The 71,743-nt window shown below is 46.6% G+C and overlaps 2 protein-coding genes across 2 annotated transcripts in view; one reads left to right on the plus strand and one right to left on the minus strand.

Moving 5' to 3' along the window:
* Nucleotides 1–35,945: 35,945 nt before the first annotated feature.
* On the minus strand, nt 35,946–41,426 carry LOC135895495 (protein mono-ADP-ribosyltransferase TIPARP-like). The gene is made up of 5 exons (XM_065423604.1): nt 41,143–41,426; nt 40,515–40,686; nt 37,881–38,068; nt 37,524–37,793; nt 35,946–36,390 (listed from the first exon to the last, which is right to left on the minus strand). Exons 1-5 carry the CDS (start codon nt 41,424–41,426, stop codon nt 35,946–35,948), a joined length of 1,359 nt encoding a protein of 452 aa, XP_065279676.1.
* A 10,504-nt stretch (nt 41,427–51,930) lies between these two features.
* LOC135883962 (zinc finger protein 501-like) overlaps nt 51,931–71,743 on the plus strand; it is a 21,560-nt gene continuing 1,747 nt past the window's right edge. Inside the window, exon 1 of the mRNA XM_065411276.1 lies at nt 51,931–52,914. Within this exon, the coding sequence (XP_065267348.1) occupies nt 51,931–52,914 (984 nt within the window). The remainder of the gene's footprint in view (nt 52,915–71,743) is intronic.

Below are 71,743 nucleotides of genomic sequence, written 5' to 3' on the forward strand. Positions count from 1 at the left end.
AAGTACAGTAGAACCCCATTTATCCAATCTAATTGGGACTGGGGCCAGATTGGATAATCAAAAATTCAGACAGTCAGGAGAATGGGCAAAGAGCTTTCTATCCGTTATTTTAAGATGCGGCATTGCTTTTAAGCTAGTTGACCCCTCCCAGAAAAGCATTAAAACATAGCTCCCTTCTTATCTCCTTAACAGAATATACAAAGCATTTGATTCTTGAAAAAAATGTTTTGTTCATTTATTAACAGGAAAACCAACGTGAGTTTTTAACAAGTTGTATTGATCATTTTTACACGCTTTACTCTTTAACCCTGAACATTATAAGGACCATGTACAATGTCTGTTTAATGTTACACAAGGCACCATCTCTATACAGTTGGTTTACACATGACATCACAAACAGTACATTTTATAAAAATGAAAAACTGATAATCAGTTGTCAGATGTCATTATGCTTTTTAAACTGACTGAGCCATCGCTGACTATCAGAGAAACATGCGTTCCCTCCTAAAGTTTGATTAAAGCTCTTAGCCTTCTCAAATAGTAAAGGACCACTAATAGGAATGCCTTCCTCTCCCGCCTGTATAAACCACCAATAAAGGGCTTCATCCAGTCCAGCGTCCTTCAATTGCTTCATGTTCTTCCGGGATGCAGAGTTATTCGTTCTGTATTTAAGAATTTGCTCGGTATTGTGTTTGATGTCCAATATTGTGCTTTTTCCAATGTTATAATCTTGGGCTATTTTTGACAGTGACTGTCCTTTTTATTTTATTAATAATCTCTATTTTAGCATCCAATGACAGTACTACACTTTTTTTACTTACTAGTCATGGTCATTTTACAAGGCTGAAAAGCTGCGATGGTTACAGTAGTGTTGCCAAGGAGGTGACATCAATTTCCCATATTCCTGTGTGTGTGCTGGTTGGTCAGTTAATATGGAGAGCCAGATAATGGAGGCTCAGATAAACAGGGTTCTGCTATACTGGTAACATGTACCCCATTACCAGATCCCACACTAATCACTAAAGACTAGACTTCCTTCTCAGGAAGACCAAAGTCAGTACTAACATAGTTCAGATGGCCAGCTTTCGTACCCCAATCATTCATGGCTATGCAGCTGCACTCATTCACTAGGCTCTTTCTGAACAGTAAACTACAGGGAACATCCTAGGCCTGGTCCACACTACCCCCCCACTTCGGAATAAGGTACGCAAATTCAGCTACGTTAATAACGTAGCTGAATTCGAAGTACCTTAGTCCGAACTTACCGCGGGTCCAGACGCGGCAGGCAGGCTCCCCCGTCGATGCCGCGTACTCCTCTCACTGAGCTGGAGTACCGGCGTCGACGGCGAGCACTTCCAGGATCGATCCGGGATCGATTTATCGCGTCTAGACAAGACGCGATAAATCGATCCCAGAACATCGATAGTGTAGACGTACCCTTAGACTGCAGAGAATTTGTTTGAGGACAAACAATGGGCATTATACCCCTGTTTCTGCATTATTCACGTACATGGCTTTCCTCTCCCTCACTATGGCTTTGTCTTCACTACCCGTCGATCCGGCGGGTAGCAATCGGTTTATCGGGGATCGACTTACCGCGTCTACTGAAGACGCGGTAAAATCGATCCCTGATCGCTCTGCCGTCGACTCCGGAAATCCACCTCGGCAGGAGGCGGCAGCGGAGTCGGCGGCAGCGCGGCAGCGGTCGACTTTCCCGCGTCCTCACCGCTAGGTAAGCCGACCTAAAATACGCAACTTCAGCTACGGTATTCACGTAGCTGAAGATGCGTATCTTAGGTCGGACCCCCGCTGCAGTGTAGACCTAGCCTATGTCGTTCTTCTTCTCTTGTCTCACTTCTTTACCCTCATTCCTCCTTGGAATTAACAGGATTAAATTTCCTTACCCAAGTCTCTTAGATTTTTGATGAATTAGCTGGAAATCTTCTACCAGGGTCAGAGTCTCATCACCAGTCTGTGGATGAGATTTCCAGACCTAAGTCTGGATTCCCTCAGGCAGAATGGTCAGGAAATGCTTGAAAACCAGCAGCACTGTGATCTGCTCCTTTGTGTGGATCTCTGGCTGCAGAAAGTTCACAGAGTTGACTGTAAACTTCTCAGGAACCTTCAGACTCCTGATAACAAAATTGTTATCCAGGCCAATGCTGTACTATAGTGGATGTCTTCTTTTATGTTAATATAGACAATTGCCCCAGCTTGGGATACAGGAGGGGCTTTTAATGCTTTCTTCAATTCCACCTACTTCAGGGTTCAATGTATGCTGCATCTCCACCTTTAATTTAGATGTAACTGGAAGCACAGAGGTGCAGGCACACCCTGTTTTGAAGTCATAATTATTTCCAGGGGATTGCCTTAATCCAGATCAGTACTATGCTCTAGCCATCTCCCTGCTGTATCTCACTAGTGTAACTGGCAAAAGAGTTCTAAGATTTTGGTCTTGTACCTTAGAATCAACACCACTGGCCATGTCACACTGCTAAAACCATCTGTGTTGACTTGATGCTTTATTGAGTTGACCAAAATAAACCAAAGTCCCACAGTACTTTATGACTAGGCCATAAATGAAGTAGAAAAACACTGCTTGTGAAACTACGCTATTGATGTTGCAATGGTAGTGTCACCACATAAGGAATGGAATTGTACTAACAACCATGAAACTGGCTCTTGCAAACAGATGTATTAACTAGGGCTGTCGATTAATCGCTGTTAACTCACACGATTAGCTCAAAAAAATTAATCGTGATTAAAAAAATTAATCGTGATTAATCGCACTGTTAAACAATAGAATACAAATTAATATTTATTAATATTTTTGATGTTTTTCTACATTTTCAAATATACCTATTTCAATTACAACACAGAATACAAGCTGTACAGTGCTCACTTTATATTATTTTTTATTACAAATATTTGCACTGTAAAAATGATAAATGATAAATAAAAGAAATAAGAGAAACACGTTTGTTTACATTTATGGGAGATAATGTTGCCCACTTCTTAATTACGACACCTGAAAGTGAGAACAGTGTTCACATGGCACTGTTGTAGCTGGCGTCACAAGATATTTACATGCCAGATGCGCTAAAGATTTATATGCCTCTTCATGCTTTGGCCATTATTCCAGAGGCCATGCTTTCATGCTGAAGGCGCTTGTTAAAAAAATAATGCATTAATTATATTTGCGACTGAACTCCTTGGGGGAGAATTGTACGTCTCCTGCTTTGTTTTACCCACATTCTGCCATATATTTCATGTTATAGCAGTCTCGGATGAAGACCCAGCACATGTTGTTCGTTTTAAGAACACTTTCACTGTAAATTTGACAAAATGCAAAGAAGATACCAATGTGAAATTTCTAAAGATAGCTACATCACTTGACCCAAGGGTTAAGAATCTGAAGTGCCTTCCAAAATCTGAGAGGGACAAGATGTGGAGCTAGGGTGACCAGACGTCCCGATATTATCAGGACAGTCCCGATTTTAGGGGACTTCTCCTGCATCCCGACCTTACATCGGTCGGGACGCACTTTGTCCCGATATCGGGGGACCGTCTGGTGGAGGATGCAAGCCGGTGCTGCCGGCGCCGCTCACCTCTTCTTCCTGGGCCCTGGGGCAGCGCAGCTGAACTCCCAGCACCCGCCCGCCCGCCGGCAGGAGCCTGCAGAGTGCTGCAGCCCCACTCCCCAGGCACGCACAGAGGCGGCGAGGAGGTCTCTGCTGCTTGCTGCAGGGCGGGGCTTGTAGGCGCTGGCAGCCAGCAGAGAGCCCCCCCGCCCCTGTCCCCACCCCCCTCGACCCGGCCCGTGCGACCTTAGGAGCCAGAGGGACGGGACCTGCCTGCTGGATGCTTCCTGGGAGCCGCTCCAGGTAAGGCTAGCACTGCTGGGACTCACCTGGCCCCCTGGCAGGTCCCTCTGGCTGGAGGGGGGTCTCTGCGTGCTGCCCCCCTCCCTCCCCGAGGGGGGAGGTGGAGACGGAGCGGAGGCAAGCTGGTGCGTGGGGGGCGGGGCGTGGAGCTGCCGGTGAGTTCTCAGCCCCCACCAATTTTTCCTGTGCTCCGGTGGTTTTTTTTGTTTTGCTCCGCAGCCGGCTTGTTTTTTTTTTTTTTGCTCTGGGCCCCCCCGCATCCTGCTATTTCATCTCTGTCATCTGGTCACCCTATGTGGAGTATGCTTTCAGAAGTCTTAAAAAAGAGCAACACTCTGATGCAGAAACTACAGAATCCAAACCACCAAAAAAGAAAATCAACCTTCTGCTGGTGGCATCTGACTCAGATGATGAAAATGAACACGCGTCAGTCCACACTGCTTTGGATGGTTATTGAGCAGAACCTGTCATCAGCATGGAAGCATGTCCTCTGGAATGGTGGTTGAAGCATGAAGGTACATATGAAGCTTTAGCGCATTAGACATGTAAATATCTTGCGATGCCGGCTACAACAGTGCCATACAAAAGCCTGCTCTCACTTTCAGGTGACATTGTAAACTAGAAGCAGGCAGCATTATCTTCTGCAAATGTAAACAAACTTGTTTGTCTAAGCGATTGGCTGAACAAGAAGTAGGACTGAGTGGACTTGTAGGCTCTAAAGTTTTACATTGTTTTATTTTTGAATGCAGATTTTTTTGTACATAATTCTACGTTTGTAAGTTCAACTTTCATGATAAAGAGATTGCACTACAGTACTTGTATTAGGTGAATTTAAAAATACTACACCTCTACTTCCATATAACGCGACCTGATATAACATGAATTCGGATATAACGCGGTAAAACAGTGCTCCGGGGGGGCAGGGCTGCACACTCCGGCGGATCAAAGCAAGTTCGATATAACACGGTTTCACCTATAATGCGGTAAGATTTTTTGGCTCCTGAGGACAGCATTATACAGGGGTAGAGGTGTATTTCTTTTGTTTTTTACAGTGCAAATATTTGTAATAAAAATAATATAAAGTGAGCCCTGTACACTTTGTATTCTGTGTTGTAATTGATATCAATATATTTGAAAATGTAGAAAACTTCCAAAAGTATTTAAATAAATGGTATTCTATTATTGTTTAATACCACGATTAATCTTTTTTAATCACTTGACAGCCCTAGTATTAACCAAAATGTGTAAATTGATTTACTGATGTAACTACAGTGAGATTGAATAAGGGGTATTGTGCTATTAAGATAAGAAAGTAGCTAATAGCAAATAAGGTATATTATATAGAATGTTTTACATCCAGAATTCTTTATATTTGTGCTAAATTTTGCTGTGGAAACTTACTGGTAGCTAAACTGTTACAAATATCTGTTACAAATGGCTGAACTAATTTAGCTGAAACTTTAAAAAAAGAAAATCAACTTGAAGCGGATACCTGGCACCAAAAATTTCAGTCCAATCCCTGTCCTTGCTACCTCTATATGTGCAAAGTTTGGAAGAATCCATCAAGCGAATAAGATGGATGCCCTGTTGAGTCTTGCGAAAGCAGTACACCAGGTTCTTTCATCTGGAAGAAAACCATCACTGATAAAGTTTGTAGATGACACACAAATGAAGAATACAGGTCTGATATAGAGCTATCTGGATCACTTGATAAGCTGGGCGCAAACCAACAATATGCATTTTAATATGGCTACATGTAAATATATACATAGAATCATAAAAGTGTAGGACTGGAAGGGACCTCGAGAAGTCTTCTAGTCCAGTCACCTGCACTCAAGGCAGGACTAGGTATTATCTATGCCATTATCTAAATCCTTGATGAAGATATTGAACAGAATTGGACCCAAGACCTGTCCCTGCGGGACTCCACTTGATATGCCCTTCCAGTTTGACTGTGAACCACTGATAACTACTCTCTGGGAATGGTTTTCCAATCAGTTATGCACCCACCATATAGTAGTTCCATCTAGGTTGTATTTCGCTAGTTTGTTTATGAGACGGTCACGTGAGACAGTATCAAAATCCTTACTAAAGTCAAGATATACCACATCTGCCCTTTCATCCCTATCCACAAGGCTTGTTACCCTGTCAAAGAAAGCTATTAGGTTGGTTTGACATGATTTGTTCTTGGCAAATCCATCCTGATTGTTACTTGGGGGGAAGGATAGCTCAGTGGTTTGAGCATTGGCCTGCTAAACCCAGGGTTCAGAGTTCAATCCTTAGGGGCCACTTACGGATCTGGGGCAAAAATCTGTCTGGGGATTACCCCTGCTTTGAGCAGGGGGTTGGACTAGATGACCTCCTGAGGTCCCTTCCAACCTTGATAGTCTATGATTCATCACTTTATTATCTTGTAGGTGTGTTTGCAAATTGATTGCTTGATTATTTGCTCCATTATCTTTCCAGGAACTGAAGTTAAACTGACTGGTCTGTAATTCCCCAGGTAGTCCTTATTCCCCTTTTTATAGATTGGCATTATATGTGCCTTTTCCAGTTCTCCAGAACCTCTCCTGTCTTCCATGAGTTTTCAAAGATCATCACTAATGGCTCAGATATCTCCTCTGTCAGCTCCTTGAGTATTCTAAGATGTATTTAATCAGGCCACAGCAACTTGAAGACAACTAACTTGTCTAAATAATTTTTAACTTGTTCTTCTCTATTTTAACCTCAGATCCTATCTCATTTTCACTGGTGTTCACTCTCTTAGATGTCCAATCACTACCAAGTTTCACTTATTGGTGAAAACTGAAACAAAAAAAATCAGTTAGCATGTCTGCCATTTCCACATTTTCTGTTATTGTTTTTCCCCGCTCATTGAGTAACGGGCCTACCCTGTCTTTGGTCTTTCTCTTGCTTCTAATGGGTTGGTAGAATGTTTTCTGGTTACCCTTTATGTCCCTAGCTAATCTAATCTCATTTTTGTGCCTTGGCCTTTCTAATTTTGTCCCTACATGCTTGCATTGTTTGTTTATATTTATCCTTTAAAATGTGACCTAGATTCCATTTTTTGTAGGACTCTTTTTTGAGTTTCAGATCACTGAAGATCTCCTGGTTAAGCCAGGGTGGTCTCTTGCCATACTACCTAGCTTTCCTATGCAGTAGGATGGTTTACTCTTGTGCCCTTAATGATGTCTCCTTGAAAAACTGCCAGCTCTCTTGAACTGTTTTTCCCCTTAGACTTCCTTGCCATGGGATCATACCTACCAACTCCCCGAGTTTGCTAAATTTGCCTTCTTGAAATCCATTATGTTTACTGTGCTGTTTTCCCTCCTACCATTCCTTAGAATCATGAACTCTACCATTTCATGATCACTTTTACCCAAGCTGCCTTCCACTTTCAAATTCTCAACCAGTTCCTCCCTATTTGTCAAAAATCAAATCTAGAACAGCCTCTCCCCTAGTAGCTTTCTCAGCCTTCTGAAATAAAAAATTGTTTCCAATACATTCCAAGAACTTGTTGGATAATCTGTGCCCTGCTGTGTTATTTTCCCACCAGATGTCTGGGTAGTTGAAGTCCCCAATCACCACCAAGTCCTGTGCTTTGGATGATTTTGTGAGTTGTTTAAAAAAAGGTTCATCCACCTCTTCTTCCTGGTTAGGTGGTCTGTAGTAGACCCCTACCATGACATCACCCTCATTTTTTTTTACCCCTTTTATCCTTACCTAGAGACTTTCAACAAGTCTGTCTCCTGTTTCCATCTCATCTTGGCACAAAGGTTATAGGACATATTAACACAATGGGGAACTCTACCCTGGGAAGCAGTGACTCTGAAAATGATTTCGGGGTGATGGTTGATAATCCGCTGAACATGAACTCCCAGTACGATGCTGTGACCAAAAGGGCTAATGAAATCCTTGGATGCATAAAGAAGGGAATCTCAAATAGGAGCAGAAAGCTTATTTTACCTCTGTATTTGGCACTGGTGCGACCTCTGCTGGAATACTGTGTCCACGTCTGGTATCTACAATTCAAGAAGGATGTTGATAAATTGGAGATGGTTCAGAAAAGAGCCACAAGACTGGTTAGAGTATTAGAAAATTGTAGTGGGACTCAAAGAACTCAATCTATTTAGCTTAACAAAGAAAAGGTTAAGAGGTGACTTGTTTACAGTCTTTAAGTACCTACAGGAGAAACAAATATTTAATAATGAGTTCTTCAATCTAGCAGACAAAGGTATAATACAATCCAATGCCTGGAAGTTGAATCTAGACAAATTCAGAATGGAAATAAGGTGTAAATTTTTAACAGTGAGAGTAATTAACCATTGGAACAATTTACAATTGGTGGATTATCCATTGCTGTCCATTTTTAAATCAAGATTGGATGTTTTCCTAAAAGATATGCTCTAGGAATTATTTTGGGGAAGTTCTGTGGCCTGTGTAATACAGGAGGTCACAATGATCCCTTTTGGCCTTGGAATTTATGAATCTGTGAAGAGTCTGGTTGGTACAAGGCGCCTCTGTGTCTTGCAAAACTTGTATGAAGAAAGTCTGTAAGGTCTGTGTGTGAAAGAACCTTCGGTGGCTGGGCGGCATAGTGGCTAGATCATTGGCCAGTGGGGATGTAGGGGGACCTGGGCCCTCCCTCTCCACCAGGTCCCAGCCCAGGGCCCTACCAGGGGAGATCGGTTTCCCGCCTGGCTGGTGTGGGTTCCCCCACTGGTACTTCCTACTAAAGTCTCTTTAGTTTGGGGCATAGCCTCAAGTAGTCCAGTTATCCCACAGTTGGAGCTTATCTGCAGACTCCCCTTGGCAGGGGAAGGCTTACTTGCCTCCAGTAGCTGCATTGGCTGGCAGGTCGCAGATCCCTACCTTCAGGTAGGCAAACAGAGAACTCCTGCCTCCTTGCCAGTCAGTCCCCCACTGAGCCAGGCTCCCTTCTTTTCTCCCCTCTCCAGGCCTGGCATTGGCTGCAGGTATAGCGGGGTGGGGCTAGCTGAATCCATAGGGTTTTTTTTTAAACCCCTGCTGTGCCAGGAGGCAGTTTCTCTGCTCCTGCACACTGTGGTAATATAGTGTCGGCCAATATAATATACAATATTAATATATATAATATCTGGTATATTTTTGTATATCTATGAATTGTATTCATGTTAAACTCTTCCCAGGATGCTTTTTACTTATGTTCAGCTCTTTAACCAAGGGAAAATATGAAATGTTGTAATTTCTGTGCCAGGAACAGAGACATGCCAAAATGACAAGATAAGATAAATGATTTTGTTGATGCTTGACCAACATGCAGACTGTACCAAGGTACAGGTGTCTCTAAGGCCTTGTCTACACTACGAGAGTACTTCGATTTTAGTTAATTCGACTATGTGGAATCGATATTACTAAGTCGAACGTGTGTGTCCACACTAAGGACAGTAATTCGACTTTGTGAGACTTTGTGAGTCCACACTAACGGGGCAAGCGTCGACATTGGAAGCGGTGCACTGTGGGCAGCTATCCCACAGTTCCCGCAGTCCCCCCTGCCCATTGGAATTCTGGGTCGAGCCCCAAATGCCTTCTGGGTAAAAAAATGTGTCGAGGGTGCTTTTGGGCGCCTGTCGTCATCCGTCCGTCACTCAAGCCCTCCCTCCCTCCCTCCCTGAAAGCGCCGGCGGGAAATCAGTTCGCGCGCTTTTCTGATTACTGACAGCGCGGACGCCACAGCAGTGCGAGCATGGATCCCGCTGCGACCATCGCTGCAGTTGTGGCAGTTCTCAACGCCTCGCAGCTTCTCCTCCACCTGTACCAGAGGCAGCTGCAGATCAATCATGAGAGGAGGCTACGGCACTACCGTGACGGCATGAAGTCGGACACTAGCTCCGACCTCTCTGAGAACATGAGACCCAGCGCCCAGGACATCTCGCTGTCACTGGGTCTTGTTGATACTGTTGAACGGCGATTCTGGGCCCGTGAAACCAGCACGGAATGGTGGGACCGCATAGTGCTGCAGGTCTGGGATGAATCCCAGTGGCTGCGCAACTTTCGCATGCGGAAGGGGACTTTCCTCGAACTGTGTGAGTTGCTGTCCCCTTCCCTGAAGCGAAAGGACACCTGGATGCGGGCAGCCCTGACTGTCCAGAAGCGAGTGGCCATAGCCCTCTGGAAGCTCGCAACGCCAGACAGCTACCGGTCCGTCGCTAACCAGTTTGGCGTGGGCAAGTCTACCGTGGGGGTTGCTGTTATGCAAGTAGCCAGGGCAATCGTCAAGCTACTGCTATCTAAGGTAGTGACCCTGGGAAACGTGGAGCTCATCAGAGATGGCTTTGCCGAGATGGGATTCCCAAACTGAGGTGGGGCTATAGATGGGACTCACATCCCTATCCTGGCACCGGACCACCAGGCTAGCCAGTACATCAACCGGAAGGGCTACTTTTCCATGGTGCTGCAAGCACTGGTGGACCATTGGGGACGTTTTACCAATATCTACGTTGGATGGCCTGGCAAGGTTCATGACGCTAGGGTGTTCAGGAACTCTGGTCTGTGTAGACGGCTGCAGGAAGGTCTTTACTTCCCGGACCACAAAGTAACTGTTGGGGATGTGGAGATGCCTACAGTCATCCTCGGGGACCCTGCATACCCGCTAATGCCCTGGCTCATGAAGCCCTACACTGGCGCACTGGACTCAGGGAAAGAACTATTCAACTACCGGCTCAGCAAGTGCAGAATGGTGGTGGAGTGTGCTTTTGGCCGTCTCAAGGGGAGATGGAGAAGCCTACTCACTCGCTGTGATCTCAGCGAGACCAATATCCCCATTGTGATAGCTGCTTGCTGTGTGCTCCACAATTTGTGTGAGAGCAAGGGGGAGACCTTTATGGCGGGGTGGGAGCTTGAGGCAAATAGCCTGGCTTCTGATTACGTCCAGCCAGACAGCAGGGCGATTAGAAGATCACAGCGGGACGCGCTGTGCATCAGGGAGGCTTTGAAAGCCAGGTTCCTGACTGAACAGGGTCTCCAGTGACTTTTTACTTTGTGGACACAGATGCTGAACCTGCCCCCGTTTCTTTACCCAGTTACTGTTGACTATCCTTCCAAGTTACATACCCCCTTCCCCACCTTCCCAACAAATAAAATCTGTTCTGTTCTGTTAATGAACAAGGTTCTCTTTTTTACTGTTTTCGCGGGAATGTTTTAAACCGGGGGCGCAGACTGTGGTGGGGGGCGGGCTTAGTGTTTTGATGCAAATGATGCTTCTAAAGTCCAGGAATGACAGGCTCCGCAGTGCTGGATTGGTTGTTTCAACGCAGGCTGCCAGCAGTCCTGGGCGGGACTGGATGTATGTGTCGGCCAAGTGACTTTCTGGCAGGGGGCGGAGGGTAACAGATCCCCTGCTGCGTGGCTCTGTTATCCAGGATAAGGACCGCGGCATAGGATCTCTAACTGCCCTCCCCCGCCACAAAGTCACAGATCCACCCCCTCGCACCCCAGAACAAGAAAACCGCCTCCCAGACTGACCAGGGTAACTGGTGACTGTGCTGTGTATGTGTCCTCATGCTGGACCTGCCCCCGCCTCTGTAGCCTGGTACAGGTGACTGTCCTGTCCAAGTAACAAACCCCTTCCCCCCCTTCAGACAGAATCCCCTCCAAAAGACACTCTCGGAAACAGTACTTAACAGAAACAGATGTTTTATTATGAACCGCACATGAAAAGGGGGGGGGGGGAAGGAAACTTGGACATGGGCTAGTGTGAGATGGGTAGGAAAGGACTTTTCAAACTTTGGAACGAGAGCCTTCCATTGCTGCAGCACTGTGCAGTGGCCGACTGACAGTTTTAACGGACCTTGCCGCCCCTCCTTCTTTGTACTTTTGGTGAGGGGGGTGTGGGACTTGGTGGCGGGGGAGGGCGGTTAGAGATAGACAGCAGCAGGGCTCTGTCCTCCTGCCTCCGGTCTTGCAGAACATCCACTAGGCGCCGGAGCGTCTCCGTTTGCTCCCTCATTAGTCCAAGCAGGGTTTGAGTAGCCTGCTGGTCCTCCTGGCGCCACCTCTCCTCCCGTTCCATGACTGCTCTGTGCATTTGTGACAAGTTCTCCCTCCACTGTGTCGTCTGGGCTGCCTGCTCTCGTGAGCACTCCATAAGTTCATAAAACATGTCTTCACGCGTCTTTCTCTTCCTTCTCCTAATCTGCGCTAGCCTCTGGGAGTGTGATGCCAGGCTGGGTTGGGAGACAGTCGCAGATGTGTCTGTGGGAATGGGAAAAAGGGAGTAAATTCCTGAGACAGATAAATGAAGTTGCTAACAAAGAGCATAGTCTTTCTCTGTGAACAACACCATGCACTGCACCTTTCACATGCGCACTCAGGACAAGGTCGAATTTTCGGCCCTCGCCTTATGTGTCTGGGGTCCTGCAGTTGCGATCAGAGAAGCGTTGCAGGACACCTCTACTTCTGCTGCAGGAAAACATGGTAAGCCGTAGACTTGTGGCAGCTTAAACATGTAATAGTAGCACTGGGCTCCTTTCGCACTGAATGCAAGGCCACTCTCTGCTGGCAGCAATCAGGGAAGCATGAGCTCTGCCCCTGTCCCACCACCTCACGGCTGTCCCCGGGAAAGATCCCTGTATGCTGCCCCTCTGCCGCCTCCACAGCGTGGCTGTAAAGCAGTCCCAATACTAACATTCCCCTCCCTAATTTAAAGCAGGGCGTCATGTGTGACATAACACTCATGAGGATCTCGGAGACCGAGAGGGGAAGGATGCTGCGTGAAAGCATGCAGAGGCCTGGGCCGTATGCCGCCATGCTGTGCCGCGCACTGATCCCCGACTACCTGATGGACTCATGGCGTGGGAACGTGTGTTACCACGGGGGACCAAACAAGATCGCCCTGCCGTTGAACCTCGTGCGCATGCTGGAGCGGTACCTGCAGGAGAGCTATGCCGAGCTATCCCAGGAGGACTGTCTGTCCATTCCCGGGCACATTGACCGCCTTTTCATTTAAGTTCAGCATTACGGACTACAGAGTGGAGCGTCCTGTGGTGGACTAATCATGAATATCCGGACAGTACTTGATTTTCTATACATAGTTAGGAGTAAATAGTTCACTAAGCCAACTAAATCATGAACAACAAATTACTAATATAGTTAATATTCCTGTTTTGTTATAAATAAAAGTTTCTATGTTTAAATGAGTGACTGAAAAGCCCATTCTTAACAATATAAATATTCCACTTATGTTAAAATGAAATGTTTAGATGTTTAAAGCACTCACTGCTTGATCCTTCCCCTGATTCGGTGTCCGGGGTAAGGGCTGTGGACGGTTGGTAGGGGATCTCGGTAAGGGTGATGAAGAGCTCCTGGCTGTCGTTGAAATCAGCGGTGCAAGCGCTGTCGACTGCCTCGTCCTCCTCATCTCCTTCCTCATCTTCCCCGTCACCTAACATTTCCGACGAGGAACCGGCCGTGGACAATATCCCATCCTCGGAGTCCACGGTCACTGGTGGGGTAGTGGTGGCGGCCGCACCTAGGATGGAATGCAGTGCCTCGTAGAAACGGGATGTGTGGGGCTGGGATCCGGAGCGTCCGTTTGCCTCTTTGGTTTTTTGGTAGCCTTGTCTCAGCTCCTTGATTTTCACGCGGCACTGCGTTGCATCCCGGCTGTATCCTCTCTCTGCCATGGCTTTAGAGATCTTCTCGTAGATCTTTGCATTCCTTCTTTTGGAGCGCAGCTCTGAAAGCACGGACTCATCGCCCCACACAGCGATGAGATCCAAGACTTCCCGATCAGTCCATGCTGGGGCCCTCTTTCTATTAGATTGCACGGCCAACTCTGCTGGAGAGCTCTGCATCGTTGCCAGTGCTGCTGAGCTCTCCACGGTGTCCAAACAGAAAATGAGATTCAAACTGGCCAGACAGGAAAAGGAATTCAAATTTTCCCAGGGCTTTTCCTGTGTGGCTGGTCAGAGCATCCGAGCTCGAAGTGCTGTCCAGAGCGTCAACAGAGTGGTGCACTGTGGGATAGCTCCCGGAGCTATTACCGTCGATTTCCATCCACACCTAGCCTAATTCGATATTGCCATTTCGAATTTAGCGCTACTCCTCTCGTTTTCGAGGATTACAGAAGTCGAATTTAAAAGAGCTCTATTTCGAACTAAGTAGCTTCCTGGTGTGGACGGGTGCAGGGTTAATTCGATGTAACGGCGCTAAATTCGATATAAGCTCCTAGTGTAGACTAGGCCTTAGCTTTGCTGACTTCTGGAATACCATGTTCAAAACAGGATAAAAAACTGGCACAAACTGGTGTGTAAATCTTGGGTAATGCTGGAATACCCTGTTTTGTTGTAAAAACTTGAATATAAATATGAGACAGGCTGACCACTGCAAGAGGTTGTCTTCCAGATCTGGTAATGTACGAAGGTCTCTGCATTGTGCTGATTTACAGACTCAGCTACTTTAAGACCAGAACAGACTATCATGATCATCTAGTCTGACCTTCTGAAAATCACAGGCCACAAATCCTCACCCACCCACTCCTGACATAGGACCATAGCCTCTGGCTGAGTTAGTGAAGTCCTCAAATCTTCAGTTAAAGACTTCAAGTTACAGAGAATCCACCATTTACACTAGTTCAGCCCAGCAAGTGACCCAGGCCCCTTGCTACAGAGGAAGGCAAAAAATCCTCTTGGATCTTTGCCAATCTGACCTGGGGGAAATTCCTTCCTCACCCCAAATATGGTGATTAGTTAGACCCTGAGCCAGCATCTGAGCAAATCATACCTTTAATTAATAAAATGACTGGTTGGGTCTAGTTTATCTGATGTCTAATCAATAAGAGAACTGAACCCTAATAACAGACAAACTATTTAGACAATCCAAGACATTATACAGGTGCAAGTGAAGGTCATGGGCAGTGAGAGGTATTCTTGCAGGCTTCATTGGGGAAGAGAAACAAACTGAAATGAGCCACAGATTACATATTTAGGAACAGAGCAAACTCCCTCATCCACCCTACTCCATGGCCCTGGGCAGAATCAACCGATCAACCCTTATAGTCCCATAATGAGTGTCAATTCTTACTCTCAAAACTACAGCATATGTAATTCCCATGCTGGCTTTCTTCCTCTCCTAGATTGTTCCCAGACAGTGCTAGTGTAAGAAACATCCTGAGAAGGGCCAGGGGTCACCTGAGTTGCAGTGTATTAAAGTGTTCTCCGTAGGAATGTGCTACTTACGGTGTACTGAGCATGCTCACTACATCTGCTGAAGCCACTGCCCTTCACCTTGTCCTTATTAGCCGTAAGTTTCTGCGGACTGCTTTTGAGAGGGGTTAAAAAGTGGCAAAGGGGGCGAATCGGAGGAGGGGGTGGCCAGGGTCTGAGCAGGGGGTGAAAATTTACTGGTCTGGGGGGTCAAGCAGCTGGAGGCAGCATTAGGAGAGGGGCTAAAGGGCAAAATCAGGAATGGGGGGGGGAGGAGGCGGAGTTAAGCCCAGGAGTGAGGTGCTGACAGAGGGTGTCAGAGGGCAAAACCCTGGCACAAGCAGGGGCAGCGGGGGTAGCAGTTACCCCAGTGGCACTGAGACACCAGTGCTTTGCAAAATAGTTTGTTGGGCGGGGGGGGGCAGAGGCATTTTTATTTGAGCAAAGTGGCTTTTTTGTATGGTCACACGAACAGTGGGTTAAAAGCAGATGCAGCAGAAGGAAAAGACGGAAGGTCTTTCTTTATAGAGGCAAAAAAGCCCAGCTCTGAGATCGCTGCTCAGCCATCCCTCCTACACTGAAGCCGGGGTCCCATTCAGTACCTGCACATGCTGTCTCTCCGCTAGCTGAATTGCTGCTGCAACCCTTCTGCTAGTGTCTGTCTGCGCAGTGACAGGGTTAAACCACAGAGCTCGTACGCCTTTGTAGAGAGGACCAGGAACCACTGCAAGGGGGGAAATTAATATAAAAGGAACTTCCTGTCCCCAACTCTCCATCCTCCTCACTTGTAACTTAGCCCACTGCAGCAGTTGTGCATTAGAGTTGCGTGGCTGAATCCGTTTCCAAAGAAGCATCGGCCCCAAACAAGGAGGACTAAGTTTCCCTGGTCCCACGTGCTGCCAGCCCAGCGAGGTGAGTCAGGGCTAAGAGGAGACAGCAGAGAGAGTCGTAGGAGGGCTGCAGAATGGAGCAGCAGGGAGGCAAGAAATCTCTGCCCGCAGACCCAGGGGAACCCAGGCCTGAACCGCCGCAGGCAGAGGCAAGAGAAGACGAGCCGGGGGGAGCCAACTCAGGGGCAGCTCGTAGTGGGGAGCTGAGGTGCGTCAGGGACTTTTCTAAACCGAATGGGGAGCCTGAAGTTGGTAGCCCAGGTCCAGGGGGCGAGGGGGAAAGAGAGATTTCTGCTTGGGTGCAATAGCCTGAGCCTTGAGCAGAGGAGCAGGGAAGTCCTGCCTGGATCTCTCGACTTGTCTATGGAATTGTAAGCACCTTACACAGGAGCCTTTTTTCAGCTGCTTCGCCTTCATGCTGATGTCTCCAGCAAGGAGGATGCAGAGATTTGGGAGTGGAGGTAGGGAGGGCACCTGCCCCTTTGCCTCCCTTGCCTGATGGTGAGATAATATACCTCTCAGAAAGATCTCTTTTTGAGAAGGAATTGTGTGTTCTGGGATGGGTAATGGGTGTTTTTGTTTCAAAGCCTCTCATGAACTAAGGATAAAGTCTTGCCCTTTTATAGGGTGGCCACTGTCTCCTGTTCTCAGCAGGACTGATGCCAGGCTCTCCTTAGTACAGATGGCCACCACTTTACAGTGTTTGCAGTGGGACTAAAGGCAAGGCTACCCTCACTGAAGATGCCACACACTGTGCTGTCAGGAGGCAGAGAAGTTCATTGAGGAGCGGGTGAACATCTAGGGGACACACAGAGACAGTGTGCCAATCAGCTTGGAGTGCTGTGGGGAATCAAGGAGATGCTGGAGGACAGGAGAATGTGAGGGACAGGAGAAGCTTGGGGGGTGGGGAGGGATACTCTTGAGGGAAGGGAATGTGGGGACAGGGTGGGAAAATCTGAGATAGCAGAAGACTGAGGGGAAAGAGAAGAATGTGGGGGACAGGTGGAGGCAGGAGATAGAGGAGAGGGGCTGAGAGGTTGTGGATGGAGGAAGGAGAGGGATTGGGGTGGGGAAGAATGGCAGCTGCCCCATCCAGGAGGTAAGGGGAAGATTAGTGGAGTTCCCCTCTAAGCAGCCAGGGAGGTGGCTCATACTCTTGTGTGTGCATTTACCATAAGGTTGAATCTTAAAGCTGAACTGATCACACCAATGGTGGGACAGCAGACATACACTGAAGGCTAAAGAATCTGTCTCCTGACTTTTGGGGTCTAACTTGTGATTTTTGAACCATTGGGGTTGGTCAGGCCCGCCGACAGGGGGGGCAAAGAGGGGCAATTGCTCAGGCAGGCCACAGGGCTCCTAGGCGGACGAGACCGCACTGGCCAATCGCGGCGGCCCGCGGGGCCCCCCAAAGCGTGGGGCCTGGAGTGGTCATGCACACCTAGGAGTGACGGGCGATCCCAGAAGTGATGGATTCGTCACTTCTGCCCCGGGCCCCACCCCCCCAGGGAAGGCCCTGGGGCACAGAATTTCTGTCAGCAGACCTGGAGTTGGTAATAATGTAATGTGCATCTTTATGAGCAGGAGGCAGGCAACCCAGCTCCTTCTCCGGTTGTCCCGGGCCAGGGAAAATAATGATCCAAACAGCGGACCAAATTCAGTGATGAATCCTGGTCACATGCTCCCTGAGGAACATTGCGCATATGCTAAGAAGACTCATTACAGCATCTCGGTTGGAGCCAGGAGAGGGAGAGAGAGCAAGCAGTAACTGCTGGGAACTTTAGGAATAGGAACGGGGACCCATTACAGGACTTAAGGTAGTTCTCTCTCTTATGCTTATCCCCTTTTTTCTCTTCCATCTTCAGACCAGTCTTCTGTTTGCCTCTCGCCCCGGCCCGTTTTCTCTGCCCCTTTCATTCCTTTCTCTGCTCTCTTTCTATACACACACTTGCCCTCTGAATTGCTTTTCATTTAGATTAAAGAAAACAACCAATCAGAAAAGAGCAAATGTCTTTTTGGGGTAAGGACTGTCATTTATGGCATGTTTGTACCGCTCCTAACACAATGGGCCCAAGCCCGCTCCCAGCCGTGCCACCAGTGAGTGCTGGGGGATGGTTCCCCCAAGGGCTGGGAGCCAGGGGAGCGGAGCGGGCTGGGGCCGGGTCACTCCACTTCCCGCCACCCCATGAGTGCGGGGTCGGGCCTGCCCTGCGCTCACCAGGCGGCAGGAAGTGGAGCGACCCAGCTCCAACCTACTCCGCTCCGCTGGCTCGTGCTGGGGGGCGGTTCCCCCCTTTCTCCCTCAAGCCTGCTCCTGCCCCCCCCATGGAGACCTGGGGGCCCCCACACACACCCCGTGGGGGGGGCTGTGTAGGGCACCAAAATGGCTAGGGACGGCCCTGGACAGACCCCTTAGAAATTTAAAGAGAGTTGTGAGTTACATGGCTTTATACACTATGCGCCTCTTGTATCTGTTTTATGCAGATGCGACTCCATTGAGTGCAGTAGAGTTACTCTTGATTTTCTCTGGCGAGAGTGAAATGAAGTTCTGGCTATTTAAATGAAGGCTATGGGCCTTCAGCTTTTTATCATTTCAGTGCTGTCTTGAGAGATCCAGAAGAGAGACTGATGGAGCTGAACCTCTTGCTGTCTGTGAAAGTAAGAAACAGAAATCCATCATTGGAGGCAGATTAGCTCTTTCTTCTTCGTGGTTCCCTGGAGTTGGGTGGGTGAGAGAGCCTGGTCTGATTCTGAATGTATCATTCCTTTTCTCAGTTTTGTTTCTTTCCTCCCTGAAGCCTGCAGGAAGCACCTCTTGCGAGTGAATTTCACTTGGACCAATAAAGCCATCTAGATTTGTTTAAATAGTTCATCTCCAGAGTGTGATGTGCAAGCCTACAAATCATCAAACCACCGCAAAAGGTACGCGCAGCAGGAAATGGTTAGTGGAGCTGATCCTAACTATGGGACGCAAAGGATGAATGTTTTTCACCAAGCATACAAGTGAGATGCAGAACTGAGACAACTAGCGCATAGGCCCAAGCTGGAGTAACCTCACGAAGACAGACAACAGACATGCAGCAGTGAGTAACTGCATCTGTGGGCCTTCAGTTACAGACACTGCCAAACTGAGTGGTGCAATCTGAAGTAAAGATGGAGGAGCAAGCCGTATTCAGCCATCGACTAGCAGTGGAAACAGCGCAAGCAGAAAACACACCCACTCTATCCCTGTCTGGGACAGTTGACTCCAGTAATGAGAGGGAAGCCACCCTGCAACAGTACAGCATCAGCATGGAGAAGCACTGCAGACACTTTAGACAGTGCTGCTATCAGGAAGCAGAAGGACCCCAAGAGGTTTACAGCCGACTCTGTGAACTTTCCCATCTGTGGCTGCAGCCGGACCTCCATAGAAAGGAGCAGATCATCGAGCTGCTGGTTCTTGAGTAATTCCTGACCATCTTGCCTGAGGGAATCCAGACATGGGTCCAGAGACTTCATCCAGAAACATGTGATGAGGTTGTTGCCCTTGTAGAGGATTTCCAGCTAATTCATCAGGAGATTGGGAAATGTGGGCAAAAGGTAAGGACCACTGAATGTTAATTCAGATGAGGGAAGAGGTGAGGTGATGGAGAGAGTGAAGGAGAGATTGTTAGTGAATGTGTAAAATAAAGTATTTTTGTACTCTAAACAATTCTGTTACCACCTGAGGTGAACCTACTAATTTTATTTTGTATTGGTTGAATACTCATGTCTAGAAAGAGTCCTGACTATGAGACAATATTGCCAGCTTATTTACTTTCTTGAGCCTTCAGTTCTTGAGTCCCTAGCAGAGTGCTATCATATGATAGCCCTGGGGAGGGGAAGCCTAATCTTCTCTCAGGGAATGTGATAGTGCATTGAAGAGGAATATGCTGGTGGTACTTTGAAAATGGTCTTGATTCTGGATGTAGCTCTGAGATGGTCCAAGCTTGAGCCCATGAAGAGCTGACCGAGAATAATACTTCCAAAGCAAAGAGAAGGAAGAAAAGCTATCAAGGGAGAAGGTAGAGAGAGAAATAGACTGTCCCCCACATTTTTTTTATTTCAAGTGACTCTTAATGTGGTGACTTCTTTACATTTGAATTTTTCTAAATCTCCATCTCTCTCCTTATTCTTCAACCTGACCCTCCCCCACTTCTGTCTCCTTCATTTTTTCCCAACACATTTTCCCCTAACCTGTCCTGCCCCCCTTTTTATCTCCCATGCACACACTCCCTCTCCTCTTTTCCTTTCTTCTCTTCTTCCACTTCATCACAGAACAAACCCTAATTAGATTTACCTTGTGCCTGTACAGCCTGTGACCGAGCAGCAGGATTGTCACTGAATATGCATATATTGAACAGGGAATACCTGTTTCAGATTCCAGTGACGTTCGAAGACGTGGCTGTGTATTTCACCAAGAAGGACTGGGGTCGTCTGGACAAAAGGCAGGGGGAGCTCTACAGGGATGTCATGCAGAAGAATTTGAAGACTTCTCTCTGGGTAAAGATTAATTTTCCCTCATTACTTAAAAGCTGTGTGGTCTCCCAAGAATTTGTTAAGCTGTGGTTCAGGGTTCTTCTCTTGGATTTCTAAGGGCTCGGTCCTTGTAGTCCCCAGAAACTTTGTGAGAGATACAGTCACTGCCATGCAACCACTATTTTTCTGAATTGCCCTTTTAATTGGAGGAGATGATCTGTAGTCACATCTCAGCCTTATCCTTGTGGTTTAGTTGTGGAGTACAATCATAGAATTGCCCTGTCCACCTTCCCTGGGACTAACGCCAGCTCTGAAGGTGCTTGACTTTGAGAAATGGGTAAGCGTATTAACATTTGCACTGCTCATGACTTACCTAGTCCCCCATATGTGGATATCCTTGAGTCTCCAAAAGGGAAACAAAATAACTCCAGCTACACATTTTACTTCCCCAGTGGGTTTCTGTGGATATAATCTCATCTGTTGGCATACTGTAATCCCTGCCTCCATGAAAGAACAGGTTGGGTTCACATCTATGATAATTTATTTGTAATAAATGCTCAACAAATACATAACAAATCATGGTATTGCCTGGACTGTTTTCCCATGGGCAGGATTTGAGACTCCAAAACCTGATGTGAACTCTCGGATGGAACAAGAGGAAGAGCTTTGCATCCCAGATTGTCAGGATGCCAGAGAAAGGGTAATACCAAGAGAAGCCGGCACAGGTGAGAAATAAATGAAGCTATCTCAGAAACTATCAATGAGTGAATTAAAAAGTTGTGGTTTGAACAAAGCCATCGTGAGTTCTATTTGCTGTCATAGAAACTGCTACTTTCATCATGAATGAGATATCATTGTAGGATGGAAGAATGAAAGGTAAATGGCTGTGTTATGGGGCCTGTGCTCTAGAGACAACCTACAACAAAGGAGGGTCTTATGGGGGCTAGAGCATGGGAGAGCACATCTCAGGCTGGGGAACAATACAAAAGAAGCATGGTTTGGTTTTTTGGTGTTTATTTTTCTGATCAGCAGGAGCTGGCTGCTGCTGCTGACTGTGTTTTTTGTGCAGTACTGCTATGAGAATTTGGCCTGTTCTCGTGGCAGATGTTAATCATGGCTTCCAAGCAAACCTTACTGATTTCTGGCAGTGGCCATCCCCTTTTCCCATGTTATAAATTGAAAGCTGCCTTGCCTTAAGGTGACTGCCACTTTCCTACAGCCTTTGGATATGGAAGTGAGGCTAGCCTTAGTAAAGATGGACATTGTCTCTCATGGTTTACAGTGGGACTGAAGCCAGGCTGCCCTCAGTGACGATGGTTCCCCCTTTCCACTCCCCTGGCATTCTAGGGTTTGAAAACTGTACAGGACCAAGGAGGGTGACGTGCAGGAAAACATGGAAAATGAAGCTTTGAGGGGTGGGAGACTGAGGTGAAAGGAAGGAAATATATGGGAACGTGTGGGAGAACGTGGAGGGAGAATGTGACGAGCACAGTGGACTGGGTAGGGCAGGGAAAGATGTGGGAAAGGAGACTGGATAGTGATACAGAGAGGGATAGAATGGCAGCTTCCCCAGGGGTTAGGTTAGGATAAGCGGAGTTCCCCTCCACAGTCAGAGGTGTAATTTATTGTTTAATGTTTGTTTGGCAAATGAAAAACAATGCAGTCCCCCCCCCCCTTTTGTTTTTATTAGAATAGGTGCTAGACAAGACCCTATGTAGGTTGACACAAGCTGGAAATACTTTTTATGGCAATGTCCTTGGATTCTAGGACATCTGGAAATTCTGTAGTCATTTCATGTGGAGTTATAAAAGTGGAGGTGTTTATTGAAGTAGGTACAGAAATTCAGTCAATGCTGTACTTTTATTTTTAAAATAAAATTGATTGTCCCCACACTTTTAGCTTTGGATGCACTGCAGCATTTTCCTAACTATCATGTAAACTGCTGGAAGAGGGGCAGCGGCGGCTCCAAGCGCATGCCTGGGGCGGCAAGCCGCGCGGGGTGCCCTGCCAGTACTTGCAAGGGCGGCCGTCAGGCCGCTTTCAGCAGCACGCCGGCAGGAGGTCCACCGGTACTGTAGATTTGGCGGCAATTCGGCAGCGGGTACGCCAAAGCCACAGGACCAGCGGACCTCCCGCAGATATGCCGCCGAAGGCAGCCTGCTTGCCGTGATTGGGGCAGCAAAAAAGCTAGAGCCGCCCCTGAAGAGGGGAAGCTGGAGATTTTTGGCAACTAAATAGGGGACTTTTGACAATGGGGGAGGGGGAGTGGTTCAGAATTAAGGGATAAGCACAGGAGCTGAGTACTTCTGCTAAAATCAGAAGCAGGGAGATAGTTAAAAATACAGTCCCCACCTCTGAACTATCATTCCAAGCTGCCTGCAGATTTGAGAAGGCAATGCTGCATCAGTCTGCACTCAAGTTTAGTTTTTTCACAACTCTGAGGGCTAGAAGCAGAGGGCCTGATTATCAGTTCCAATACAGCCCCTTTACCTGGCTGGTAGGTAGGGTCCAAAAAGCTGGTGCGTTTGGCCACTGGGAATATGTCCTTGCAGAGGAGGCTTCATATAACTTCTGTTGGCTCCCTGCTTCCCTCATCTAACCATCTCTCTGCTAGAACTGAACATCAGAACCATATTTTCTTTTTAAACAATGAAAGAAAAGATATTTGAACCCAACTCTGCCTCAACGGGAGGGCAAGGAGTGAATTCAGCAGCCATGAAATAGGAGGCCCTTGCTAGTGAAAACAGATTCTCCTTTTCGCGCAGCATGATCCTTAAGTGGCATGCTCAAACCCCAATAAAGCAATTGATTCACAAGTGCACTAGTTCTTCATCTCCCTTGTTGGCCACAAAAGAGACAGAAAAAGCACTGCAGACAGATTTAGAATTATCTACTCTAAGAAAATGTAATATTTTAATTCCCTACTTTTGAAGAAATTTAAAAACACTGAAGTGAGAACCATTATTAAAAAAAAAGTCTTTTAAAAGCAAGAGACAGTGTCAGAATCACTATGCAAACTGCAACCAGAGGCACATGTATAGAGCCATAAAATTCAGCTTTACACACTTACAATGGGACATGCTCAACTCATGAAAGATGGACTATTAGTAAAAGCTTATGTCAATGGAATGTTGTCTAAGGCCTTGTTTACACACAAGGTTTAGTTAAGCTGATGCAAACCTGTATTCTGCGCTCTCATGTAGAAGTGGCTTAAATTTATTTAACTGAAGTCAGTAAGGAATGGACTTACTCTAAAGAAATTGATTTAAGAGAGTCTACAGAAACCTATGTGCAGTCACAACCAACTTGTGTTTATAATTCAAAGATAACACATTTATGTTGCTAAGCACAACTGTAGGAGCGAGGTGCTCCTAAACATGAGTAAGGGAGTCAAATCTAGCCCTATAAAATAAACAGTGATAGGTGAAGAAGTGCCATTTCAACACACCTAATAAATAAATAAAAAGATGAAGGGCTAGATCACACTTGGCATGTTCACAGACCCATAAAGGTAAAGGGCTTCTTTATCCCCATAGCCATTCATATGGGGGTTTGTCGCAAAGGGAATCCTTATACTCAGGAATGCTTCAATCTAGTGTCAATGCTGGTACTAACCTTTGCAACAGGGTGGTGAGGGGTATGACCAGACTGTGTTCTGTACCCTCTCAGGGCCTGAGGCAACTCCTGATGACTTCAAAGGGCACTGGAAAACAGCCTTAAAGGTGGGACTGAGCCTGCTCTCCCTGCAAATCTGTGCCTCTTTGCCTTGTGAGACCAACTCAAGGGCTGGGATTAAATGCCACCATCTAGACCCTAATTAACTAGATCAAAGAGATTTAAATACCTACTTAAACACTAACAAGCACCACATTTTCCATACAGGAAAATGTGGGATATTTAAAGAATAGATTAACTGTAACCATGGTAACATTTTAAAACACAAACCAGAGTGCTATATTAAAACCAATGCAAGTTTATAAGCCTTTTCTCATGGAGAAGTCTTGGTGAGTAAGAAACAGCACCAAAATGTATAGCTTTATCAGAGAGGCCAGCCAGTAGGGATGCTTAGTTAAGTGGTAATCAGTTCAGGTCACTTTATTTAAACCCACCTAAATTAAGGAAGCCTTAGTTAAGTGTGTTAAGGACACCTCCATTCTGAGCCCCTTGCTTAGAGACATTTAAGAACCGTTAGTTAAATTCACCTCATTTAAGAGCACAAGCATCAAGGATGCTTTAGGAGTAGCAAGCAGAAATTAAGAGTGCATCAACAAGGTGCATTTTAAAGACATCTCAAACAAGGGCCATTTAAATACACCTCATACAGTTGGGGACACATTAGCTAAGAGCACCTCAGATAAGGATGCTCAGCTTAGGTGCATCTCCATGAAGAACATCTCTGTTAATAGAGGCTGCCTGGGACAAATCCATCCTTGGTATTAAACCAGTTACTACAGTAAGCAAATGTGTGATTGATTTGATCCCCTATGTTCACTGACTGCATCTCAGTAAAGGGTGCCTCAGAGATTAAGAGCAGGGTCAGTGCTATAGCACTTGAAAGGCCTCTCAACTGTAACTCTACAATATAAAAGCCATATTTGCCTCAGAAAGGGTAAATCAGAATGACAGGTACATATATAAACATTTTGTTTGCCATGTTTACAGTACAAGGAGGATGGATCAGGCAGTTGTCGGAGCAGCAGGAAGTTGAGAGATTGGAGGTTGTGCGGTAGCAAGAATTTCAGAAGTAGATGACTGGGATGAAACCTGAGAGGAAAAAGGCCGGGCATTTTCTGGGAGAAGATTACTGGGGTTAAGAAGAAGGGGAAAAGGCAAAGAGGCCATAGCAGCTGCCTGCTGTCCTAACAGAAGTCCCAAGCTGTACACATTTGAATTAATGAGATCATTGCCTGGGAGGAGGACATTCAGCTGTTTCTGAATCTCTTGAAGGACCTGTAGCTGACTTTGCTGATTCAGAAGAAGCATATCCATGTTGTCCCTCATTCTCCTCACTGTGTGAAGATAAGAGTATTAATTTCTACAATTTAAAGTGCTATGCATGGTACTTTAGAAACCCTTTTTATACTTACACTCTTCAAGTATAAGTCTTGACTGGTCCATAGCTTCTTGCTCTGCGCCACCACTTTGTTGTTCCTCATGACATACTATAGAAGAGGAATGAAAATAATATGTTAACGTTTTCAGTGTAAAAAGAATGTAGAATAGTAAATCACACATTTACATTTAGCATGAATTATATGATAAGCATCATAAGGCAGAACTGTAAATATAGGATCATCTATATCCGCAAGGACGAGCTCTTGCCACTAGTTCTCCAGTGCCTGACTCCAGACCGGAGGGAAGCATATTTCACTCATTTTAAAAAGTGAAGGTGACTACCCATAGTGCAAGCCAGCTGAATGTCAGGCCCTTTTTAAAAAACACACACAAGTCCCCAGTATCATTTGATAACCTATGTTAAGCTCACAGAGCTAACCATTTGTAATGACATTCCTACTAAGGGCTTGGCTACACTTGCAAGTTAGAGTGCATTAAAGCAGCCCCGGACACCCTAGCTTTCTACCCGTCCACACTGGCAAGGCATGTAGAGCGCTCTGACTCCAGGGCTAGAGCGCTCCTGGTACTCCACCTCGGTGAGAAGATTCAGCCAAGGCGCAGCAAGCGTTAAACGCCCGGGCGTCAGGGTGAACAAGGTGTTGCATTACTGCACTCTGATCAGCCTCCGTAAATGTCCCATAATCCCCTTAAGTCAAGTGGCCACTCTTGTCATTGTTTTGGAATCACTGCAGGCATGCCGATATGCCCTTTAAAATCTCCGTTTCTGACAGCCGGCATGCTTATCTGCTCCGAGACAAAGCAACCATTACGGTGGAATGCTGTGTATGAGAGAGAGAGGCGGGGGGAGAGGGGTCTGTTGCTGTCTGAACTTACAAGACAGCATGCGGACATGCTCTCAGCCCCCCCAAAACCCACTCTCTCTCCCCCCACATATGCACAACACACTCCCTGTCACACTCCACTCTACCCCCCTCATTTGAAAAGCACATTGCAGCCACTTACATACTGGGATAGCTACCACAATGCACTGCTCTCTGTGGCCGTTGCAAGAGCTGCTAATGTGGCCATGCCAGTGCGCTTGCAGCTGTCAGTGTGGACAGATTGCAGCGCTTTCCCTACTGCGCTCTATGAGGGCTGGTTTAACTCAAAGCTGATTCACTTCAAATCTGACAGGCAAAAATCTAACTCAGTACCAGACAATCTATGAATTCTGAGAGCAATATGACTTCTTTTGGTGTCCTATAACATGGGCCCCCTTGTTGCAACTGAGTGTCTTTTATACAACTATGGAGTAAGTATTACTACTCCATAATAAATGGGATCAATTTCTTCTTAAGTAGGCTCAGTATTAAGCTGATGTTATGTTCCTTTGTTATCTAATGAGGGGGAAAACTATTTCTTCTTAATGACAAGATGTAAAGGGGAAGTGAGGTTGTGCCTTTTTGGAGAGGAGGGCTTATTTTGTATAAAAAGCTTTACTTTTTTTATCATTACAAATGTCAGGAATATGAAGTTTTTAATCTTCACAGTTTATGTTGGGAGAGCTGGCTAGGTAATTCCATTATCTATGGATTAAGAGTTTCACACGCTTAGTTTAAGGAAAGTTAAATGCTTAGACAGAGCTTCTCTCTCAAGTGTTTTTGTTAGATGTGTCAACTAGAATAAAAATCACTTCTCTCAATTAGGCTGTGATTAACTGCTCTGCTGAATCAGGGCCTCAATCAGGTTTCACTTCACTGAGGTCATAAAACTACTTGTTCCCCAGTCATCCATAGAGTCTTCCATGGTAGACAACCCTTGAATTTCTAATTTAAAAAACAAAAACAAAAAAAACACAACTTAAGTATTCCAGTCATTTATATTCTATATGATACACACACAAGAAAGAAGGAACAAATCCAGTTTCCTACCCCATATTTTCTAGGCCAATTTAAAAAGAATATACAAGATTATGAAATTTGTACATGAGACTCTTATTAAGTAACCCCTTAACTTTAATATAGTACACAAGTACTCCCAGAAGCACTGAGTACAATTCTGTACCATGTATATTAGAAGATACCTCTGTTAAATAGCCAGTCAGTTTCTTTAGTAATCATGTAGACTGGTTTAAGTCTATCTGCTTTATTGCCTAGTGAGCAATGGATCCTTTTTAAAGAAGAGAGAGGAAAATGGCTCTTTTGTTCTTCCAGCATCTCAGAAGAGATTTTTTTCTTAATAAAGAGTCAATATGTAAGGACTCTTGTTATGCTGGTTTATAGGATTAAAGAGGATGGCAAAAAGAGAGACTTACCTTTAATAATTCATTAGGTGCATGCGAGTTATCAGTGTTTCATAGCTAGCTATCTTAGGGCTTTATACTGCCATGCATCATCATAGTATCTGAGCATCTTTCATGTGAAATCAATAGTGAAGTCTCTAATGCAATTCCTGGAGCATCATACAAAAGTGTCAGTATTGACATTATGGATGCATTTACTTAAGCGGGTCTCTGTTAGACATTTCATAGATATACACAAAACCCAAAGTGTGGTAGGCCAGGCCAAGTGTTTAGAATCCGATGGAGGCCACAGGACTGTGTACTAGACTTCCTGTGCATTGGGAATAAAGCCAATACAGATTGTGTCCTCCATTTATTTAACCTAAGCAATCAAGTTACCTGTTGCACATTCACTGGATGTCTCTCTCACATGGACTTTCTGATGTTTAAGGAAGTTTGAGCTCAGGCGGAAGCTCTTCCTGCATTCAGTACATTTGTAAGGTTTCTCTTCTGTGTGGCTTTTTTGATGCTGGACAAGGGCTGAGCTGCAAGTGAAGCTTTTGCTACATGCAGCACAAGCATAGGATTTCTTTTTCATGTGGGTTTTACGGTGTGCAATTAGATTTGAGCTCCGGCCAAAGCTTTTCTCACATTCTTTACATTTATAGGGTCTCTCTCCTGTATGGATTCTCTCATGTACCACAAGGTTTGCCTTCCTGCTGAAGCTTTTCCCACACTTAGGACATTCAAAGGGCTTTTCTCCTGTGTGGATTTTCAGATGGTTCAAGAAGGTTGAGCTCCCCTTGAAGCTTTTTCCACATTCTGTACATATGTAGGGACTCTCTTCCCTGGGGGGTTTCTGTTGATTAAGGGTGACTTTTAGTTTCTTAGATCCTCTTGCTTGATGAGCAGATTTAGTGCATCTCTTTCTCTGCTGCCTTTCTGGCCTGGCTTTTCCCCAGCCAGGACTCTGGGCTTCAGCTGGTCGCGATAACTCATCCTGCTCAAGATCTTCCTGATTAGGTTTCTCCTCCTCATTTTCACTCATAGTGCTATCGCTTGCTGGAATAAAAATGGGAGTTCTGACATGGTTTATTCCCTGCCCTGGTGAGAAAGAAAGCCTTGGACTGGTACTTGCAAAGCATCTCTCTCTAATTAGTGACTGTTCATGAGGCCTTAAATCCAAAAATCAAATCCCACCAAACCCTTTCCCAAAGGGAAGGAGGAAGTGAAAAGAGGGGATGAGAGGACAGAAGGAAATAGGTGATGGAGGAGTGGGAGAAAGAGGAGTGAGGGAAGACAAAGATGAACAGATGAGACTCTCTCCCCTCTCTTGAGAATTTCCACCCCTCAGAACAGGGCAGATTAAGCCAAACACTTTGCCCACATAAATCCTGTTGCAAAGCAGGAAGAGAAAGGAATGGGCTCAAACAAGTGACCCCTCCCAGCTATCTCATCTTAGCCACTTATTCCTCTTCTCTCAGCCCACATGCCCTCCACCTCTGCCCATTTAATAGAGAATGAGAGCACCTCCCTGCAGTCTGCCTGCTTTAAAATTGAGGTTTCCTCTCCCTCGCACCAGGAACCTGGGCTTCCTTCTGATTTACAAAGATGTATGTTTAAGAGAAAGTCTCGCCCAGGAAAGCTAACAGGCAAACTGATTCAGTTACTGCCATTCAATGCATTAGTGAAGAGCCTGCTAGCTCATTCCCAAGGTTGGAGTTACACATGTAGGGAGCTAAAAACACTGCAATGTCCCTTTGGCATTTTCCCCTCCGTTGGGAGGAAGGAGCAATTTCACTCATTGTTATAGGAGTAAGGAGGCTTCCCCCAAAAACAGCTGCAGTGATTTGCAGAGATTGTGTGTCTCTGCAGTGACCAACAGCCTTCACAACCCTGACAGTGCAGCAGGACCCAGGTAACCTTCACAGCCCCGCAAAATGCTTTTAAGGGGTAAGAGATACTTCAGATGTGAGAGTCCAAATTCACCTGCTCAGATCCCCTAACTTCTGGTGTCCTCCCACTTGGGGAGGCAGAGAGGAAGATAAAGCCAAAAGAGAAAGAAATTCTGGCTTTTGTTTTCACTCATTTCAGGTGGATTTTGTTTTCCTGTTTTTAAAAAGTGGAAGAACCCCAGGGCAAAAAGGAGCACTCAGCATCACAGAGAGCACATGACTCCAGCTCAGTGCCCAACACAGGCTCTGGCATGGCAGACTACAAACAGATGAGAGAAGACAGACTTTAGAGCTCACAACACCTTTGCTGATATCCCAGCTTTTTAAGTTCACTTATTGTGGGTGACTTAACTGCTATAAATTACTCCTCACCTGTGCAGGAGTCTCCTTGGATCTTACTTTTTCTGGAGCCCTGGAGCCCAGAAGCCATAGGCTCTTCCTCCAGCTCCATCTAGAAGAAGAGAGGGGATCTGGAGTTTGAAACCTTATTTAGTAGGAAATAAAACAGATGCAATGCACCCCAGCAGTGATAACAGGTTATGTTAAGACAATGGGGGAGAATTCGTCAATCCCACACTGGTGAGCAATTAGCCAGGGAGCCCAGAGTTTGGTGGAAAGAGCCTCAGTTTGGTGATCTTACAGGTAAGAGCAGGAGAAGAGAGTTTATCCAAAGGCAGGGGTTCTCAAACTTCATTGCACTGCGACTACCTTCTGACAACAAAACTTACTACACAACCCCCAGGAGGAGGGACTGAAGCCTGATCCCACCTGAGCCACGCCCCCCTCCAGGGGGGCACAAAAGCCCAAGCCCCACCACCCCAGGAAGGGTGGACCAAAGCTGAAGCCCAAAGGCTTCAGTCCCAGGCAGGGGGCCTGTAACCTGACCCTGATTCCCAGGATTGAAGCCCTTGGGCTTCAGTTTCAGCCCCAGATGATAGGGCTCAGGGTTCAGCTTTGGTCCCAGCAAGGCTAAGCCAGCCTTGATGACCCCACGAAAATGGGGCTGTGACCCACTTTGGTGTCCTAACCCACAGTTTGAGAACCACTATCCTAGAGAAAAAGTCAGGGTTAGTTAACGCTCCATGGCTCAGTCTCAACCACTTTCCTAGTGCCAACAAGCTCTTAGTGTTGGCAACAGGGAAACCCACCCAACACTATATTAACCTACTCTCTGGCCTTAGTGCCCCTCCCACTCCCTCAAATTCTCCCCATGGCACTGCTAGTTCCTCTCCCTTCCTTCAGTTTCCTCCAGAACATAATTACCCCTCCCCACACACCCCAGTTCCTGAGTTTCCCCGTCCAACCAGAGTACCCTACGTTCAGGCCAGGCTCACTTGATGAGGCCCAGAGGGGCTGGTGCTTAGGCTGTAGTTCATGCTCCAACTTTCCCTCCCTCTTCTTCCCCTGGGCTCCTCTGTATGCCCTCCTGTGAGCCTTTCATTGGAGAAGGTGCTGAGAGCAGTGATTGGCTGACAGAGTCAGGGTGGGAATGGCTCCTCCCACTGCCGCAGGCCAAAAGAGTGACTGCAGCAAAGGCTGAGGGCCCTGGGGAGATGGCAGAAGTGTTTGCTAGGGCAGAGTGTGTGGACCCTTCCTACAGGCATACATGTAAAGAGCTGGTAGCCTTCATGTGGGAGCAGCAGAAAGTAGTGCTACTGCTGCCCCCTTCTGGAGAAGGAGAGGAATGGGGAAGCTTTACCAAGATATCTGCAGGGGAGAGAGGATGATCCACCCTAGACCCTTGAAGAGACTTTAGTTTCTCTGCTAACCTTTTCATTCTGTTATCTCATCCTCCTGCTTTCCCCAACACCCTTTGTCTGTTTTGTCCACCTTATGTGGCCTGTCTGACCCTCATTCTGTAAGCTGTCTGCCACAGGGGCTCTTTTGTTTGGTATCTCTCTGTACAGCATATAGCCTAGTAGAGCCCTGATCCTTGTTTGGGGTTTATAGGCATTACCCTAATTCAGCTGTTCTAAAACTGTGGGTTGGGACCCCAAAGTGGGTTGGGACCCCATTTTAATGGGCTCACCAGGGCTGGCTTAGACTTGCTGGGGCCAAAGCCTGAGCCCCACTGCCTGAAGCAGAAGCCTGAGGGCTTCAGCCCTGGGCAGCAGGGCTTAGGTTACAGGCCCCCTGCCTTGGGCTGAAGCCACTGAGATTTGACTTTGGGCCCCCTGCCCAGGGTGGTGGAGCTTGGGCAGGCTCAGGCTTTGGTTCCCACTTACTGGGGTCATGTAGTAATTTTTGTTGTCAGAAGGGGGGGTGTTGCAATGAAGTCTGAGAACCCCTGCCCTAATTCAAATAATCTCTTTTTATTATAAATATATCTGTGCTGAGGGGATACTGCTGCACACAATGCCAACTACACTGAGGCCTTGTGGTGGGAAAGGGAGACATAGGGAGATCTCCGTTGCTCTGTAGTCAGAGATAGTTAAGGATGTGTGATAGTGCTGTGAGAAACGGAGGCAGGAGGCCACTTGAAACATGGGCTCAAAAACAAGGGAGGAATATAGCCTGAGATGAGACTGGTTCCCTTTCATACAGTCTGTACTGGCTAGCAAGTTTCATAGAATATCAGGGCTGGAAGGGACCTCAGGAGGTCATCTAGTCCCTCCCCCTGCTCAAAGCAGGACTAATCCCCAACTGGTCCTCTCAAGGATTAAACTCACAACCCTGGGTTTAGCAGGCCAATGCTCAAACCACTGAGCTATCCCTACCCCAGTTTCCTGTGGTTCCTCAGTCACAAGTCTCCTGTCTGTTGCAAAAATATGTGCCACAGCTAGCAAAATAGAAAGAGTGAGAGACTTTTCCCCTGGAGTCACCGAACCAGGGTGTTTCATCCACAGAACTATGGCTACTTAGAAAGTGGTCTGCCTTAGTCCTTGTGACACCAACCAGCAGCTACTGTATCAGCAGGTAGGGAAAATATATGAATAAGAGGGAACTAGCTCCACCTAAAGTTTCTGCTGTACTGAATTGAGACGTTAATCCCTTACCATCATGCTTGGGCATCACATTTACCCCTTCCCAATCTTGGCAACCCTAAGTGTTCAAAAATAATTACTCGTGCCCCAAAAGTGATGAGTCTGGCTTAAAAATCATGAGATCTTAAAATAAATACATATGGGTTCTTTTTATTTGCCATCTGGTTTCTGAGCCTTTACAGTGCACTTGGGTCACATTTACCAACTTTTCTTTGCAACCGTGAGGGCTAGAAACTAGAGCCGGTCTTCAAATGGAATTTCCATTCCCCAAGAAATTCTGATATTTGTTTGTGTCACAAATTGGGATGAAAAGTCAAAATCTCAAAATTTTTACCTTTGTTTTTGTTTAACCCCCTCTTCCCTCCAAAGTTTATACTGTTAACATTAATATTCATCATGATAGTTTTGTTTATGTTGTACTTGGGGCTGCCCTCTTACTAGTGCATGATGTTGGCTTCTTTCCATGTATAGTACACACCTGTATGTGTTGTATTCCTGGCACCCACAACACAACAACTGTGCTTTGCTTCACAGCTCCTCCTCCTCCTGCTTCAGGGCTGGGGGGTGTCCTTGATTAACACACCTTTAAATTCCTAAAGACAATGCAGAAAAACTGTCCTGGAGTCAATTTTTCATTTTAAACAGACTTGTTTTATTTAGAAAACTTTTCTAAAAAAGCAACTGAGAAATATCCATACTAAAACCATCCCAGTACTCCTGCCTTTGGAGCCACCCAACCACCTCATGCATACACTCCATCCACCTGCACTGTGGCTTCTACACTGAAACCAGAGATGGGCTGCATGTGAGAGAAATTCTGTGTGAAGCACGCACAACAGTATTTGGATAAATATTTTTTTTAAGTCAGTGGAGCAGGAGGACTGGAGCATGGCTCTGCCACTTCCCAGGTGAGTGTGCTAACTAGTGGGCTACAGCATCAATCTCTTTGGCCCACTGATTCTTTCATTATTTACTCCAAAGTGGAACAGCTTCAACAGGAGACATTGAAGAAGCCTCACATAAGAATATCTCATACCTCTCAGATAGCAAATCCCTTCTCCCCCTCAGGAGGAGGATCTTGAACCAGGGCTCTCCCACATCCAGGTGAGTACTCTAACCACTAGGGTAAAAGTTATGAGAGATACTTCTCCTCCCCCAGCTTCTTGCTAAAACAGTGTAGGTGCTTAACACCAAGAGAGGGTTTGCAGCTGAGAATCCCAAGCAGAGGGAGGCACTCCCTACAGCCAGGATTTAGGTACACCTCTCAGAGAGAAGGGTGGGGCTGAGCACATCCCCCTCACCTTGGCAGCTCCCACTAGCTATTTTAGGCAAGGAACTACCTAGCATGCTGGCTTTTGTGAATCCCATTCTGAGGTGACTTTCTCTCCCAATTCATTGTATAGGGAGCCAAGGCACTTAAATCAGGCTTTGTAAATTGCAATGATTTTCTAGGTGCCTAACAGTTAGGTGTGGCAATGCTGAGCCTACATTTCTTTGTGAATCTAGCCCAAGGAGTTCAATCTATTTAATTTATCAAAACAAACAAACAAAAAGGTGAGGGGTGATTTGATCACAGTCTGTGAGTACCTACATGGGGAACAGACATTTGATAAAAGAAGGCTCTTCAGTTCCTCAGACAACTGTATGGCAAGATCCAAAGGCTGGAAGTTGAAGCTAGATAAATTCAGACTGGAAATAAGGTGCAATTTTTTAATGCTAAGGGTAATTATCCATTGGAACAAGTAACCAAGAGTTGTGGAGATTCTCCATCACTGACAATTTTAAAATCAAGATTGGGTGTTTTTTCTAAGATATATGCTTTAGTTCAATCACAGCTATTGGAGCTGAAGAAGGAATTAGTTCAGGGAATTCCTATGGCCTGTATTATGCAGGAGATCAGACAAGGTGATCACAATGGTCATTACTTGCCTTAATCCCCAATTAATCCCACTGAAGTGATAGAATAAGGTTCATACCATGAGTAAAGGGTATCAGAATCTGGCCCTGATTGAATGAATAAACTCTAAAGGGAGGCTGTTTCAATGAGGTGGCAAACAGGTGAACCCACAAAAAATGGACAGTTCCTACCTCCCCCAGCTTCTTGCTAAAACAGTGTAGGTGCTTAGCACCAAAAATTGCTGGAAGAGGTGCTTGAAACCAGCTGCTTTCTAGAGGTTTTATGGATCAGGAGGTTTTCCAGCAGCAAGGGGGAGATGGTGTGAGACACTTTTGCCAGGAGCAAGTCCTGACCCACTAGAAACCCTGACAAGCCCAAATCTGTGGACTCCCCCCATCAGATACAGAAGTTAATTTGACACACACACATTTTGTAAATTAACTATTAACACTTCTCTAGTTTTAATAATTCAAGAAAACCCCTTACCAACAAATAAAGCCACTATAGTAGTAGTAATTTAAACAAGAGTTTAATACAAGGAAATTTAGCAATTTACTAAGAGCTGGCTTCACTGAACAACAGTCATTATTGACGGATAACTCACATGGGGAGGAGTGTTTTTAGAGAGAGGAAGGTGTTGATATTTCATAGAAATAGAAGGGTGGCATTTTTAATGTATTTGAGGAACACATCATGGTCCACAAGACCCTCCAGAGATCAGGATGAGAGAGAATGGCTTCATTTCATGCAACAGTGCCTCCTTCTGGCCAATGTACAAAATGTGTTGTTGTTTTTTAGTGGAATCCAGAAGGGACATCTTACACAGCCATTCTTATTTAGATGGATGATGAAATGAATTGAAGGTGACCAGGGTAAAGTCAGAGGTGGGTAAATGTGGATTGTGGGAAAGAATAGAGGGGATCATCAGTGAGAATTCAAGAAGGTGGTGGAGGAATGCTGTGGAAATTAGTTGGGTATGTTTTTCCTATACTGAAAGGATTAAGGCTCCTCTGAAAATCCCACTGTAAGAGCTAGGTATCCAACTCCCATTGAATTTGAATGGGACTCAGGTGCCAAATTCCCATTAATTCAATGGGAGTTGGGTGCCTAATTCCCTTAGGCACCTTTGAAAATCCCAGCCTACATGTACTTGCAGCCAGCACTCTCTGTATGCTCAGGAACAGTTTGTAAAGTCCTTTACAAGGAGCATAGGTCAAAGGAATGGGAAGGACTAAAACCGACCCTCTTCATGCTCTGATGTTAGAAGTCATTATGTGGATGATTCAGAGAGAGCAGAAAAGCCCCTCCTCCTTGTGCCATCAGCTGTACAGCACCACAGGGTCAGAGAGGAGCTTGTAGTGGATAAGAAAGTAGGGGTAGCACTGGAAGTTGTCAAAGGCCACGTACACCTGGGGCTTGGTCACACTATTGACACAAGAGTCATAGAGTTGCCCACCAGGCTCCTGTTCTGGGGGCCGGCGGTAATGTGCTCTCCCAGCCACAGTCTTGCCCACCAAAACCTTGGCCAGGGACATGTAGCGCATCCCACCTTTCTTTGCACGGGAGTATCTGTTTGAATAATCTGCTCTTAATGAGAAATAAATGCCCTGGCCAAAAATAGGGCTGTGCTGTTCTGGGAGGAACTGGCTGAAGTTTGTCTTGCAAATGGGCTCCACATTTCTGGCTGAGGTTCCAAAGAAGAGGTGCTTCTCCTGGTGTTGTTTCTCAAGCTTTGTTCTTCCCCAAGTCATGAATTTTTTCCGGCTGAATTGGGAGCAAAGAAGAAATAGAAGAAGGTTAGAGTCTCTGCCCTGAGGGGATGATGCTGAAGTTCCACAGGGAGACCATGAAGAGTAATCCCTCCCATCCATCCCTCAACTCTTACTTATGCAAAAGATAAGTAGCACAATCTTGAATTCCAGGGAACTAGGGTTCAGTCTCTTGCTTTCCAACTGAGAATTCAGAAGCACTCAAATAAACATCTACCCACAAAATCCATGCCTTAACACACTAATTAAGCCATCATGGATGGATACATGCAACAATACACACTCATAGATGAGTGCACCATCCAGTAATGCACAACTGTTCACTCACCAAATCAATATGCACAATTTATACCTACAGCAGGGCACTAGGATTCACCCAGTGCAGAGATAAGCACACTCTGGTGTAGATGAAGCAACCAATTAATGCACAAGGAAGTACCTATTAATGAACAAATATGTTTGCTTTAGTGCACTGGGACCCACAGTTCAAAGCAATAGTAGTAAGATTTTTGCTGTCAGTCTCTGAGCGTAGCAGGAACCAAAGAGTAGAGGACTGATAACAGTATTCCTATTCACAAGGAAAGAAAGATGGTCCAGTGCTTAGGGTGCTAGTCTCAGACTGTGGACTTGCTCTGCCACGTACTTCCTGTATGATGTTGGAGAAATCATTTAGGCCAAGATCCACAAAGGTAATTAGGCCCCTACCTTCCACTGAAATCAGTGGCAGCTAAGAAACTAAATATCTTTGTGGATCAGGGCCTCAGTTCCCCATCTACAAAATGTGAATAATAGCACTTGACTGCCTCACAGGGATGTTGTGAGGATAAATACATTAAAAATAGTGATGTGCTCAAATACTGTGGTGATGGGGACCACATAAGTATCTAGGAAGCTGGGACACTCTATTAACACAATGGGTTCTGTGGCGCTAGCGCTGGGATTCACACTCCTATCCTTTGATGGCATTGGCATTCACAGTCCCTGCCTCTGTGTGTAGGAGCCACACCCTATAGCTCCACATTCATATTCCCAACCTCTGAGGATGGTGGGATGCTTAACCCTGGGCACCAGCACTGCAATTCACACTCCAAGGCTGTTGTCTCTAACTACATCCACTTCTCTTTTTACTTGGTATATCTTTGCCAGAGATCGTCGTTCCCGATCCTGTAAATTGCCAGCACCAGGACCTCATCCTCTGGAAGAGACTGGTGGAAGAGAACACAAGTAGAGCGGTATGCAGCTTCTGATGGTGTCACCTCCATTTGCAGGAAAGCTTGATCAACAGTTGGCTGTGGAATCCAAGCAGCAGGGTATGGACCATAGTAACCATCCATGGGATCTTCCCCAGGGATGTCATGAGTAGGACAGGAGGGTATACTGGCTTTACTTGGGATCATCCTAAGGAGATAACGAGAGGGGAACATTTATTTTCCTACATGCTGTTGAAATGCCTGTAGGAGCTTTGTTGCCAGTAGAGTCACGTACTGCAGGTATGGCATCATACTGAGGAGTGATCGGTAGGAAGGCCGGCGCTGGATGTAGCGAACGTATCCCCGTTCCATGTTATGTTGCACAAACCTCTTCAAATCCATGCTGTAGTGCTTGCCCCGGAGCTCGAAGTTGTGCAATTCCTTGTCCTCCTCAAAGACAGAGAGGAGATCACTGAAGATGGGCTGAGCTCAGAGAGAATAAGAGGTGGGGATATGATGTTAGGATAAACAGGATAAAGGGAAAAATCAGGTATGCCTCCACAGTGCTCCCTCAATAGCACTCTAGCATTTCATTGGAGAAATGCCACCCCATGCTTTCTGGGAGTTTGAGGGCAGTCAGTCTGCATACAGATGCTCAGTCTCTCTTCACCCACTTGCTTCTCCTTTAGTCATGGCTCTCTCCTATTATCATCATTCCTTTGCTTTTGCTACATTCCCCAACACTTTCAAATCTGTCTTCATCCATCCCCTTCTTAGGGTATGTCTGCACTACAAGTGCTACAGTGGCACATCTGCGGTGCTGCCGCAACCCCACTGCAGTGTAGACACTTGTTACAGCAAAGAAGGCGTTTTCTGTCACTATAGTAAATCCACCCCCTTGAGAGCAGAATTGTTCTGTCAACTATCGGTATCTACACCAGGGCTTAGGCTGGCTTTACTAAGTCTCTCAGGGGGGTGTATTTTTAACACCTCCTGGGTGATGTAACTAGGTCAACCTACGGTTTAGGCATAGACCAAGATTTACACAACACTCTCTTGGCCCTCACACTTCAACCTCTGCCCTGTCTCTAACCTTCCCTTTCTCAGCAAACTGCTGAAGAAATCAGCACTCATCTCTCCAACCATCTCTTCGGCCATGTCTACACTACCACTTATGTCGGCAAAACTTATGTTGCTCAGGGGTGTGAAAAAAGCATCCCCCCGAACGACATAAGTTTCGCCGGCATAGTGTGCACAGCGCTATGTCGGCGAAAGAGTTTCTCCCGCCAACATAGCTACCCCCCACTCGTTGGGGATGGTTTAATTATGTCGACGGGAGAGCTCTCTCCTGTTGGCATAGAGCAGCTACACGAGAGATCTTACAGCAGCACAGTTGCAATGGTACAGCTGTGCCGCTGTAAGCTCTCTAGTGTAGACATGGCCTTATTCAAGAACATCTTTGTCTATTTTTTATCTGGGCTTCCCTCTGGCCAGAGTAGAAGATCAACTCCTCTCTAGGCAGCAAAAAAAACCACCCACACTCCAAAACACCCTAATTTCTGCTGCCTATGCTTTCATCAGCCGTATTGTCAGAGCAACATTTAACATTGTAGAACTGTATTCTCTGCTATGCAGACATCTCTGGTTCCCTCCTGTCATGGTTCCACTCCTATCCATGGAGCTGTGCTCTTGCTCTCTCACTGATGACAGCTACCCCTTTGTGCCATGGCCCCTTATGCCCGGAATCCCACCAGCCTTAGTTCTCAGCCCACTGCTCTCTCCTATCTGCCGTCGGCTCTTCCAGTCTCCCTCTCTACAGTGAGAGGGTTGTTGTACCCCTGACCCTTGCTTTGAAAACAGTGAGGCCATGGTTAGAAAAAACCCAATATAAATATGATTTAAAAATTATTGGGAGAGGGAAGATTTAGGGGCTTCTGGAAGCTCTCCTCCACTAGCTAATGTAAACCCAGTCCCTGGGCTCTGAGAAGGAGCCCCCTTAGGAATCCCTCAGGAAGAGGCCACAGTGAGAAGCTCCTCAGCAGCTCTGGAGAAGGAGGTGCCTGTACCAGCCCCTTGCTCCTTCCTCCGTAACAACAGCAGGAGGTAGGGCAGGACAGAATCAAGCACTCCTCACCCTGAATATCCTGCATTAATAAGGTCAGGACCAGCACTAATGTCTCTTCCCCCTGATACTCAGCAAGAAGAGAGGGAGCAGGCGAGCAGGCACTCCCAGAGATTGATAAACAGGAGGTGTGGGAGGAGCAGGACTGGGAACAGCCCTCCTTCACACCATTTATGTGCTAGTCCAGGTGTATGTGGGACACATGGGACAAGCACCCTGCAACTGTTACAGCTGCTGAAGGGTAAAGGGAAGGAGAAGGAAGTCAGCAGCTCAACTGGCCGCCTGCATCATGGCTTTCCTGCCCATCCTCCCACCCCCCACTGAAGAGGCAGGGTCTGCTTGGGCAGCCCTTTGATCTACCAAAAGAGAGGAGGGGAAATAAAGGCAATGTCTGCCCAGCCCCTGGCTATGGGGCTTTGTAGGGGTGCATGTAATCTGGGTCTAGCAGCAGTCAGTCTGTAAAAGGACAGCTTTGTCTCTCTCTCTTTTGGGTTCTTTTTGGTTATCATTCTGAATTCTAAGAAATAAAGTGTTTGATTGCAACCTTCCAGCAAGAGTATTTATGCTTTTATCTAACTTCTCTATGTGTATGCCACGAACTCTTGGCCTCTTCAGTCTCACTAGAGTCAACACAACAGCTTTCTCTTCTGCAGCTCCTGGTGGCTGGACGAGCCTTTCTGCAGTTACTCCCCTCGCCGATCCTGTGTAATTGCATTTATCGCAGTGGAGCATTATTTGAGGAGACAGCTCACATGAAAGACAGTAGCCAGAACATCATACGATGAGGTCTCATCCTCTTTCCCTCACCTCCTCGTATTTTATCCATTTATCACCATTTTTCCAAAACACTGCCCACTGTGTGGGGAAATGGGGGTTCTGCTGTGGATCGCAGGTGTTGGAAAGACGCCTCGCTTTGTCATAGGTCTCAGAGGTTATCACTTCCAAGGAAGTCAGGGCAAGTTTCCCAGAAGAATTATTGCTATGAGAAAAAATAAATAAATTCATAGTTATAAGCATGTGTACTGCTGGGAGAGTGAGCCTGCGGTAGCGGAGATCTCCCTAAGGCAGTACTCCTCCACCATCCCCTATAATGCCCTCCACTGGGAGAGACGGGGACTGGAGAAACTAGGCACTCCTCACAGCCAGTGCCACCATTCTGTTCAGCACCTCCAGCTGAGAGTGGCTAGCATTGGAGCATAGCTGGGAGCTCTCCACAGCCGGAGCTCCTTCACCATTCCCTAGAGTTCCTCCAGTAAGGGAAGACTCAACCTGTGCTAGAACAACTAGAACATCTGCCCCATTCCCTTCCTTGTCTCCTACTGTACAAGGCTAGGACCTGTGTTGAAGTGATCTCACTGCAGCTAGTTCTCTTGTGCTGTTCTTTACAGTACCTCCTGCTGGGAAATGCTGGGGCTGGAATTTTTCGATCACTTACTTGTCCAAAAAATGAGCATGACTTTTGTTAACATTGCAGTAAAGATTTTCCAGGTGCCACTGAGCTGAGTCACTCAAACTCTGCCAGGCTTTGTTGTCGCTCCGCCTTAACTGCCAGTGGTAGGGATAGCGAGTGTGGTGGAGTGGGCAGCCAGCTCCTTCAGGACAGTTTCCTAGGAGGAAGTGGTCACAGATTCTGATCCCATCTGCCTGATGGATATGGAACTGGGCCCCATCTTCACTGGCTAAGTGCTCTGGAGACCTCCTCTCATTCTGTAAATCCATTGAGAAGACAATGCTGTTTGTGTTCTTAGAAACTGGTTTCCCACTGGCTGAAGAAGCTCTCAGATCTCAAGGGAAGTGGAGTTGTAAAGAGCAGTTCAGTTCTTTGGAGGAACCCAACTCCTGGGAGAAAAATGGGGAAATTTAGTGAGGCAGGAAGCTGGTCGGAATGCAGAGCTTCCTACATAGGACAACTTTCTTTAGTGCTTCTCAATCCAGGCACATTGGACCACGTCTTCAAAGTATTTAGATGCCATTGAAATCAACGGGACTTAGGCACTTAAATACCTTTGAGGATCTGGGACAGATCCCCCAATAACTGGGCACTTGTCTTTTGCATTTTCTGCCCTCCCCAGCTGTAGCCCATGCCCCCAGGACTTTCTCCCCAATGGCAAACATTTCCTACTATGTGAGTCTCATAGATAGCCACTCCTTGCCCTTCCTCACATAGCCATCATCTCCTGCAAAATAAAACCAGCAGCTGGTGCAGTAAAGGGGAGTAAGATACTTCTCTGATTCTCTTGTGCTTGCTCTCTCTAGACTCTCCCGCCACCTAGAGGTTCCCGCTCAGATTTATGTGCAGTGTCTTTGTCTCTAGTTTCTTCTTCTCACTTTCTCCTTTGCTCCAGTGGGAAGTGGATTCCAGACTTTCGCAGGAACCCAACTCCTGGAGGCATGAAGCTGCTCTGTGTGCGGATCCCTAGGGCTAGATTCTGGGCTGTGCCTCCAGAGAGGTGTTGTACAAAAAGCATAGTTATAGAGAATAAAATGGCCCTCAGCATAAAGTAGAGGAATCCTAGCAGCTGCTATAATTTACCCCAACAATCCTGGAGCCCAGAATCTTCACACCCCTCCCACTTCCAGCACAGCCCCTACATCGAAGCCTGCACTAGGAGAATGCTCCCTGGTCTATCACAGCCCCTATACACGGCCTTAAGGGCATACAGTGGTCAGGGTGGGGACCAGAATCTGGACCCTAGTCCTCAACACCCATACACCTGTTACAGAGCCCCTTCCCCGGGCTTCGTGCCCTACAAACAAACACTGCTGTTCTCAAGGGATCATCCTCTCCTGAACTTTACCTCTCGCAGTGGAATCCAAGCTCTACCCTGGCCTGACATCCCCTTTCCCCATCCCCACCCCACATTTCTGAGGGTAAGTGAGAAATTCAGTCCAGGGCAGTGGGGGGTGGGAGGAGAAGTTAATTTCGTCAGTCTCCAGTCCCTCTCTGAGATTCTTTGATCCTCCTCACTAACTCCTGGGGCCAGCTGGTTTGGGAGAGTTACACGCTGACCAACCCAGGGCTCAGCCCCCTCCTCTCTCTGCCTCTGGAATAAACCAGGCGTTAAACCCTCACGGCAGTTGAACAGTCACCCCTGGCATTCCAGGCTCATCCCCAGGGCAGGGATACTTGTCAATCCAGTTTGCACAGCTGGGTGTAGACCACCCCTATGTCTCATGCCACCCCAATCTGCATACAGGACCGGCAAAGCCCCTATCCAAGAGTCAACCTGTTTCCCTCCAACTCACTCAGTCCTTCCACAGTGGGAGTCCCGTAACTTTGTTGTAAGCTCCTTGCAGTAGGGACTGTCTTCCTATGTGCTTTCACAGCACCTCCCACAATAGGTCCCTAATCCCGATTGGGTCCTTTGGGAATGACCGCAATATAACAAGAGAGACAAGATGGGTGAGGTAATATCTTTTCTTGGAACAAATTCTATTGCTGAAAGAGACAAGCTTTTGAGCTTACACAGAGCTTCTTCACATCTAAGAAGCCAGACTTGAAGCAGAGCTCTGTGTAAGACTGAAAGCTTGTGTCTCTCTCCAACAAAAGGTGGTCCTATAAAAGATATTACCTCACCCACCTTGTCTTTCTAATGTCCTGGGACCAACATAGCTAAAGCCCTGCAGACACCAATATAACAATGCATATGCACACATAAACTACCCCACTAGGAGCCTGTTCACCTAGGTGTCATTCTAACTCATATTCCCATTGCTCTCCCAACAGGACTCATTTCCCTGTGTTTTACCACATAGCAGATGGGTTCACCTACAGTTTTTCCACAGTAACAGCCGCTAACCCTGGTACGTAGCACTCTTCCCCCCCCCCCACCTTATTACTGGAGTGCCCATTCATCCTCCCGCAGCAGTGCTGGAGTCTCCACCCTGCCCACTCCCATTGAAGGTGTCCATCTTCCTTCCTCCAGGCCTGAGAGATACCATAAGCAAGCCAGAGCCAACCAGGTATTGAGTATCAGAGGTACTGAGAGCATCAGATCATGACAGAAAAATAATTATATTGGTATAAAAAAATAATTTATTTAGAAAGTAATTACAGATAAGAGTGGATTTTTTTAAACAGGAATTTATTTTAAAGCGATCACAGACCAGCTGTCTTCACAAATTCACCCAGACCGCGAAATGAAGGTGTTTAGGACAGATTTTCAAAAGCACACTTAGGGTATGTCTACACAACGCACAGAAGTGAGCCTCCCAGGCCGGGTCGACAGCCCACTCAATCCCTAGGCTTCAGAGGCCCAGCTGACCTGCAAAGTCAAAGCAATGTCTACACAGCTATTGCCCCCTAACCCAAGTCTGACAACCCAGGATGGGAGGCTCACTTCTGCAGGCTGTGTAAACATATTTAGGTGCCTAATTCCCAGTGGAAGTCAATGGGAATTAGGCCAGGATCAAAATGTCATATAATCTTTTGAAAATCTACCCCTTCATCTTATATGTAGGCAAACAGCGCAATGAGGAAGTTTATCTTGTATCAAGGCAAACAGTAAAATGAAGACATTAACTATTGGCATGTGAAATCTCCTCTGAACATTCTACTAGTTTTTTTGTTGTTGTTTTAAAAGACAGACAACACAAAAGAATTAATCTTTTGACCAAGTGAAGTTATAAACAAAAAAGAAAGAAAAACAAGTCATGTTTAAAGATATTTTTTGAGCAAAAGATTTATATCAAAGTTATTTTTTTCAAATATTCTTTTGAAATATTACATTTAAAAAATTCAAAGCAAACTTTAAATAAAAAGTGTAACCTGTTGGTTGCTCTTCGAAGTATTTTTCCCACAGTTTGTTTTGTTTTTATTGAAATGCCAGGATTGATTGGTCAGCTCAGACACATGGTGATATTATATCAAAATCAAAACTTTCAGTTTTGAAAGTATCCCAATTCAAAGCTGAAAAATGTTGCTTAGAAAAATATTCTGAGAAAAAAAATCAGAACATGAAAAAGTCAAACTGTTGTGAAACACAAGACAGAACACACTTTCAACTATGCCCAAAGTTTCTAACTATTTTTTTCCTATTTTTGACCCATTTTAATCATATTGCCCTCAGCCACAGTCCAGATGGTTTGCTTTTGGTGTGTATTCCATTAATGAAGCAGAAAGTACCTACATTACAATTTCATTTGCCCTTCGCAGAAGTAAGTCGTTCAAAATAACTTTATTAAACACAACCCTGTGTCCAAGTGACTTCACATGATCAAACCCCAAGGATACATCATCATTTGTTACTGAATGACAGAAGAGTGACATGAAGGGAGCCTTTTGCACTTATTGGTCAAGACACTTCTAGAAGAACACAGGAAGAGGGCCAATCGATATCCTCCATGTGGTATCATCAACAAGAGCCACTACACATGGACACTCATTATTTCTCTCTTTTCTTAAGTCCTCAATGTTAATACACCAAGATGAAGTGAAGCTCCACTAGTGCTTCAGTGTGACAGCTCCCACCACGAACCATAACTGGAGCTGAGACACGGACACCTGAACAACAGTCCATTTTCGATGTTAATTAATCAGAGTGTTGCCTGACATATTTCCCTCCAAATATGAGATAAGAAAGGCAAGGCACACAAGAAAGATATCAGTCCCTTAGTACGTTAATTCATGCAGTGGGGTAGGGGAGGGCCATAACCCTTAAACTCTATCATCCTCTTACCCACTTGGTCCTTAGCTTTCTTTTAAAGAAAGTTGAATAGAACTAAACACCATCAAATCTTGATTAACCAAGACTCAGTTACCTGTAAAACTCACTTATCTGAAGAAGAAAAAGGTAATGCATCCCCAACATGTATTAATTTAATTGAACTTTCCCTTGATTATCCAAATTAAACAATTGCCTTATTGTGACTAGATATTCAGAATGGTTTACCATGGAACACCTAGTCCATCCTAATTCTGCCTCATCAGTTATGGGATAGCAGCCCCCATCTAAAGTCTGCCTCTCTGGAGAAAAGTTAATACAACAAAGAAGAATTTTGCACCCAGTTTGTACCTTGTCGTTCTCTTGTTTCCTTAAGTTCTATTTCATTCTATTGGTTGAATGTTGACTTTATGTTTCACTGGGCTAAACAAAGAGAAGATCAGACATCTACAAGCATTTGAAGTGTTCAGGGCTGTCCAAAGGGGGAGCTGCTGTAGGAGAAGCAAGATGACAGAGTCTGTAAGACAGTGGGGCCCAATTCACCAGCCAGGGCACTCAATATGGCTCCCAACAGCAGCAGAATTTCAGTCCCTTTCTTCAGAGGTGGGTTTATTTAATCCAATATAAATTAAAAAGACTAGATTATTTCCAGAAACCCACCTGCTCCAATTTAAGTCTCTCTTCTAAATTAACTCCTTTATCCCCACCCTTCAGCTGGGTTAGAGAGTTGAGGCCCCAGATCCTCTTCTCCCTCCCTGGGGTGGATGAAAAGGCTTTCCTGTACCTTCCAGGGTTTCAGCAGATTAATATGATAAATCTGCTTTTGCTTAATAGATAAATCTGCTTTTTGTCCAAGCAATACATTTCTACTGGCCCCACCTGACAGAGTAATATAAGGCATTCTTAAACCAATTTAACAGTATTCACACAAGTTACACTGGTGCACTTTCTGTGTGTAGACCAGGCCTGAGAAGAGACAGGAATTACTGTAAGTGAACTTTACTTAGAAGGCTAAACTGGGAGCTGGTTTAGGGGTTCCCATTCAATTTTTTCAGTGCAATGATGACTGAAACCCAGCTGCCTGCAACAGAAGCATCTGGACAAGGGGAGATGGAGCTGGAGATAGGATGGATCGGATGTCCCATAGGCATCTGGTCAGGGGGTGGGCAGAGGGGGAACGGGAGGAGGAAAGGGTGTTACCGGTTTTGGCTGCCTTTCAGTGAAAGCTAGTAAGATTTTAATAATGATAAATAACAACAAAGATATACATAAATTGGGGAGAAGGGAGTTTTTCCCCTTTTCTCCTCTGTTATATGTTATATTCAGTGCTTAATTTGTAATGAAAGAGGTGCTGGGGCCCGAGCAATTTTTTTTACATTCATAACTGATGCAGCAAGTCTAGAGGTGCCGGGGCTCAGCCTTGGCACAAATTAAGCACTGGTTATAATGGAACAAATCCAAAGCCACATAGTTCTTCACAGCTGTCACTTTGCTACTGCACTCCATGGTCACTTGGAATTTCCTGGTGGCTGCAAGGGTAAAACCCATTCTCTTGCTTTGAAAGCAAAAGCTCCTATCATCTGAGTGAAAGGACACTCTCCATTATCTGTTAGCTGTGTAAAACACATGGTCAGGCAGTTTCAGTCCCAACCAGTAGTGGGGCAGTAGGACACATGCACAGGGATCCTCCTTCCCTGAGTCCCAATCACCTGTTTTCTACCAAACTGAAAATCATAGTGTAGGTGAATATGATGTATTGAAGGGTGAATGGGTTGCTGGTATGTGTGCAGATAGATGAGAGGTGTGGATGTGTCTGTGGGATGTGGACAGTAGGGCTGCCAGTGTTCCAGGTTTTCCCAGGATCGTCCCTTTTCTGAGGTAGCTGTCCTGGGAAATCTGGTCAGTGGTCAGGGTAAGGGTGGTCAGTACACACTGCCAGCTGTCCAACTTTATGGGCTCACAAACATCCTGGACATGCTGGGTTTTCATACCTCAGGGGTGGCAACCCTAGGGGATAGGAAAGTGAGTTTGAGATCCTCACCTTGAAAAATGTGGTAGGATCTTGTTCTTGCAATCTGGCCTCTCCTTCAGAAACGGCCTCCTGCACAGAGTTCAGTTCCGCTCTGATGCTGCTCAGATTTACCACCTTGTCTCTGAGGAAGGCCTCGTCCTCCTGTCTCAGTTGTCAGAGGGACACCTGTTCTCTCTCCCTCAATAACTGGTGGAGTTTGGCAGACTCACAGATGACCTGCTGGAGGTTCATCGCAACTGAGTCCTGGGAGATGGCAAAACAGACTGAAAACACCTGTTTATTTCACACCGTGAAAACAAATAATGCAAAAAGTCACAATTTTCTAATAGATTATTTTACACACACCATACTTTCTGTTGCTTAGCTGAAGAAACAGACTCAAGGTTTCTTCTGATTTTATAAAATCGTATTCATTACCCATGATAATAATAAAAAGGGTAGCTCAGAATTGCCAGCTCTTCTGACTTTATTGAAAGTCTCATTTTTTTGTTTGTTTGTTTTTAATATTTCTCATGATCTCCCATTTCCTGGCACCAGAAGTGCAAATTGCAGACATTTCCCTTATCCCACCATTCCCTATGCTTACAATGGGGCTAAAGCTATAGGCTAGGGTAACCAGATGCTCCGATATTATCAGGACCATCCCAATATAGGGGGCTTTGTTTATACAGGCTACCTATTACCCTCCCCTAATACACCTCCATCATGATTTTTCACACTTGCTATGTGGTCACCCTACTACAGGCTGACCTTAGTAAAGATGACCACCTGTCATTCCAGTCTTTGTATTTATATGTGAGTCTGCCCCTGCTAAAGATGGCTGTCTTCTGTTGTTTCTAGTGGTACATCCCAGGCTGCCCTCAGGAAAAATGGCCACCTCATGGGTCCTTGCTAGTTAATAGATAGAAAATGGTAGAGACAGGGAATGTAGGGGCAGTAGTTTCATAAAGTTTAAGGCCAGAATGGACCATCTGATCATCTAGTCTGATTTCCTGTAAATTCACAAGCCATTGCATTTCCCCCAGATACCTCTATGTTGAGCTCAATTACTTTAGTTAGATTAAAGAATTTTAGTCCTTGGCAGAGTGAGGAGGGTGTGGTGTCAGAGAAAGAAGGTAAGAGTTGGTGTAAACAGAAAATAAAGATAGTCTTTAGTTGTGTTCATCCCAAGCATGGTGTGCTGGGTGGGGTCTCTGTAATCACTACAGGTGTGACAGAGGAATTTGTGTTGCAGAAGGAGACTGAGGAGGATGGGAATATGGGGTATAAGAGGAAGATTGGGGGATAGAAGAATGTGGGGTGCAGGAGGAGGCTGAACTGGTCCGGGGCATGTAGGGTGCAGAAGGACACTAGGTGTTAAAGGGAATGTGGGATGCAGAAATTGATTAAGGCAACAGGGAAATATGGGGTGTGGGAGGGAGACTGAAGAATTGTAAAAGGGAAACGGAGTGGTGCATGGGAGTAGGGATGGCAGAGAATGAGATGTGAGAGTAGGAGACAGTGAGGGAAAGGGGAGGGAAAATATGGAGGCAGGGGAATGTAGGGAATACATGGGGGACAGGAGACTGTGGGGCAGCATGAGGGGGAGAATGAGAATGGGGCAGGAAACTGGATGGGGTGGGGGAGGGAGACAGGATAGCAGGGTTGCCAACTCTAATATTTTCATCAGTCCCGTGAGGGTTAAGTATTTTTTACTCTCCCGCCCCCCAATCTTATGAGAAGTTTCTGACAGCTTGGGACTTCTGGCTGTGCTGTAACAGATGCTGAAGTTCTAACTTCAGCCATTAGATGCTGGTGCTGGGAGTCTGAGCTGCAGGTGTTGGGCTGCAGCCCCAGCTGCTACTAGCAGAGATTGCTGTGCCACTTGCCACCTGTGCAAAATGGTGAAGCAGCAACTTGTGGGGCAGGACTAGGGTGACCAGATGTCCCGATTTTATAGGGACAGTCCCAATATTTAGGGATTGTTCTTATATAGGTGCCTATTACCCACCACCCCCATCCCAATTTCTCACACTTGCTATGTGGTTACCCTAGTCAGGGTGACTAGAAAGACTGAGGGGCAGGGAGCTGGCTCAGGGTCAGCAGCTTGTACCTGCCCCCTCATTCCCCGCTTACTGCTGCAGTGTGGTGAAGAACAAGGCTTAGCAATTGAGGGGAATGAAGGAGAGAGAAGGGACCCAGGAGTGTATGCACCTCTCCAACTTGCAGTGGGTCAGCTCCAGCCCAGTTGTGCTTGTCTCCTTCCACCTCTTCGGCTGCTGGACTAAAAGGGCACAGACAGTGTCCTGAGAGGCACAGTCCAGAGTGTAAGGGGATGGAGCTGGCCCGTGACTGTTTTGAGGAGGGAGAAAGCAGGGGACGGTGGGAGGCTGTGTACATTGGAAGGAAAGGCTTGAGCAGGAGGCAGGACCAGGGAAAGGAGCTGGCAGTATCTCTCTTGGCAGAGAGAGCTACTCAGGGGACAACATCTAAGGAAAGGTTCCTGGCTAGGGGCCAGTGTCCAGGCAAGAAAGAGAGCAGCAGAGAGGCAGGGGAGAGCTAGTGAAAGTTCCCTGGACAGGAGCAGAGGAGAGGCTTGGGAAGAATGCACAGGGACATAGGGGTGCCACTGCACCCCTTGGCATGAAGTGGTTTCCATCACATACAGGGTTTACTGTTTGTATGGTGGGGATGCTGAGAGCCATTGAATCAAACTGTTCCAGCTCCCGGGCACAGGGATGCATTGGTCAGACATGAAAGGGAGATTGCCCCCCTTCTCCCCAGTGTATTTTCGGTATAGTTCTGGTGATTTTCCTGAACTGCCCACAAACAAAAGGTTGATTCCCACTCCGTGATCAAACAAACCCCGTGCAATTTTTTTTCTTTAAAATCTCGACTTCAAAAAATGCAGCCGGTGTCCCCGGGTTGACAATCCCGCTCGCCTCTCGCCTGGGGATGTAAGGGTTACAACCATAGAGCACAGCCCTCACCCATTGCCTACTGAGAAGCAGGAAGTATTTACAGGCAGGGGGACAGGACGGGGGAGGTTGGCGGACTTCAGAAATAAGGGACTTCCTATTCCCAGCAGTCCATTACCCTGGAGCCTGTTGTCTGCTCCTTGGGGCTGGGGGAGCATCTAGTATCCAAAGTGCCTGAACCCCTGCTTCCAATGATCCCTCCCCCGCCCTTGCCAGAGAGCATAAGGGAATAAAATACACCTCTGTGCTGCCAGTGGGAGAGGTGAGTCAGGGATGGGGGAGCCTACCATAATGGGAGAGAGTGGAAATGCAGCTCCAGGGGAGGGGGGGGGGGGGGGAGAAAACAACAGCTGAGAGGCAAGAAATTGCTGCCCGTGAGGCTGGGCTGCAGCAGAAAGGGGCTCGCCAGGCTGGGCTATGATGACTGAGAAAGGAAAGAAAAAACAAACCAGCCAGCTCCGAGACAGCACACGGGGGTCTGTGCGGCTACAATCCGGCAGGGTCCCCCTCCGCTGTCACAAAGGCTGGGGCTAAATAGCGGCATGTGGGTTGCCCGAGAGTCCCCTGGGGGATTTGTTCTTGTTGTAGCCCCAAATGCTGTCAGTTAACTGTCTGCGGGAGAGAGGTAATTGGGGAGGCAGGGGAGAGGGCTAAATGCTGGTTTGGTGTGTGTCCCTCTGGTAGGTGCCTTTCCCTGCAGATCACTGCTAAACTCGATTGTTTTTATTGGTCTAGGAACGCTGATGTGAGGATCCCAAGATTCAGCCCCCTCTGCTTTTTCCGTGTCTCTTCCTCCTCTCTCTGTTTCTGCTCTGTGCCCTCAGCAGATCTTGCTCCCGTTTTTTATTGCCTCTGTCTCATCTCTCTACCCTCACCTCCCTCATCTTTGTCTTCACTATTCTACTTCTTCTCTTCCTTTTCCCTTTCTCACTTCCCTCGTCTTAAAATCTTTATGAGTACAGGCTCAGTGCTTTGTGCAAGTGAAAGGGTGTCGAGGGGGACCGAACACATCCCATGATACCAGTGAGTGGTGAATCGGGATTTATGAACAGGGGGTACTGTGAGAGCCAGTGTACAGTGTCCATGAAGGGAATTCTTTCCCATTCTTCTCAGAGCAGGAGATAAGAGATGTCAGGGAAGGCTGCTTCCAGTGTAGCTGCCTAATCACGTTGTTTGCAGTCAAGGTGTCTGCTTCATGAGCCTGGATTCTGTGGGACTGATACTTCTCTCACTTACGTCAGTGTAAATCCAGGGCAACTCAGGTTAAATCACTGGAATGACACTGGTGTAAATTAGAACAGAATCAGGCTCTTGCCCTCTTTCTCTGAGGGTCTGGGCTACTGGAGGAAATATGTGGAGAGTGGAAGAGAGATAGCGCAGGACAGTCACAGATGCAGATCAGGACTGAGGTGTGGTGCCAGAGCTCTGAGTCTATAGGAATAGCAAGGGGAGGCATAGGTCAGAAATGAAATGCTTTGGCAGAGCAGTGAAGAGAGGGAGAGCCCAGGACTGGAACAGCAGGGGGTGCTGTATGTCTGGATTCTCATTCTGTTCCAGCAGGTGATGGGAACATGAATGAAAATGAGGAGGAGGATCCTCAGCAGGAAGGTCCCAAGCCAGTGGAAGCCCCTGGGACATTATCAGACTTTTTCATAAGGGAAGCGTTTCCGAGTTCTGACCAGGACAAAGCCTGTGAGAGGCAGGAGATACATTCTCCAGAGGAGAGACAGGAAAAACCTATTCGTTGTGAAAGAGGCTTCAGGAAACGCAAAGACACCATCGTTCACCAGAAAACTCTCCTGGGCGAGAAGCCTTACATCTGTATTGAATGTGGGCAGAGCTTCAACCGGAGCTCAGACCTTATCCGCCATCAGCGGATCCACACTGGCGAGAAACCCTATGTGTGCACTGAGTGCGGGAAAAGCTTCAGCCGGCGCTCGCACCTTATCCAGCACCAGAGAATCCACACGGGGGAGAGACCCTACCAATGCAAAGACTGTGGGAAGAGCTTCAGCCAGAGCACGCATCTCGTGCAGCACCAAAGGAACCACACCGGAGAGAGGCCCTATGTGTGTGCAAAATGTGGGAGGAACTTCTACCAGAACTCGGGGCTCATCAGACATGCCAACTTCCACACGGGTGAGAAGCCCTACAAATGCCCCGAGTGTGGGAAATGCTTCAGTGACAGCTCCAACCTCATCGCGCACCAGCGGCTGCACACAGGGGAGAAGCCCTACAAGTGCACGGACTGTGACAAATGCTTCAGTGAGAGCTCTAAGCTGATCATCCACCGCCGGACCCACACAGGAGAGAAGCCCTACATGTGTCCTGAGTGCGGGAAGAGCTTCAGCCAGAGATCCCACCTTGTCCAGCACCGCAGGACGCACACAGGAGAGAAACCCTACAAGTGCTCCGAGTGTGGGACGAGCTTCAGCGACAACTCCACCCTGATCCGGCACCGCAGGACGCACACTGGGGAGAAGCCCTTCAAATGTGCACAGTGTGGGAAGAGCTTCAGCCGCAACTCGTACTTAGTGTCGCATCAGAGAGTGCACGTATGGTAGGGAGCAGCAGTGGCTCGGTCCCTGGGCAAGTATGGTGCCATGAAGGCACATGAAACATCTGCAGCAATTGGGAGTGTGGGTGACTGAATCAAAGAGGAGGGTGGAACACATTCCTGGGATGACAGGCAATGTTTGGGGTCACAGAGTGGTTGGAGCCAAGGGGCAGTGTGCTGGGACATGGATCAGTCTGGAATCTCAGACCTGGCAGGTGATGAAATGACAGGGTCAATTTTCCTGTTTGTTTTGGTTTGTTCCTTTTTAAATTATTTTATTTTGAAGTGAAGGTAAAAATGCCAAGCGGTAATTTGGCTCTGGGTCACATCTGCAGCTTATAAGATTGTGGCACACAACTTGCAGCCTACTGGTGACGCCTCAGTTTTGCAGAATTTAAGTTCTCCTCTCTGTACCTATATTAAGTTTGTAGCCCTTACAGTTGTGAAGAATGACTTCAGAACGTGACCCAACATAGTGCTAATAACTGCCTGCATCTGCAGGCAAATAAGCGGGAAACCACTCCAAGAGATGCCCTGCTCCTCTGTTTAGGGTGCTAACATTGAAGACTCACCATGAAACATTTAAATTGTAATATATTTGACTGTTTTACTGCTAGTTATTTTAGCAAAAGTATCAAGCTGATGTGTTTATCCAGTGTGGCTGGATATCCTAGAAATTAGGAATAGAGAAGACGTATTAGTTCTGTGATGTGCTTATTATTTCTGTAATTGGCTCCATGGCTTCACAATATCTCCAGAAGGGTGGAGTACTGGTGAGAGCCAATGGAGGGTCTGGGGGGCAGGAGAATAAAGAACTCCTGTGTGTGCTAAAGCTACGGAGCAGATCCAGGAGTTTGAGCAGTTGTTGGCCAAGAAAGCTTGTGAAAGGCTCATTCTGTAGCTAGCTCGGCAAAACTTGCCACTCTCTAAGGGATCAGAACTCTTTGGGAACCTGAAGCCACTTCTGGACTCTCAACAGATGACAAAATATTATTTAAATGTATTTTGAAATATTAAACTTTGACAGGAGCAGGGAACTTGCTTGTAACTCCTGGAGGAGCAGGGACCTTTGTTTCCCGCTGCTCGAGGAAGTGGAGGAACTTTGTGGAGTGGATGCCTTTCTTTGAAGCTGCAGGGGATCTGAGGCTTTTGCTTGCAACTGCAAGTATTTTCCATGGACAACTTCAGACCAATGGGTTTTTGGTTTTGACTTCCCAACAAATGCTCCAGAAATCTGACAGAGAGTCAGACAGATGCTGGATGGATCCAGAAATTCCAGGACTCATTTGCTCTACGTACTTTCAAAGGGCATATATGCTTTTCAATTTGCAGACTCAAAGATTAAGCCAAAATTCAGCTAAAGTTGACTGACTTTTAATGGTCTGATCTTTTCACATCCAAATTTTATGAAGGAAACATACTGAACTTTGGTAAATGCCTGCTGCATGGCCGATCTGACAGCGCTCTAGAATTCAGTGATGGGGGCTGCAGTTTGGGGTAGTTCCAGTGAATGGAACTTTTCTGTTATGAATCTGAATAAATCAAAACACTGCAGCCAATTATTGGACTCAAGCCAGCAACTCCTAATGCTTGAGACCAACTCAAAGGAAAACCCTGGCATCGAGAATTTGGTCTCAGAGAAGCAATGGCACTTTCCTCACTGAAAACTCCTTCCCTTGCAGTCCTCCGAGCATATGTTGTCCTTCTATGTGCTTTGTACGGTGCTGTGTACATTTAACAGTGCTCTATAAATTAAAAATAACTGTGTGCATTTATTTCTGATTAAAATCTTTATGTAAACTTATTTAAAATTGTATGCAGATTCGGTGTGGTCTTAGGGCTCAGGGCCCATTGCCAGAGCTGCTAAGGTTGTTCACCACTCTTATGAAGACACTGTAATCAGTGTCTTTGGAATTTCCTTTGTGCCCCATACTAGATTTATTTCCTCTGTTCATTGCCACACAGCTGAAATCATTAGCTTCCCCACATCCTGTCCTTCCCATAGTGATATAGCTGTCGAAGGGTGATCTGGGCACTGCCATTTCTTTGCTCATGTAGCGGTTACAGTATATGTTCCTCTTCCAGCAGGACTTTAACCTCTACCGGGGGCACAGAGCCTCATAAGCAGAATGCAGGAGAGAGAGGTATGTGTAAATTTAAGAGGTCGCTGAGAGCTGGAAAGCCTGCTCCCAAACTGCTGGATATATGGACTCTTGCAGACAGGAGTGAAGCCTGTCTCCTCCCTAGTAGCTTCTTTACAACTTGTCTCCTCTCTCTGGATCATATTTAGCTACTATTGGAAAAACCTTGGTAAATGGTAAATTTTCTCATTTAAACAGAAATTCCATGGAGATTGTCTAATGTTCTGGCCATACCCCATCCCAGGTATCGGTTCCTATCAGGTGCCCAGGTCCTCCTGTCAGTTTAATGGTGCTTTTTAGAATACTCTAGCTTCCTATTGTGCTACCGGTGCTTAGAAACCACAGTGTTACCAAGGCACCTTAGAAGTACCTAAAACAGATTGATTAATGGATTAATAATGTCTCTGAAATAAAATCTCTCTTTCCAATACTTTCTGCTTTCCCATCTTTCCCCCCCCCCCCCCCCTCTGAGTGAGATCTTGAACTCCCCAGTTTCATGGCCCCAGTAGGGACCAGATTTGGAAATGAATGGGTGTGACCTCTTCACAGCGAGATGGGTTTTGTCTAGCACAGCTGCCATGTAACCCATATAAAAACCTGGAGATGATGGGAATTCTTAGGATTTGTCTTCAGTTTCATCTAATCTATCTGTGTGAATCTAAGATAAAAGCCCAGAGCATGAAACAACCTACTCACTCCCTTACAGGAGTGGCCGAGTGGTGTAATCTCATTCTAGAATAATCCACTGTGAGATGAACGTGGCTACAGCAGAGCAGAGGTCTGGGTAGGAGGGGCTATTCCCACAGTCCTGGCAGCTGGTGGTTTGTGATCTGTTCTGTAATTCCTCCTTAGAATAGCAAATGTGACAGAGAGTGCTACAGCGAAGGCTGAAATGCAATTTCCATTATAACCCCATCTCTCGTTATAGCTCATAACTTTGGCAAATTCCTTTTGGGTTGAAATTTTCTATGCTTGGTCTCAGGAGCCATCAATGAGGTGCGTGCATACAAAAAAACAAACCAACCCACCCCAATGGAACACACTGAGCCAGATGAATAGCTTCCCCTTTGCACCAACTAGGCTAGCCCAAAGGGGGCCGTAAGGCAGCCATAAACCACACCCAGTGAATATGCCCAGTGCATGGGGGCTCTGTGCCTCCTCTGCAGGAGTCCTTCTCCCTCCAGAGCAGAGGGCATCCAGGATGTGTCAGGGCATGTAAGAGGCAGAATGGAGGAGAGATGGAGCAGATCAAAGGCAGAGAGGGATGTAGCCAGGGGAAACTGGCCCCTTTCCCTGCTGTCACAAACCCTATAGGGACTTTTTTTTAAAAACAAAACACTGAAACAAGAAACTGCACACGCTTCTCCCTCTGGGGAGAGGATGAGGAACAAACACATGACATGTATTAGTCACATTGCTTAATGCATTGCTGGAAGGTGCTCAGATAACACAATGATGAGTGTGGCATAACAACCTGAATAGAACAGAAGTGCAAATTGGAGCTGTCCTAGCTTACGCTGTGGGGCCTTTTTAAATTGTGTAAATAAAAGTACAGTGGGATTAAGTAATTTGCCTCAAGTCACACAGTCTGGACTCTTAGGATCAGACCTAGTCCACTAGATCACAGTGCTAGTGCACTCCCATGGGCCAATGCAGGCAGTCATCAGTTACAGCAACCCAAACTGGCCCCGGGGATCAAAAGTGTGTAAAGGGGGTTCACAGTCACCTTTGCCCCTACCCCCTTGGATCCTGTGCAAAGCACAGCTCAGTGAGACCGGAGGGGCTGGCTCAATGTGTTCCATGGACCCAGGGCATGTCACTAAATCTCTGTTTTAGCCATCCCAGGGCAATTCTGTGCTTCGCACACCACATAGGGCCCAGTGTCTGAAGCTACAAACGCAGAGCTCGTCAACCTCTCATCAGTCACTTCCTTCATTTTGTGCAACAGCGTGGAAGCAGAATGTTATTTATAGAAACTGTGCATGCACTGTGTAGCATCTGACTGGGGATGCTGCTGCCGCACTGAGCCTTGCTTCCTGTCCAGGTTTCCTCCCACAAACTTGTCCCATTGGTTCCCCTGAAACATACAGTGTAAGTGGTCTAACCACCGGTACCCTTTTGTGTGTCATGTTTAGGAACTACCTTCCCACATGCCTCCTGAAGTCAATGAGTGACAGTTAAACAAATGTCAGTTTTGCATTGAGCTAGATAAGCTCCAGGGTACCTCTGTGAATCATTTGTCAGATGGGAAAACTGAGACACAGGGCCACACCCTGGGGCCCAGTACAGCTTGTTTGCTGCACTTCAACAGGGCAAAGCAGGCCAGCTTCAAGGGCAACTAAAAGGTCAACTGAGGATTCCCCTGCTGTAGAGGAATCTCCAGGTGGCATAGAACCAGTGTTGGGAGCATGAGGGCACTATCAGAACATGTTACGCCCCCATTGGCCAATGCAGGCAGTCATCAATTACAGCAGCTCAAACTGGCCTCAGGGATCAAGAGCACGTAGAAGGGATTCACAGCCACCTTTGCCCCTACCCTAATTTAATAATGTGCCAGATCCTCTGGTTGGAAGTCTGGCTGAACTGGAGAGACTACCTGCAGGCAAGGGGGGCTTCCCCACATCCTCTTCCCTGAGGCTATGCCTTCCAGCCCACCCCCCTCTATGCAGGAGCTATCGGGGAAAGGCTTACATCAGCTCTACAATCCCTAACCCTAGGGTTAAAACCACACAGTTTCTAAATCCTCAATGTCCTAGAGAGGAGTAGGAAGTAGGGGTATGGTAAAATGTGCATTTCCTGATCCCAGCTTTCTATCCCTGATACCTATGTAGAAACCTGGCACCAGATCAAGAATGGACAGTGATGGCAAAAGGGATGAAACCCCAGCCCTAGTGGAAAGGCCTGTTCTGGGCTCTGAGATTATGTCTACATTGCAATTAAACACCCACCGCTAACACATGTCAGCAGTACTGGGTTTACCATGGCACCAATGGTTCTGTGGCGCCGGGCCCACGCTCAGAAGGGTCCCCTAACGCCCGCCTCCTCCCCTCCTGCAGTACTGCGAGAGGCCCGAGAGAGAGCAAGGAGCAGCACCCTGGCTACCAACCTCCCCAGCCCCACTTACTCCCCCACAGGCCGGCAGACTGCCAGTCACCCCCGCCCCGGGATATACTGTACCAGGGCCCTGCTACATTCTAACAGGCAACAACGCTCCAACTCTCATCCTCTGCCTGCAGGGATCCAGCCCGGAAGTCAAGAGCCCAAGGGATCCCGGGAGCTGTAGTTCCTTGGCCAGCTCCCTGCCTGGAGAGTCGGCCCTGGAGCAGGGAAGGAACTACATTTCCCAGCATTCCCTTGGCTACCGTCAACAGGAAAGGGAGGGGGAGAGAGTAGGGAAGCTGCCAGGGCTGGTGAGCCCGGATGCACTGGCTTGCTGTGAATGGGGAGCAGGCTGCTAGAAGAGGGTGGTACTGTGACTGGGGAACATGTATGCACAAGAAGTAGAAGGCTTTGGCCCAGATATCACGCTCAGAAGACTTCCCCAGACTGGATTAGGGATGCTGGTGGCCTCAGCCGGCAGCCCCCAAAGAAGGAATTGGGTGGAATGAATGGACAATGTGCCTCTTCTGAAGCCTAGCAAGGGAGGTATGTGGACCCCACCAGGAGAAGTTAAAATAAGCAGGAGAGGGAAGGCTCTACTTGGGCAGCTTTAGGTACAGTACCAGGCACGCAGGAGGATGTGACTCAATTTCCACTTCTGAGAGACAGAAGCAGAAATTGGCTTTTCCTTTCCAGATTTATCTAATATTCAGAAAGGGAATCTAGCACCTCCTTTCCAGATTTGAACACCATCAAAGTTCAAGAGCACTCGAGTTCAATTTGGGCCGCTGTCTGTTATTTCATTTCTCCCAGATCAAATACTGATCCACTGTAATTTGCTGTAGAAAAAGTAAGATAAAATTGAGCAACAAATCCTGACATCTTCCCAGTGCTGACTAGGACCACAATTGCTATTTTCAACAACCATTACCATTTTTTGTTTGTTTGTTTAAAAAGAAGGTGACAGTAATATTGCATTGGCAAGTTCTCCACAGAAACTAAGAGTGGAACAAAAGAACAGCAAAGGCACCTCAACTTTTCCTCATTATGTGGGACAGTCTTATAATATGGATCCAGATATCCTCTATTCACACAAACTGAAAATTGTTCCACTTTACTGCAGTTCTGTAACCATGCAGGAACTGGTCCTGCGTTCTGTGCACATTCAGAATTCCTACTGAATTCAGAAGTGCCTTGCTTTTGTAACCATACCACCTGATATTTTCAAACCTTGTAAGGTAAGCAGGTTTGCATTTAATAATTGGGTGGGAGGCCTCTCAGAAAAAGTTAAGTGCTGCAGGAGGTGTTGATTGTTCACTAGGTAATGTGAGTCCCTCCTGTTTACAATAGTAAACCAGTGCAGCATAGTGTTTAGAATGCACTGTACTCCTAGAGTCTAGAATTAGTCCCTTTGCTTCTATACACAGCCTATTAAAGACAATGAAAAGACTCCCACTGACTTCAACAGGCTTTGGGTGGAACTGCTTATACATGGGGTAACTCCACTGTATTCATAGGGTCCCAGTCCCACAGCAGGGGGGATGGTGTGAGCTTGTTGCAGAACTGCTGCTCAGGAATGGGGAATCTCCTGGTGCCCCAGCCTCGGAAATCATCCAGGCTGCACCTTCTTCACTATGTGTTAGCTGTTGGGTGCACAGGAATTGGGGGCCCCTGCTGCAGGTGATGGGCATCTCAGATACTTAAAGCCTTGACCTGGAGTAGGGAAGCACCTAACTGCAGAGTCTACAGCTGCCTAAGTCCAGCGCTGAGGATTGAGAGTCCCTAGTGCTGCCGTTGCAAGGTTTGAGCGTGCTCAGTCTTGGAATTGCCACCCCTCCCGCAGCTAGTAGGTGCACCTGTCTAAGGCTGGACTCTGGCAATTGGCCCCATGGCTGTAGCCAGAGAAGCTACAGGTAGCTCTGTGACTACTGGGGGCCATTAAGGCAGAAGCAGATAAAGAAACTGGAGTTAACATCAAGGAACAGAGGTCACCAGTAGGAAAGGAATGTCATGGGGAGCAGGGAAAGTGGAAGCAGATCCGGTTTGCAGGGGGAGAATAAGACCAGCTGTCTGGGGAGCACATCCAAGGTAGAAGGGAAACAAGCATGTGGAGAGGTGGTGGTGACCAGGTAGTGGAATAGCATGTAGATGGGAGCAGAGGGAAAATGAAGGCTGGTGACTGCAGGTTCCTAGGGGCTAAGTGCTCACAGAGCCAGGGTTGGAGAAATGATGTTTGCAAGTGGCTTGCTCAAATAGCAGGATGGATGCTGACGGAGGAATTTGTCAGACTTGATCAGGTATCTGCTGGCTGTGGAACTTTATTGATCTGAGGCCAGGACCATATACAGTGGCTGGTGAAATAGTGTGGTACTGGAGACATGGCTATAGACTGCCTGAATGAGGAAGGAGATAAATCTGTGGGGATTTTCCCTGATCATTATGAAAGTTCTGCTCACTGGTAAACCCACATGGGTACAGCTCAATGAGAAAAACTGGGGACTGCAGAAGCTGTGTATGGCAATACACTTAGTTAAGCAGAGGTGTGTGATCAAAATGAAAAATTTCTCTGAGATTCAGTACTGGGTATACTATGGTGCTGCCACACCAGACCCACACTCAGAAGGAGCCCATAGTGACTACATGGGGGCCCACAAGTATGTTTGGCGCCAGGTCCACAAAAAGGTTAATCCAGCCCTGCATGTCAGCTGACAGGGGCTTGGGCTACATGACTGTTTAAATGCAGTGTAGATGTTCAGGCTCAGGCTGGAACCTGGGCTCTGATTCCTGGGGACAGGGGAAGAGAGAAACGGGCTGGTCCCAGAGCCAGGCTCCAGCCTGAGCATCTACACCACAATTAAACTGCCCCATAACCTGAGCCCACTGACATGGGCCAGCCACAGGTGTTTGATTGCAGTGTAGACATACCCTAAGGTTTCTGTACCCAGCTCTGACCAACACCATCTCCTCCCAGATTTTGGTAACACGCTAATAAAGTGGTTCAGTTATAAGCTGTACGTTCCTGCTTGGAGCACACAGCACACAAGGGATGAATCCCCATCTCCAGTGATACTCTCCTAATTCTCCCAACAGGGTATTTATGGGAAAGGTTTCATTTATTATCAGCCATGCCAGAACAGGGAGAGAAGAATCTGTGAAAAGGGGTGACAGATGACAGACACACACATAAAAGGAGTGGTGCCAAGTCCTTTGCAGGGAAAAAGAAGGAAATGACGGATGTTTGTAATAATTCATCTCACCAAGCATAAACTGTGGACAGAAAAGAAAAGGTGGAGGAAACCCAGGAACAGCACATGAGTGAAAGGGAAGTGGAATCTTTGCAGCTGCAGTGCAACAGGGCCCCCTGCAAAAGAGCTGCCAGAAATGCAGCATATGGGAATACAAGCGAGTCTGGTGTAGCTACATAGGCGGCATTTTATACAAGAACACTGGTGGGGGACAGAGAGTGTCCTTCCCCCACCCCCCCCAATAGCTAACATGGAGAGGTAGGAAGGTGATTCCCTCTGAATAATTAAAATAAACATGTATCTCCTTCCTTTAGCTTGAAACTATTAGATTAGTTTTCATGGCATAACATTCTCTCTGGCCAAACATCTGCCTACTTAGACAGTGCCTATCACTGTAGTAGGGCACAGAAAAGAAGAAGGTCCTCATGGTAGATGTCATGGTGCCATTTGAAAACAGGTCATCGGCTTTCCATGAGGCCCGAGAACGGAAGGCATTGAAGTACACCCCGCTGGCCGACACCCTGAGAGCCCAGGGCTACGAGCTCCAGCTACACACCCTGATCGTGGGAGCCCTGGGCTCATGGGACCCCCACAACGAGCCGGTTCTGAGAGCATGCGGAGTCGGTCGATGCAACACCCGGTTCATGAGACAGCTCCTGGTGTCCAACACCATCAGGTGGTCCAGAGACATCTATATGGAACACAGCATGGGACACTGCCAGTACCAGGTCAAGTAACTGAGACTGACGACCAGGGAAATAACCCACTTCCTTCCCTGACGCACCAAGGGACGCACCCCACCCATGTACTTATTCGCTACAGTGATACTGACTTGGACTCTTAATACATTCCATGGGTGGCGTACCTGAGCCCACTTATCTAGTGACGCTTTAAAAACTCCCACACCCCAATCTGGGTCTATGCTGGTTGTATGATATGTATGTATCTTGTGAGCCTTGTAACCGATACCTATAATCCCTCATAACTCAAGCCTGACCCCAGATGTACAGTACCTCCTCTCTTAACTTGTGTATATTTAATTTTAAACATTAACTTTAATAAAAAAAAATTAAAGCTGAAAATAGAAAATCCCAACAATCTCTCTCTCCCTTCCCCATTGGTAGGAGAAATAGCTTGATGAGTTGAGAGTATGTTGTTTGCAGAGCCGGCTCCAGGCACCAGCAAAGGAAGCAGGTGCTTAAGGCGGCCAATGGAAAGGGGCAGCACGTCCGGGTCTTCGGCGGCAGGTCCCTCAGTCCCTCTCTGAGCAAAGGACCCGCCGCTGAATTGCCGCTGAAGAATGAAGCGGCGTGGCTGAGCTGCCGCTGAAGTGCCACAGAGTGGGGCTTCCCCCCCCTGCTTTGCCGCTTGGGGCGGCAAAAAAGGTGGAGCTGGCCCTGGTTATTTGTTATGGGTGCACGCTGCTGTAAAGAGTTAGGGAGGGTAAGCTAGTTCAGAGGCAAGTTTTGCTTTCAATTCTGAATGCAGTGAGGTCCACTGTGATTCTTGTCTCTTCGGGGAGCAAGGGCTGTAATTCGGCCACAGTGAACATTCTGTCTTCTGCCCCTCCTATTGGTGGAGAGCTGCTTAGCTCCCATGGAATGTAGCTGGCAGGGGTGTCTTAGTCACACAGAGAGACATGACCCCGCAGGTAGTACAGCCAGCCATATGGAAACCTGGAGAGTCAGGACAGAGCCTATATTCAAGGGGGAGCTAGCACAGGGCACTGAGGGAAGATGTGTTGCTAAGTTTTGTTTCAGGTCAGACTTGGGGGTTAGCACCATGCCCCATTGGTCACTCATTTCTGAACTTTGATCCCACAGAATGAACTTGCCTGAGGAGGAATAATATGAGGAAGCCAGCACACAGGTACTACTGCATCAGCCCCATCAGACTTTTCATGCAGAAGGGACTAATGAAGGAGACACAGCAGTAGCTCTGTTGTGGTAGTTGAAGAGAGGGAGCTGGAGGGTGGGGAAGAAGTGTGTATGTGTATTTCCTGCTCCTTCACTTATTTCCCCCCACCCCCCAAAAAAGTTGTACTTTGTATATTGAGATTGATTCCCTTCCCCAGTTACCCCAGGGGACCCTGCCCATCCCCTCTCCCCTTCTTTGTCCCACTCCCCCTTCCTGCACTTCCTCCCCCAGCTCTTCCTCTCCCCCCCCCCACCCCCAATCTTTCAACCCCCATTGAACAGAGATAACACTACATAGGCATTTCACAATCATCTTGTTCTCTTGCTGTGGGTTCCAGGGTAGCAGTTCCAATGTAGCCCATGTCCATAGTGACTGAAAGCCGTTACCCAGCTGGCCACTTGCTTGGTTGCCCATGTGAGAGGAGCAGGTGGTTTCAGGCTAGATCCAACTGGATGGGTGACCTCACCACTGGATGGGTGGCCCCGTTGTTGGCAGCTTCACTGGAGAAGGCAAGGATGAGTGGGCTATACTGGCTGAACTAACTTCTCAATCTTTTAACGACTTAGATATTGGCATAGAAAGTACGCTTATTAAGTTTGCGGATGATACCAAACTGGGAGGGATTGCAACTGCTTTGGAGGACAGGCTCATATTTCAAAATGATCTGGACAAATTGGAGAAATGGTCTGAGTTAAACAGGATGAAGTTTAACAAAGACAAATGCAAAGTGCTCCACTTAGGAAGAAAAAATCAGTTTCACACATACAGAATGGGAAGAGACTGTCTAGGAAGGAGTATGGCAGAAAGGGATCTAGGGGTTATAGTGGACCACAAGCTAAATATGAGTCAGTGTGATGCTGTTGCAAAAAAAGCAAACATGATTCTGGGATGTATTAACAGGTGTGTTGTGAGCAAGACACGAGAATCCTGAAGGTGTTTCCTGCAGGGCAAATGCTGAAGCACATTAGTGGAGAATGGCACAGTAAGTGTGGGAAGAGCTCCCCACCCATGATTTTTTCTTCTTGTTTTCAGATTCCTAGAACAATCAGTGACTGGTTCTGGTTAGGCTCCTCTGTACCAGATATGGACTGGCTACAGAGCTTGCTTATAGACACACTACAGAGATTACTTATGATGAAGACGCCTGGCATGTCTATATAAGATCCTTTAATGCTCTGCCAATTATGGCTCAGGTTAGCTTAGAACAGGGGTTCTCAAACTGGGGGTTGGGACCCCTCAGGGCGTCACGAGGTTGTTACATGGGGGGGTCACAAGGTGTCAGCCTCCACCCCAAACCCCGCTTTGCATTTATAATAGTGTTATAAATTAAAAATCCTTTTTCATATATTTAAGGTGAAGTCCCACTCAGAGGCTTGCTATTTGAAAGGGGTCACCAGTACAAAAGTTTGAGAACCACTGGCTTAGAATGTTTTATATACAGTGCCACCTAGTGGTGGAACAGTATATTACAGTTTAACATTCCATTAGAAGTCATTTTCACTGCTAGCACTAAATAGGATTTTAGTTTAATTAATACATTGAAATCCATCTGAAAGAGGGGGAATAAATGCTTCTGTCTCTAACTCAAGAAAGGTGTAAATTTTATAGACACATTTTCAAAAGGTATTCAGGCAGGACCGGCCCTAGACCAAATGGTACCCCAGGCAAGGAGCATCTGCGGCACACATGCCCATACCCCTCTTGTAAAACTTTTGAATACCTCATTTTTATTGCATTTGTAGCCCATTTCATGAGTTTGGTGTACAATTTTCATGTATCATGCCTTGTCAGATGATAAATTTGCACACTAGAAGTGTTAAATCTGTATTTATTTATGCCATATATAAAATTAAAAATTTCCTTTAAGATAAATCCACATACAGAATACTTGAAACGTTTTACTTCAAACAAACATTCTATTTTCCCTTTTGTCACTAACAAAAACCAGTACCCTGAGCCTGGTGCCTCCCAGTGGTTGCCTGGGTCATCTGCCCCTAAATCCAACCCTGTATTTAGGTACCTAAAGTTGCAGATAGGTAGCTAGGTGCTGAAATCCTATTGATTTCAATGGCCGGGGGGGGGGGGGGGGGGGAAGAGAGAAAGGAAATCAATGGAGTACAATACCTAACTCTTATATAGCAATCTTCATCAGTAAGATGCCAGAGCACTTTACAAAGGAAGTCAGTATTACCCCCATTTTAATGATGGTGAAACTGAGGCACAGAGCAATTAGAGTGACTTGGCCCACTGGGTAATCTTGGGTAATAGAAGAGCTAGGAATAGAACCCAGGTATTGTGTGGTGCTTTATCCACTAGGCAACAGTGCCTCCCTCTCAGTGAGAAGTTAGGTACCTAGACACTTTTGAAAACACCACTGGTGCCTATCTGCATCTTTAATGAGATACCTAGCTTTTAAATAGCTCTCAGTAGAGCTCAAAGCATTTTTGAAAAGGAGGGCAGTGCCATTCCAATTTTACAGATTAGGCACAAAGATGGTGAAGGGACTGGTCTACAGCCACCCAGTGGGTCATACTGTCACAGAGTCCCCGGGCGATGCTCTGGAACTGCTCCCCACAAAGCCCGTCAGGACTTTGGGGAGCCTCCTCTCTCTCGGAGCAGACTGTCTTCAGGGCAAGAAGCTCACACGGCTTCACCTCCTGGGTCTCTCCTGGGAGCATTCAGCATATGCCCCTCCGTGCGCTTCCCACAGCGAGTCCGCCCAGGCGGGGTCCTGGGGAAGCCAAAGGGTTCTGCACCCCCCACTTCGCAGTCAGATGTGACTCTCAGCCAGCCAGTAAAACAGAGGTTTATTAGATGACAGGAACACGGTCTAAAACAGAGCTTGTAGGTCCAGCGAAAGGACCCCTCTGCCGGGTCCATTCTGGGGCCCAGCGAGGCAGACCCCCGTCTGCCCTCCCTTCCAGTCCCCAGCTAGCGCCAAACTCCAACCCCTGTCCAGCCCCTCCTTCTCTGGGCTCTCTCTCTTTCCCAGGCCAGGAGGTCACCTGATCCCTTTGTCTCCAACACCTTCAGTTGGCACCTTTGCAGAGGAGGGGCCCAGGCCATCAGTTGCTAGGAGACAGAGTGTCGGGGCATTTATGTACCCTGGCCCTTTACTCTGCAGCAACCATACACCCTTATCCCACCACCTAGATACTTAAGAACTGCATAGGGGAAACTGAGGAAAATATTAACAGTCCCACTTAGTCACACATACCTTCAAAAGTCTGGCAGCTTGGGAGAAGGGAAATCCTTCTGTCTTGCAGAATCTGGGGAGCAGCATACTTCTGTTGCTGGCAGACTGTGTGGGAAGTGTCTTGGTTTTGCAAAGACAAGAGTTGAATCCTTCTGTCTGTTGTAGGCCCTGTGAGAAAGGAAGAAAACCCATATGGACCTACATCTGAAGAAGTGAGGTTTTTACCCACGAAAGCTTATGCCCAAATAAATCTGTTAGTCTTTAAGGTGCCACCAGACTCGTTTTTGTAGATACAGACTAACACGGCTACCCCCTGATACTTGACATATGGACCTGATTCTTAATAGCCTTTGGACCCATGCAAAGAGGTTGTGAAAGGAAGCATTCTGATTTCGGAGCACCTTACACAGAATTGAATATATAGGTCTTAGGCCTTGATGCTGCAAGTTACTGCATGCAGATGGACCCTTGTGCTGCACAAAGGCCCACTGACTTCAGTGGGATCAGCCCATGTGGAGTAACTTACAGAATTAGGGCCTAATTTTGCCTTGCCTGCTCACTTGTTTGCCTAGCTATAGGTCTGAATCAGCATATTTCCATCTCAGTTTTAACATTGACATTTCATCCTAGACTAAGCCTGTGAAGACAGAAAACTAGCATATGATCTGGCCCTTTTGACTGACAAAGGGTAATTGGTAAATATGGTGTCAGTGGACATGTGTGTCAAGACCATGGTTTGAGGGCAAACACAAAGAAAATGAAGTTGCACTAGTAGGGAAGTTGGAAGAGCTGTTGATTGAAATTTCAGGAGAGAAGCTGAATCAGAAGAAAGAATATGTACTTGGGAAGGACACTCAGTGCCATCGGAAAGATCTGGAGAACTGAAAAGAAGAATCCAACCTGTAAGGGTGGCAATGAAAGAGGTGGCAGGAGTACTGTGGGACTAGCAATTAAGTAACAAGCTGAAATGAAAAAAAAGTTTCAATTGTGTTTGTGTCCCTGCCTGCGCTATGGTTTGGACTAAAATAAATTAAAACCCCACTTTTATTCTGGAATAGAGCATCCACACATGGAGCTGTTCTGGAATAGCTCTAGCAGAATAGTTGAATTCCACACTAGCTATTCTAGGCAATATCCCCATGTAGACAAGCCCCTAGAGAATTATTATAATAATTTGCATTGAAATAGCAACCAAAAGACTAATCAGGTTCAGGGTCCCATTGTGCCAATTACTGTACAAACACATAAGACATCTCCTGCCCTGAGGAGCTCCTGTCTAAGAATCAATGGTTAGATGATTGCTGGGAGCATGTGTGGAAGTTGCCTAATGGCAAGCTAATTAGAAGTTAAGGGACTGGCTTGAGTATTGGGGAATAGAAGAATTGTAATAAGTGTGGACACAAATCAGCTCAAAATTTGGCATGTCGTGTTTTAAAGATGACCTGAAGAGGTAGAAAAGAATTGGGTGCTTGTCCTTTTTTGTTTTGTTTTGATGATGGATAAAAGAAAATATCTGCTTATTTTTCCACATTAAAAATTCAAGGGGTTAGATTTTTTAGGGCTGGGAGGGGAGAGGGGAGAAGGTGGTGGTGGTACTCTAAATTCTGCCTAGCACAGTCACCAGAGTTAGATGCCTCTAAAGTAGATTGTGCATGTCACCTGGCTCTCCCTCATTGAGGCTTCACTAGGCCCATGGGCTCTGCTAGGATCTTTGGACTTAGCACCACTTGTAAGTCTCCCAAATACCACTCACAAAATTAGATGTCACTTACAGTAATTTGTGCAAGTCTGTGACTGCCCCCCCTTCTCACATGAGAAATGAGATCATCAATCACTGCCAAGCATCACTAGGCATCTAAATCAAGCCCTAATGGTCAATAGGCAATTACAGCTCTTAACCCTCTCATTCCAGGATCTATGCAGATCCACATAGGCCTTTGCCAGACTAGAGGTATGTCTACACTAGTATTCTTAACCAATGTAGTTAATATCTTTTATGAAGCCTAGTCTGGACATTCCATAAGTGTTTGTTCCAGGCTACTTTTGTAATCTGGAACAAATGTTCATGAAGTGTCCAGTTTACAAATTGTCCAGACTAGAGTGAGGTACCATTTTTTCTGCTGGAGTTTTTTTGCTTTTTTGGGAGGGGGTGGGGGGTGTAAAATGAGGGAGAGGAGGAAGCAGCACCAATTCAGCAACACTGAAACTTTGCAAATGTGTGTCCACTTTACTGAACTGCATCTGTTAAAAACTAAAGATTCTGAACAAAAGTATTTTGTTGTGACTTTTCAAAGTGAAACATTTTAAAAGAAAATTTGAAAACACTTATTTCAAACTGAAAAGGCAATTTAAAAAAAATTTAAAATGTTTAAAAATAGTCAAATCAAATAGTTTATTTGACCCAGAACAATTCCTTCCTCCCCCACATCTTCAGAATTCCCAGCCAAAAAACAGCAACCGATTATGTTGTCCAGATTACTATCTTTGTAAAGGCTAGCTACCTTGGTTTAGTTGGCAACCAATACATTGAAAAAATTCTACAGACAAGTCTTAAGAAACATCTCAAGGGTTCCATTTGCTTTCAAATGCAAGCAGAGGTTCTGGAAATGAGACAGCATCTTATTATCACATCCAGACCCTAAGAAATTCACACCCTGCTTGCCTTAGGACACTCTGACCCAGTCTATACTTGGGAAGATTAATAAGCATTCTTCTGCCCTGGCATGCCTGTACCATAACAACAGCTGTAGTAGATATAATCTGGAATAGGCACTGAGTGATCTAGGCTTGCAGGCTGTCTGCAGCTCCAGCATGGAGGGGGGTGGGGGTGGGGGATCTTATTCCCCAGCTCTAAAGGGGTATTAAGAATATACTGACCTTTTAAGATCACATTCTCTTGGTCTTCCAGGCCCATGTCAGCTACTTTTATCCTTCTATTGCAGTCTTCCTAAGGGCCCAATAACATGGTCCTAAGAAAGTCCAGTCCCACATAGCTATTTCCTAGCACTCTCACCCCATGGCATTTCTGGGTCTGCTCCTTAGGCAGCACAAGCTCCCTGCAGAAGCACTCCCTCCATGTAGTCCCCTCCAGCTACTACCCCTTTCTGCCAAAGCTGCAGCCTTTTATCCCAGCTATTGCTCGTCAAATAATGAGCCACAAGTGGGGAAGTAGCAGTTCTATCCATTAACCCCTTTATGGCTGTTGCAGCATAGGGTCTATACACCTCATCACAGCTAGGGTTGCCAATTTTGGTTGGATGCATTCCTGGAGGTTCCCTCACAAGACATAAATTAAAAGATTAATCTTTTAATTCCTGGAGACTCCAGGACAATCCTGGAGGGTTGGCAACCCTATATCACACACAGATAACTGGTTTCTCAAGGCACATGTGAGAGCTCCAGAGCCATGTGTGTTCTAGGATGGTTGTGGCCACAGACAATCAAGCTTTCTTCATTTTAATCCATGGCTCCCTTGTGCTCAGTTAATTTTTTCAAGAATACTGTATTTTGCTAAGAGGGGCTTGTGCAGATTGGTCTGGCTGCCAAATGCAGATACTCACTGGAGCAGTAACAGACTTCAAGCCTATGCTGATTCACCCCATTGCTTATCTGGGGTGCCTGGAATATGGATCCCAGGATTTGTGTCCAATTGTGCTGGGCAGTCAGTGAATTGATTTGGGGAACAGAGTGGATTTGCTATCTGAGAACTTAACTCCCAGGATAAAATAGTAGGATTCAGCTGTCTTTGCTCCTGCAAGGTGGCATTGACTTGTATAGGTGCTTGCTAGCCTCCCCATAGTCTGCCTAGCCACCTGCAGTTCTCCATGCTTGCTGGCCTATGTGCTTAAGTGCCATGTTTGCTGGATCCCTACCTGTCTGCCTTTGGCTCTGTAGTGGGTAGCTATTTGTTTAGTGCCTGTGGTTGCTTGCCTGCCTTCCTTGATGTCTCTGCACCTGACAGCTATTTTTGGGGGACATTTGGACCCAGTTCCATAAAGGGGCTTAGGCATTGTGATGCTTAGCATCGCAACACCTAACTTTTCAGCACCTTGAAAATTACGGGAACAACACTGCAATCCACAAAGCCTGAGTTAGGTGTGTTGACTAAAATACGTTGGCTATCGTACATATATATTATGCTGATAATACTACCCACAATACATATTCCAAATATTTAAGTGTACATATTATTAAGCGTTAATATAGCAGCTTGTGTTGGGGTATACAAACCCCACACAGGGACAGAAGGGGTTAAAGGACAGTCCTGGGCCCAGTTAACCCTGCTGGTCCAACCCCGCAGAGCATGCTCCAACTGGAGACAGGGTTGAAAAGGGAGCAACCCGGCCCAGAAGGCAGGAGAGGAGTAGAGATCTATCTTGCAGGCTTCTGCCAAAGGGGGCTAGAGACACCTCCCTGAAGTACCAGGACTGTATGCTGAGCCTGGTTGGGGCTTTTTCCTTATCTGGGACCAGAAGTAGAGGGAGTAGTGATAAGGAGTGTCCCAGGGAGGGTAACTCAGAGGGTCCCCACCCTTTATGGTCAATGCTACTGACCCTCCTAGGGCCTGGGGTTGGAGGCTGATGGAGTTGGGGGGCCCAGGCTCCCCTACCACTAGCCCATGGCTGAGTGGATGCTACCCACTGGGCCACCCAGCCCACTGAGGATCCTACTACACAGCTACATAGCCCAAATTGGCTTGTACCTATATTATAATCCTGATCAGGCCCTGTGCACGTTAGGCAGATGAGTGCCCATCTTCCTCCCTTTTGTGGGTTGCTCTGGGGTTTAGGCCTAGAGTGAGACAGCAGCGCACATGCTTAGAGGCAGAAACATGGGCATGTAGGGAACTTTTACTGCAAAAACGTATGTGCCTAGCAAATTTAGGCACCTACAGGGTCAGGCAGCAGCCGAGTGGGGCGTTTGTGGCTCAGTGACGTCTAAAAACAGGACTTAAGTGCCTAAGTCCATAAGGGCCTAAGTATCTTTGTGGATCTAGGCCTGCGTGCCTAGCTAGACACACTTCTTCCCTGACAAGAGGCTGGCCTGAATACTAAAGTTTGAGCCTGCCTTCCAACCCTCTGAGGTACATGACAGACAGCGTATATGGGCATCTGCCTGAGCATAGTCATGAGTTTCTGTATGTCCCTCTGCTTTCTACAGTGCTTGCATGCATGTCTAAGGAGGAAGAATGTCTTTGTGTTTTGTGTCTTTGTCAATGTACAGACATAA

This window comes from Emys orbicularis, chromosome 1 (assembly GCF_028017835.1).
Source record: "Emys orbicularis isolate rEmyOrb1 chromosome 1, rEmyOrb1.hap1, whole genome shotgun sequence".
In the NCBI taxonomy this organism is placed as follows: domain Eukaryota; kingdom Metazoa; phylum Chordata; order Testudines; family Emydidae; genus Emys; species Emys orbicularis.

What these genes read in the sequence shown, in the direction of transcription:
- LOC135895495 (XM_065423604.1), bottom strand. Translation starts at nt 41,426, where the DNA reads ATGGATTTACAGAATGAGAGGAGGTCTCCAGAGCACTTAGCCAGTGAA. An exon ending in CATGCTCATTTTTTGGACAA is followed by an intron (nt 40,687 to 41,142) that starts GTAAGTGATCGA and finishes TTTTTCTCATAG; the next exon opens with CAATAATTCTTCTGGGAAAC. An exon ending in CTCTGGCAAAGATATACCAA is followed by an intron (nt 36,391 to 37,523) that starts GTAAAAAGAGAA and finishes CTCCCAATTCAG; the next exon opens with CCGGAAAAAATTCATGACTT.